We start from the raw sequence: 61,919 nt of genomic DNA on the forward strand, positions 1-61,919 counted from the left end.
CAGTTGAGTTCGTTCGTAGTCAAGCCACGCTATAGATTCAAATGAAAAAGTGCATATATTTCAGCTTTTTCGAACATATTTCGTTCGTCCCCGAGATGAAGCTCAAGCCTTCTTTCTATTAATTCCAGGTAGCGGAGGGATGGGCGATATAACTGTGTTTCGGTTGCACATAACGAGCGCGGGTGAGCAGCTGCACTAGAGAACTGCACTGGCTCGGGCTGGGCCGAGACCCGAGCTGTTTCGCCGCCGGGCCTGAAATGACGAGAGGCAGGGTCAGGCCTGAATAGGGCTCGAGCCCGTGCATAGAGATTTAGTGCCCAGCTTTCGGTTCACTTTTTTTTTTATTAATACTGTAAGCCTTCTTCAGGCTCATACAGGAGTGGGTCAAGTCGATCGTACATAGCAATAGTACAAACAGTGTCATGTGCACTAGGGGCATTGCAGCCACGACGCGGATGAATTGAAGTCATGGTTAGCGTTGAGATTAAAGTTGTTTATTGACTACTTTTACTCCGCAGCGGTGACTCAGTGATAAAGGATCTCGGTTACAGAGGCGGGGTATCCGGGTTTAATCGTGGCCGTGGCGGCCGCCTCTGGAATGAAACGGACACCATGGCAGCAGCCGTGCACTGCGCTCTGCCAGTGCTCGTTAAAGAACTCCAGTTGGTCGAAATGACCTGGAGATCTCCAAATCACAGTCGCACATAGCAAGAACTGCCTTGGGACGAACACAAGCCATTTTTCTTTTCGTTTCTTTTGAAAGGCGACCAGTTCGGCCATGAATTCACGCAGTAAAATCATTATACAGTGCTAGAAACACGGACACGGACTGACAATTCAGGTTTTCTTCATGAAGCATGCCTTCACATACACAGAGAGTGATAGAAAGTGGACAACCAGATCCGTCGCGTTACATGAAATGTAGCCTTCTCCCTTCCAAAAGAGCCCTTTCCTTCGCATAAAGTATTAGGGAAGTGCTGCTTACACATGTTTCTCTACCATCTGCTATGTTTATTGCCTCAATAATTTTTCTTGCTGTTCAGCGCAATGTGTGTTTGTTTTTCTATATGTCCGTGTTTCTAGTGCTGTTTCAACATAATGTTCAACCAACTCGCCCAAAAAGCCACTTTCCGTAAAATTACGTTCATTAAAAAAAGAAAAAAAAAAGTGGCATTCCACTGGCTGCAAGGACTCTTTGGTGTGTAATACGCATCTTGAATACGCATCTTTCATTTGGTCACCTCATCAAGATCTACTTAATCCATTCCCTTGAGCGCGTACAAAATCGTGCTGTTCGCTTTATTGCCCGCAACTACAGTTGACATTCCAGCATAACAACATTAAGGCATCGCCGTATCTCCGTCCTTAGAATCTCGCCGAACGATAGCACTTGTTTGCCTCCATAAAATTGTTTACAATGATCATCATTTCACCCTTCCTTTCACGCAACCGACTCGCACATCTCACCGATTGCATAATCGCCTCAGCTTCAAACACATTTCGGGATGAAAACCATCACTTTTAATTCATCAGCCCTGTCCCGTGCAATCATAATTGCAATAGTCTTCCTGACGACATTGTTCACATCTCTAATCATGTTATTTTCAAAGCAGCGTTTTGTTCCGAAGTGTTTTCTAACTGCATTCAATTTTCTGCTTGACTATTAACTGTATAATGATGTTCAAACAACTCTATTCTATTTTCTGTTCGCACCCCAGTTTTTTATGTAACCCTTCTCACATAATACTCCAGTTGAGCCTGTGAGGTGTGTGAATGAATGAATAAATAAATAAATCGCGGGTCGAGAAATACAACTGAGCGGCCTTGAAGACAGCCTCTTGGTGCGACCTCAGCGACTGCGTCACGGCGTCTGCGAAACGGGCAGGATCGGCTCGAAGTCACCCAGCACCTGCGGGCTGTCCGCCTGAACTCCGGGACTGCGTGAAAGAAAAAAGGTCTGTTCCTTCTCCGCCCACCTCCGTTGTGCCGCATATGCGGCATTACGTGCGTCGCCACACACAACTGCGCCGGTGCAGCGCGGGCGCCCAGTAAAGAGAAGCACACGGGCGTGCGCGAAGAACCCCCGCCCCCATTTTTTCCCCTCGCGTCGCGCTAAATAAGTGCTAGTAATTGACGAATAATTGCAAATATTTCTGAAATGACTCTGACAAAGTTCGGACTGTATACCGACGTTGTTCGAATATTTTCTTTTCTTTGTACAGGCCTTGAAAGATGCAAGCACACGTGAAAAGAAGCCTAGCCGCCGCGTGTCACAACCGACCTCGGTTCGTGATTTTCTTTCACGGTCTGCCTCCAATGTCCCTTCGCCGCTTTCCACAGGCAGCCCATCGATAGCGCGTGCTGCTCGAAAACGGACCAAGTGAAGGCCAACAACAGGCCTACTGCATTTGGTCTCGCAAGTTGCGTCGGATTATCTCAGTAGAACGAGAGCAGGTTGGATGCCTATACAAAGCAAATAACACACTAATGAATAGCAGATTTCTGTTGCATTTTAATTGTAGCAGGGAAACTATTTCTGTGCCAGATATATTCAAAAGGAAGATCATGATTTTCTCCGGAAATTACTTTATCGAAATACCCCTACTGGTTTTCTTCGTGTATGGTATGGTATGGTATGGTATGGTGTGGTATGGTATGGTATGGTATGGTATGGTATGGTATGGTATGGTATGGTATGGTATGGTATGGTATGGTATGGTATGGTATGGTATGGTATGGTATGGTATGGTATGGTACGGTATGGTATGGTATGGTATGGTATGGTATGGTGTATGTGCTTCAAGAATTTATTTTATTTCCATATGCTAGCGGTTCACCTCGAGCCTGTAGCATTCATTCTCTTCAGATCTGCAACAAAACAACAAAGTAATGTCACCTCATACAAAACAGCTACAAAGAATCGCGGTCCTGGATTTTGCTGGCGAACATTTCGATTTTAATGCTTGAAACAATGTCCTCCGCCAAACTATTCCAGTCAGCGGTCACATTTGTTAACCGAGCACATTTATGTGTCGCTAATTGGATGTTGTATTGTTTTGCTATGATTTGTTCGTAATTAGTGTCTCAAGCTTAAGGTTAATCCTTTGGTTTAGCTTAAAATGACCATAGCATGGTGGATGGAACACAGGTTCGCCTTCAGAGCGACATATATTAAACATAGCACAAATTTTGCGTTCGTTCAATTTTATAGATCAGCTTATTTGGTATTATGTCCGCATGTTCTAATTTAGGTCTTATCAGTGTTCGTACGCGCGGAGTTTTACTCCTACATAATTGATTGCGAAGTCTCCAGCACAGTTTTCACTTAGCATTACTACAGAAAGCGTCAACGTAAGGCTTCCAGTTCAAATTACTTGTAACACCGAAATAGTCACATTGATATCAGTCTAAAGTATTGCATTATTGGCTAATATGATAATAAATTCGAGTGGATCTCTCTTATTAGTAAATCTGATGGTGGCAATTTTTGATGCGTTTAATTTAAATCCCCGTTTTGAACACCATGCTTGGATTGCCAACAAAGATTAGTCTAAGTTATTTGTGTCTGAGTAAATAACAGTCATAATAAGCGCGCGGGAATAATAATAATATTAAGCATGCATGCATTCATGCATGCTAGCTGTTATGTACGCCTAGTTAGTCTTTTCGCATAGCGGCAACAGTCTGTATTCCATGCAGAATTTTCTGCGCTTGCTCTCGGCTTAACACCCAGACCTTCGGAGTTTCATCTGCACCCCCACCTGGTTAGAGGATGACCAGGGGGCGCCACCAGCCTGAGCACGTCGTCCACGAGCGCTTGCTTGAGCAGGGCGTCTCCACGTGTGCTGGACGTGAGGGACGGCGAGGCGTTCACTTCCAGTAGCCAGGGTCTCAGGTCTCCGTCCAGCAGCACATCATAGCTGCACGTCATTAACAGTTCGGTATTAACACTTTGGAAGCCCTGCTCACGGGGCAGCATATATAAGAATGAACGCGAGTGCGTGACGCGCCTTATAAGTGAGCGATGTTGTACTTCTCTGCTGTCGCCCATGCAAAATCGCAACTACTGAGTGTGGTCCTTCAGTGTTATTTTAACCTTATTTTATGGTTGTTAAATTGTTACAGTAAGGTTACAGCGTTAGAATAACATTATAATAACTGTGTGTTTAACGTTTCAGCAACGTTAGAAAAAATGTCACTAATAATGACATATCAACTAAAAAGAATAACGTTAATATAAGATTGCGCTGCTACTCGAGGATACAGTAAGGAAGATTACTGAACCACTCGGTTAATAAGGAACACGGGAGGGAGTCTCTGGAGATAATTTCTTGTCCCGTAATTAGCGTCGTTGCCGCTCTGCTGGGCGGGAAGGCAGAAACCTTTTGCTGAATGTACGATATTTCTCATTTTCTTCGCGGTAGCGCCAAAATTGATTCAGCCGGCTAACCAACTCGTTGGATCTAATAACCCTGCAGAGGCAGATGGACTGTCTTTACCGTAATTTCCGAGGTACAGTGCGATGTACAGTAAGCAGAAGCTCAAATTTGGCCGGGAAAAAAAAAAATCTTTACTAGATTTTTCATGTTCGATACATTAATTGCGTAGAGTATTCTTGTTCTATGGGGCGGCGACGAAAAGCAAAATATGGAGTAGTCCGCGCCTGTAAATGGTCTAGCAAAAGCCCACCTGCATAGCGCGCAGTCTGTATACAGAAATATACGGTACAGCAGAACTCTTCTTTCCTACTCCACGCATTAGGCCAGGGCGACAGCCACGAAGCATCTAAGCGTGGCGGCGAGTGAAAGATGGTGCTCTGTGACTCGGCTTGCGGCTAGTGTCTCCGCACAGTGGGCCCACTCACCCGTAGCATTCGAAGCAGTGCCAGTCCGACAGCATGGAAGGCTGCGGAGGAAAGACAAGCGCATTAGTCGCCTCGCACTTGGGCGTGCTCATTGTGCAGGCAGGAGGCTTTCGCGTGCCAGCGAGCGACGTAGAATAAAGAGAACGAAGCGAAACAGAGACCACTCATGCGTGCAAGTTTTGTCGAAATGTTTGCGGAAAAAAATATGTTATTTTTTATTACAATTGTTTGACTGTTTCCTCAGTCACGCAGTGCAGAAAATATGGGTAATATAGCTTCGCTAGTTACTTGTAGACGCTTTCGGTTCAAGCCAATAAAAACCAACAAATGTACGCCGAGCTCATTTCTCCAAATTCTGTTCTAACTGAAAAAAACTTCCGCAATCCGGCTTGCCCCGCATAGCTATAGATGGCTGTTCAGTACAAGTTTTAGTAGGGAAAAGTTGAAATGAACTAATTATGGAAATTGACGGGTAATACGACGCTGGTAATAATGGACTAGCAGCGCAACTGTGTAATTTGAGATACTGCTGCGCTGGCCTGCGTGCCTCTACAGACTTTAATAAGCATCATTGATAAGCATAAGCACTTCGCTTATCTATCAAGCTCTGAGTAGCTCAAAACACTACAGAACAGCAAGCGGCACAATTGTGTTGGACGTCTGTAATGTGCACTGTCAACTACCGGCGTCTCTTGTAGCCTGAGTTAATTCGGGACGTTGAACTCCACAAACCAAATCATCGTAAACTACCGAGACGACGTGTAAGAACTGCGACTGGGGGTACGAAAATGTGGGTATATCGAATAAACCGCAGCAATTGAGTTATTCTATACCGCGACGGCCGCCAGCGAGTGGGCCACCAGTTCTCCGAGGTCCCGACGCAGGCGAGTGGCGGCCGCGGCTCCACGGGTTCCCCGTACGAACATCTCCAGGCTGGACAGGCTCCACTTGCCACCGTGAGACTGGTTGTAGCGACCCTGGGGCCGAAAGAGGGCATCCTTTCAGGGGCTTCTGTCTCCGCGGGGACCCATGACCCCCACAAAATGCTTGCACAAGGAGACGCCCGCCAAATCGATAAGGAATGAAATTTTCTTAAGAATTAATGTTCTCGCATTTACAAGTAAGCACATTGACAATGAAAAAAAAAAGAAGATTTCAACGCTGATGAACCAAATATTGAGCGAAAGCATTAGCTGCGGGTGACCGAGCGTTCTTCTTCTCTTTTTCTTCTTTCTCAGCCCACATATAAAGCCCTGCTTTAACCAAGCCGTATGAACGTGCCTTAGTGGGTTACGTGATAGTCAGGATCCTAGCTGGCTGATTCTGACATAACCGTCCCCTGTGAAACGAGAGACTCAAGTTGGCAGCTCCTGCCAACTGAGCCGCGGCTCCGACCGCGCCACGCCGACCGCTTCAGTTGGGAGCCCATCCAACACCACCTAGAAGACTGAAGGCCCCCGCACGGCGGCGTGACGTCACGCAAGTCAGATCGTCCTGGAAGTGGACTTCACCACACTCGCTCTCTCCCTATAAGCTGCATGTTGGCGTGAAATAAATTAGATTCGCTCGCTCGTGTTACCAGTAGGAACTAATATACTGCGTCTACAGTTATTTACGAAGCTTGGCCGGGAATTCTCACCCCAGTTTGTAGCTTCGTGCCTTAAGGAGTCGGTTTGCATGCTTACACATATAAGAACCGTTTTCTGACTGATTGGAAGCGAATGATGTAAAATTTTGTCATCACTGTGGTGCATAAACTCTATTTGATCTAGTAATAAGCTATTCACGTTGCAAGCTACCGCCATGATTATATTACATATATTTAACACTTCGGGGCTTTTTTTTTACTTTCAAAAGCCCTATCAGGCAAGTTACAAAAATGGCAAGAAATTGGCATTACATGAAAGTAAAATGTCAATAGTTCAAAGTGGAATAAATGAACTCATAAAATGCACAAACTCATTTTTGCTCAGCAGCAATACAGGATCATTTATTATACAATTCGTCGAAAATAAATAAAAATACAATGCTTGACAGTCTCTTCTTTGTACAAGAACACATTCTTCGTAAAAGTGCACATAAATGCGATGCATGTCAGTGTCAGGAAAAAAAGTTGGTAGAGTAAATTTTCTGCGAATACACTTTACTGCTTTGGCACACAGGACTGCTTCAAGTAAAGAAATTCAGGCGTGCACGAGTTTCCGTGACACGGAACAGACAGAGATTACAACATCAGAAGCCTTCTTGAGAATGAAGGTAGGATGAAGGACATTTTATTTGACATTGATGAAAGAAAAAGTTATTTTCTTTTTACAAACAATACTGTGGAAGCAAAACTGCACAAATGACACCTCAACTTTTAACAGTTGCAAGTTTTCGCTTTGCCTTTGTGGCAGACAACTTGTCGCTTGCTAACTTGTTATTTGCTGCTTTGCACAAGTTGTTCAAAAGGGTGTTTGCTGCTGCACTCAAAATGTAATGTATGACTTGTTGAGGAGTATGGCCATTCACACAAACATCCAGGTCATCATTATCATTGATGATGCCATGCACAAGGGCCACTAGCACTTCTTTCTGCTTAGGAAGTGCAAAGAACTGTTTTGCAAAGCGTGGACTCCTAAGCTTGTCCAGCACTATTTCTGTGGTAAGGACAGCATTCACAACAAGTTCGCGTGGGAACTTCAGGCCACCTCTTGTCATGCTGGAAATAAGGACATTTCTAGCAATGTCCATCTCTGTATCATCCATTATCAGATTTTCTTTACATGACTGGCACAACAGTTTCTTTACAGCTGCATGAGCACAGTAACCGGCAACATATGTCACAGCTGGTAGCCTTGCCACTTTCTTCTCAATATCGCTGTCCCAAACTGCGACATCAAACTGGCTCAGCAATGAGTTGGAGCTAATGACAGGAACATCGCACACCACATCAATGTCTGGTAACTCGAGCACTTTCTGTAGCCGCAACTTTGTCTCAGACTCGTAAATCTGCCTAATCGACACATGATAGTTGGCACCAGACAACTGACGGTACCGACCAAAGCGATCCTCAAGGGAATCTGTTTGAAATTTGCCTAGCAAAACATACTGCATACCAAGTTCTTCAAGGCAGTAGATAGCGACCTCATGGAGCGCATGAGTTGTGTGACATAAAGCTGAGTGAGTTTCTTTTGTTAAATGTCCTGCATCGTGCCTCAAACTTTCCCAGTAGTCGAGCCACTGCATCATTTTCCCCAAAAACTCTAACTGGGGACAAGATGTCGAGGTTATGGGTTTTTGCAAGTCATCTAAAAGCCGCTGGCCCTTTCGGGGAGTTTTAACGTTAACAACATTCCACCACGTTAGCACCATGCTGATATACTGAGCAGTACTGTCAGCATGCTGAATGTTGCTATTATGAAGTGCTGCCACAGTTGATAAATTGAATATTCTCAGTGCTAACTTTACATTTTGCCTCTCCATGTTTGAAGGATTCAGTGCCTTCAATGACAATGTCGGAGCAATCTTCAAAAGCTCATTTTGTTCGGATTCATGCAGCTCACATAAAGTGTTAAATGATGCTGCCAAGATTTTGGGTTTGGGGTCTGTACTTTTTGGATCTGGGAAGTACATGCACCTTCCTGCATTGCGTTGATTTAACCAGTTATTTCTGACACATTTCAACACGTGGACAGGGTCTATGACAAAAAACAAAGGTCGTGATTTGTCAGTTGGATGCTGATAAACTATCTTTAGTCTCGGAGGGTCTGAAAACAATGACATTGTCTTTCTGTTGATGGAATTATTGTCAGAGATGATGGCAATTACTTTAAATCCTGTATCTTCAAGCTTCATGACTAGCATTCGCAGAAAATCATGCAAACGTTTTGCATCGATTGTAGCCACTGGCAATATATGCACAACATCTTTGTTATTTGAAAGCAGACTCTGAATCATAAAGACAAACGCTGTTTTTGCCGGGCTTGCAGTGTTGACTGCTGCACCGGCAACTGACCCAGCTTTAAAATCAAAGTATGACTGAATGTGGATTTCATCCATCATTAAAGTTACTGTCTTTTCATGCTCTTTCAATGTGGTAGCAACTTTCTTAGCATATGACAGGAAACAGGAGCCTTGCTGTTCTATGGCCGGGCTTACTTGCTGAGCAGAGCAGAGACGTCTTATTGTCTCTGGATGAGGCAACTTTACCTTCAGTGAACCTCTGAGGAATTTGTATGCATGCGGTGAAATGGTGTAAAGGAGGCTTGCAAATACGAGAAGGTCCGACGAGTAGCGTGCAGCGTTGTTGAGGATTAGGTCTACTTGGGATTTTATAAACTTCACGACTTCGAGGTGCCATTCGTGTAACTGGGGCTGATGATTGCATATTAACTCTTCTAACAGCTCCTCCACAGTTTCAAGCAGATGGCGAGCCCGCAGGTCATTGTAGGGAGGATGAGCACTACGCAGAGACTCAACATGTTGAAGGATGTCACTCAGTTGTCTTAAGTCCTGCAACACTGCAGGCACACTGACACCATGAAGGTCCACGATGCGTGTTTCCCCGTAATACACTTCTACACACATGTTGTCACAAACTACCACTGATGAACGTACAGAGGCGCCCTGATCAACAGTCAAATCAAGGAATAGAACTTTGGACTCCATTGTGATCACAGACCAAAACGGCGAGGTGTTAAAGCTTGGCAGAGCATGAAGAAATTCAGAAAAGCTTGTTACTTCGTTATGCTTGTCTTCTTGATGTTTTTCTTCTAGAGATTTTTCCATGGCAATGCGGAGTGATTCGTCCTCAACACGTTTTCTTTTATCCTCCGGAGCCTCCCGAGTGCACGCATGTTGCCGTGAAAGGTACTGGGGACAATTCGGGAACACACTTGGTACCGCATCCGGCTTCAGCCTGGAGACTTTCAGCGGCACTTCAATAACGTTTCCCGTCTTCACATCTGTGTACTTAGATGTTTTGACGTAATCGCTTGCCACAAAATGTTTCTCGCAAAGCTGAAATGAAAAAAAAAAAAAAAAAGACATTCTGTACAAATATGTTTTATACTACCAGAAAGATAAACGACAAAAAGAATGAGCACGTTTCAGGCTCCGACAACGCAAGCAACCCGATTCGGCTGTTGCTGAATACATTTAGCCGGAAAAACGCACATTGCTTTAATAAAAAAGCCGCGAATCGACTCATAAGCCATAGCTTACCACTGTGTTTTTCGTAGGAGTAAAATCCTTCCGGGGAACCGCTCTTGTCCATGCCGCTCGCCGCACAGGGTCACAAGGAAACACGTGCACGCGCACACGCGACTCTCCAGCATAGTTGGACTTGCAATTGGGAGCGCAACAGCAGCCCGGCATTCTAGCAATTTGTTTACGAGCACAACCACAGCACAAAATCGAAAATATGCAGCTTGCAGACGTAAAAACGACGCACAATCATGCCTGTTGTACGGACAGGCGGCATCCGATACAAACGACTGCAAGCAGCTCCGATCACTGTGGCCAGCACAAGTGAAACAAAATCCGCTAGAGGCGCATGAAAATGTGGCTGCCTAACTATGCCAAACGATGCTGTGTGCCATTCTTTAAGAATATAGCTGTCGAATGAAAACCGAATAGCTCAATACTGCGGCCTTTGGTATTATTTGGGCTCTAATTATACTAAAAACTAAAAAAATGACTTGTTTTGGTTGTAGTAAAAGTCACCGCTGAAGCCATTGCGAGCCATTCATAGCTGTTCTTGTCCGGCTTGTCCATGTTGCCCCCTCACCCCCTACCCTCGCCACGCGGACGTTCGGAGAGGTTGTCGCCGTCCGTCCGAGCGGCGATCTGAGTGTGGTGACGTAGGCGCTTGGGCGAGGAGGCGGCGCGGGGGCCTTAAGTCTTCTAGGTGGTGTTGGCCCATCTCTCGCTTTTGTGTCACGTGGGGTGTGACGTCACAGTGTCACTTGGGTAAAACGTGGCTACCGCCGCGCTACGCCGACCGCTTGAGTTGGTAGCCCAGCTCTCACCCTTGTGTCACGTGGGGTGTGACGTCACAACGTCGTGGCTACCGCCGCGGTATACGTTGAAGGCCCGAAACCTAGAGTGGTATTGTTTTCGCAATAAAAGTCGCAGAACGCTGCCTGTAAGTTCTGTTTTCAAGTTAGTAGAAGCAATTATGTGTGCTATCGGGGAGATTCGCATGCTCTGAAGATGTTGCCGGTATAGTGAAGCCTGCATTCGACCCGAATTGTGAGGTTTCACGAGGCATTTTCGGAACAAAAACGTTTCGTGTGCTGTCAGGTGGCCGAAATAAATAGTAGTAATGCCGTTGAAAATATACATGAACTGGAGGGCTGGTTGGTCTGACATCTTCAAGTGGTGCAGCGCAACAGCACGAATGTTTTTCTGCGGTGCCAAGGTATATATAGCGTTGGCATCCTGAATAAACTTATGTTGTCAGTTCAGCGCTGTGTCTGTCCCATTCTCTTATCTAGGCTTCGTGCCGTTTTGCTTTACCACTTAACGTTGAAAATATATTGCTGGAGGGAGCCTTCCGCTACTGTGCTTCTTGTGCCTCCTTTCACGTCCTCCTCCATCTATTCCCTCATGGCGCGGCCAAGGCGTCCTCCGAGAGTGAGACAGCTACTGCACCTTTACTTTCTTAAAATGTTCATTTTTATTGCGAAAGCAATACTACTCTAGGTTTCGAACCTTCAGCGTAGCGCGGCCGGTAGCCACGTCTTACCCACGTGCCGCTGTGACATCACATTCCACGTGACAAATGGGCTGGCAGGAGCTGCCAGCTTGGGTCTCTCGTTTCACATGGGACGGTTATGTCAGAATCAGCCTGCTAGGACCCTGGCATTCAAGTTACCCCTTTAGGCCACTAAGGCACGTTCATACGGCTTGGTTAAAGCGGGGCTTTATATGTGGGCTGAGAAAGAAAAAAAGAGAAGAAGAACACTAGCTGCGGGTGACCTAGCGTTCTCCTTCGCTCAATATTTGGTTCAGCAACGTTGAACCGTTGTAATATTCTATTTGGCATTTGCACTTCGCAGTGCACGCATGCGCAGATTGATGCTCATAACATAAAGGAAGTCCTCTCTTACGGCAAACGTTTCGCTCATGTTCTAGATTTGTTTCTATCTTTTCTAGTTGATTTCGATAAATGGTCCACTGACGTTCCATGAACTACGTCAACAGTCACAGGCATCGCACTTACGACAGCATAAGAGGAACCGAATTTCAAGGCGGCCGCGCAGTGCGAAGCCACAAGCGTGCGGCGATACGGACGACAAACCACAAGAGCGAGTCCCTTACCCCGTGCCTCTGGACGGAGACGTTAGTTAGGTGCGCGAGCGGGTTGTCCAGACCCTTGGTGCGGTAGTGCAGCTGGCAGAAGCGGCAGAAGCCCCGGCGGTACCTGCGCCGACGTACACATGCAACCGCTGCCGCCCTACCCACTCTCTATCGCCCATCGACAATAACTGAAAACCGACTTGCTAAATTGTTTTTCGTTTTTTTCGCAAAACCAAAGCCGGCTGTTCTGTTTTTGAGGTTTACACAACGCACAAGGTGTTCTTGCCAAGACAGATGTGGACAATTATTTCTTTTGGGGTGTGTAAAAATGGTGTCAGTATATAAAAAAAAAATAAAACATATTGACAGTCTCTATGAATGGCATTGAAATAAACTTAAAATGAGGTAGAATATCGTAAAAAGTCACTGCCTGCCGTAAGCATTTCGTGAAGAGGTCATTCCCAGCACATCTTCCTCAAATATTTACTTTGCTTTATGGCGCATATCTTTTAGTATCGCGTGATAAACGAAGTTTATATAGCGCATTCGCTTAGCTCGTATTGGTGTCCTCACAGGTAGGCGCGCAGCGGCTGGAACGAGGCGACCAGCACGTAGAGGCGCAGGTCGAACTTGCGGCCGCCCACCAGCAACGGAGGGTCCACATAGCGGCACAGCACGTGTGCCTCCCGGTTGCCCTGGCTCTCCCAGCTGCGAGACGCCGAGGAGGTTATCGCTTCTGGGTGAGCACTGAGCAGGGAAGCATGCTCATGTTGTGCGCTTACTTGCTCTATCTTCCGCGTGCGCGCTCATGAGAGACTGTAAGGCACCATGCTGCTCTACAGCCCTGTTACCACCCAAGACTGCATTGCATGTTAATTGCCTCTTTTTTGACGCAGAATGTGCTGATTGCGAGATGGTTAGCCGAGAGCATCAGTACGTCGCGAAAATTTTGCCCGTAGTGCCCTTTTTGCACGGCTTCAGCGGCTCTCAGGCGAAAACAGTGGTTGCGGGAGGGCGTTTAAAAATGGTCACGTTCAATACGCTGTTAGTTGAAGTAGAGGTGTTGGCAATTTGTCCGTGGTTTTAATATCCCATTTTCTTTCCCTTTTGCTTCTTGCGCTAATAACATATCTGCATAAGTACCTACAAAGTAGCCTTGACTAAATCCTCTAGATCATCCAGCATAGGTTGAGTAATTATGAACAATGAGCATTCTCGTAAGAACGCATATGGAAGGCGAATTCTCGGTGGTTGTTCTCACGCCCCTTCGACACGAGATTTGGCACGCGTTGGCAGCTATACTTGGCAATGCTAGAGCGCCACTAAACAACGCCGCGTCTAATCGCGTATGCATGGCTGTGCTGCAGCGGCGACAACACGCACCTATTGATGAGGGACTTGACTTGCGATGGTCTGTCCACCAACTTTATGCCGATACCCTGCGCTGGCAAAAAAAGGTGGTGTTCAGGACAGCACTTTGGTAGGCGGTTTAAGAGGGGCTACTAAAGAATTAATCTACCGTTTAACAATGAAGCTGCACATCGAAGGTCCTTAAGGAAGGTTATCTTCTTCTTTGGATGCTATTCCGTATTATTCCATGCTCACCTGAATAAACCGCCCCCCAAGCGGGGGTGTAAGTTTACGAGGACATATGGGTGCTCTTTATTTGTTGTTTATTACACTAGAAGGCCCCAGGCTAGGCTTCATAGGAACTAGTGGCCTATTTCTTACGCTTCTGTAGTTGAAACGAAACGCAAATTAAGCTAAAAAAACAGCTTTGTGCTGAGATCATGAAGTCAGTTGTATCAGAACTGCGCGACACAGAAGCGTTAACCAGGTGACCTTGGGCTAGGGTTCCGTATAAAGTTGGCGACATTTGCAGCATGCACGCGAAGCTCTGGAGACAGCATTTGCCTGCGCGACATCCTGCTCAGGCGAACCTTTGCCGCAGGGTTTGACAATCCAGAGGCTTGAGGGCCCCGCACGGCGGTACTCGTCGACGAACATGTTGTAGTCACGTGGCAGCACGAAGGTCGAGGGAACCATGGCCAAAGGCGGCGGCTCCTCACGCTGGTCGCCGCGGGCTTTGCAGCGCTGGCGTTGGTAGCGCTGCATGTGTCTGGCCAGCAGGTCCTTGCGCGTCAGCTCGTAGTGCGTCGGGAAGTGGTTCACCCTCCTGGCACGGAATGAGCATTCAAGCGCCGGCTACGTAGGCATTACTGATTACTGTGCATCCACAATATTCTTTAGAGTTTATATCGGCCTTTTTTATCACGACAATGGTCAATTTTCCGAAAGTTAGCGGCCCATTAACGAAACAAACGCGATATGAGGTTCGATTATCATGTCATGGTTGAATTTCGTGCTACGTTAATTCAAGCAATGACAAGGCATGACACGGTGTTCGCGCTGACGGCTACGATGGAGCTTCCTGTAAACTGTCGTGGCTTCTATATTATGACAAAGTATCGTTGCACTTTTGCATGTCGTCGCGTCAATTCTTTCACATCTAGTACAAACCTTTGTGTTTGTATATTTGACCAATTAACTGTCCTAAGCGCTTGATGACAGCGAACAAGCAGCGCTTAACAGTAAACAGCAATGATGTGGAGCATCCTTGTCTGCGGCATGATGTGCATGCAGGTGAGATGCCGGAGCAAAGCATAACATGTACTACTGCGCTATCCAATGGTGTCAATGGTGCCAATATCTCACCATGCCTTTATTTCGGGTATTTTGTGAATTTTCTGCTTTGAGGATGATCACTACTCAGTAGCCAGTGAGCAGTGCTGCGCATAAAAACTTGCCCTTTCTCGCCTAAAAGAGGATCTTGAAAACTTGATCCGACGTACTTGTCGCTGCCTTCCAGCATTGTGAAAACTGTTGGCACTAGGAACGATAAAAAGCATGAGCTTGCATTCCTTATTTTGTCTCGATTATTTATGAACGACCCCGCATTGCATGTGACTTCTAAAATCAGCGGGCGTAAATACAGGGCACATTGAAGGCGCCCATGAACTGAGGCCATAGGCTTGTTTGCCTTTCGGTCCGAATATTCGAGTTGTTACTAATACAGTACAAAGTTGGAATTTTTTTCACCGTTCGGTGAAGATGCATGACGATATGTCTCAACAATGACCAAAGCTCTTCGTAGTCTCCAAAATAACGTTTCTGCAAGACTCGAAAGGGCAGAATGGGTCACCGACTGGTCCTCCGAAAGCCTCATGTTGGAGTCGGGTGCCAAGAGACTTCGGACGTTGGCGACGGACGTCCTGCGTGAAGGAAAGAAAGTGACTAATTAAAGAAAACATATCCGTGTTGTTATTCTTTAGGTTCTCATGATGGTTCTATATTTCGGTAAGAACAAGCGATTCGTTCAAAACTGCGAGTGAAGAAGGCTTATAGCCTGCCCTTAAATATATTTCTTTTTGTTGATTTTTTTACGTCGTTTCAAAAGTGAGCCCTGAAATGTGCTGTTGCGGCCTGACTTCTCGGTACAGACTATCGGCGAAAACAAAGTAGCCGACCGCAACCGCCTGTGCGCAGCAATAATGCCACTAAACCTGTTGTTAGACATTTATTTAAGAATTCTTAGTTCAGTGCCTTTAATTCAGTTGCAAGGAATAGGAACGCTATATATGAAAGCTGCTTAAGGATATGAACGAACGAGGTCATCAGACATCTGAGCGAGGTAAATAGGCCTGACAGATACCTGCAATAAATTGGATACAATGTTGCGAACGCCTACGAAGGTAGGAAAAATAGAGGGAAAACAGGCGCAGTCTTCAAGCTTTAATTTCGAAAAACCAGTCTTTGTATATAAATCTATATCAAGAAATAGCTACGAGCTGTTTCACGGCAAGAATATTAAATTATTAAGGTGAAAGTCTACTTGGCTCATGTGTGACGTGGACAGGAAGTTTCCGCAGCCATAAGTGACAAAATGTTTACGGAGGTTTAACTCTTCTAAACCTAGACACAGAGTGAAAGCTCTGTTTGGCTTGGTTACGCTTGATGTTAAGCTTCTTTGTCGAAGTAGAGGTCGCAGGGGTAATTTGTCACCGAAGTGTTAAGTGGCCTACTTAACTTCAAACCAAACTGTTGTCTCCAGAGTCTAATTGTCCCACCCGAGGACCTTGGCGATGCCTGGCTTAATGGGGATCTCGCTCTGCCTCGATCACTTCTCGTTCCATATCCATCGCGTCTCGCTCGCGTCCAAATGTGACATCAGTCGCTGTCAAGCCACCGAAGCGGCGAATGGGACCACGGCAAGCACAACAGAGTCATATCCAGGGCCCTTCCTCCCCCACTCCTTTTGTCGACTCTGGCAGTCACCACCGAGAATCTATCAAGATCTCGGTGGTGACGCTTTGGTGCACCGTTTGATGGTGATGCTTCACTATAACGGACCACCATGTGGCGCCAAATTTACCGTCTTTCTCATTAAAATTGTGATTCTCCGTGCAGTGTTTCGGGCGGTGTCATGCCATTTCGCTGCCTAATTGGCATACATCTGCTTGTCTAGCTTGCGATAGGGATTCGCACCGACACGTGCACCTCCAGTTATGCTCTCTAAGCACCTCACTATACACCGAGTCACCTAGAGCAGCGGGCTTTATCAGATGAAGTGGTGTGGAGGTTGTCATGAGGTAAGTCAGATAAGCAGAAAGAGTGTATATAGAGAGCACCGCGCTACCGGTCGCCTGGTGGCACGCGCCACGGGCGGAAGTTAAGGAATCGGCCATTGCTGCGCGAGCGAGCTTTCGCAGTCATACACGTCGGCGGTCCTGAGTTTCTCTTCTGAATCTTTTCGGAGCCAAGAAGTTGTCAATCGAACGAAGCTTAAGAAATTCGAACTTGCAATCGCCTCTCCAAGCAAGAAAAGAGAGCTAGCGTTAAATCCGACAGCGTTTACATTGTGAGAGGCTTTATGGGCCATGCTGGACTTATGCAATAAATTGTTGGACTGTGGCAGTGGTAGTAAACTCAGCCACCGACATCCAAACGTGAAGAAAGTCTTTCATTACTCGATTATGGCATTACCTTTTTGAGAGTTTGTCCAGAGCCGTTAAGTTAAGAAAATTCACATGGTTAGGGTTGGCTGTGTGGGCACTCATACAAGGTTTGCTGTGCTAGTGCAGTCCGTAAATTTCTTGTTTAAGCTTTTCGGTGCAGTGAACATAGAGCGATATTCGGGGAAGGCGAATATGCATCCTGGCAGCACATGTCGTCAGTCCTGTATTAAACACGAGTTGACAATCCCTGGTCTCAGCGCGATCCTTTGTTACTAGTGTGCTATCCATAACCGCAGGGCCGATTGACAATGCATCAAGCAATGACCCGCTCCTACCTCGCGTTTCACTATTGACAATATATTGTGAAATAGAGGCCAATAGTGCCAAGCGCACAGAATGGCTCGCCAACATTGTATACATATACGCATTTCTTCTCAATTTCGATTATACTAGTAACTCGCTTTTATTCCCGGACCCACTTTGCACCCTTCCTTTCTTTTGACATTACACCTAACATTTTCCCAACAACACTACATAAAGTTGCAAACATTTGTCAAAAGGTTCCCATCAGTATTGACGACTTATCTTCATTTAATCCACCCCGCCGTGGTGGCGCAGTGGTTACAGCACTCGACTACTGTTCCCAAGGATGCGGGATCGAATCCCGGCCTCGGCGGCCGCTTTTCGATGGAGGCGAAAAGCAAGGCACCCGTGTGCTGTGCGATGTCAGTGCACGTTAAGAACCCCAGTTGGTCGAAACCTCCGGAGCCCTCCACTACGGCGTCTCTCATATATACATTGGCATACGTTGGTGAATTTTCTACCACCAGTTGCATCACTGCCCAGCACTGTACGCATCAGGGTGGTGTACATCACGACTTTCACTGGTAGATATTGTCCCGTAGATTAAGATGGATAGCCAAAGCAGCATACATCATGGCTCAAACGGTGTTCAATGTTGTTCATTTGGTTACCACGGGTAGCCGATATTCGATGTATCCAGGCATGCTGTAGTCAAAGCAGCCTGCCTGCCTATTGAGCATACTTGGTAAACCCTAGTCATACGACCATTTGTAAATTCCGCACGGAAGTGCGTGTGAAAGAAAGGAAAGAAGGCTGAGATGGAACATTCAATTCCCACAATTGCTTCCTAATTGTTTTGCTGTTGCACTGCTTTTTGCCTTCAACGTGAACCAACGCAGCGCTTTTTGGTGTTTACAGGTGTGGAATGCTTAGTCGCAAGTGCAAATGTAGGCGTCGTTACCTGGTTAACCGCTTCTTATATGCCAGACATTACGCAAAAGAACTGTGCGCAGCAATAATTACGTCCGCTAAGAGCAGTATATACTGCTCTTAGATATAGTATTTTAGGGCTTGATTGAGCTGCGTTCCTTCCTATATAGTAGAACGTAACGTAATAGAGGCGGCCTAGACAGAAACACGAATAAAGAGAAAACCGCTCTGTTCGTTTTTGTTCCAGCCCTTATCCTCTGCGATACGTATTGGCGACTTCCGTAGGATTTCATTCACTAAAGATGCTTAGTTTCCGGTCGGCGCTATCGCAGGCCTGATTGAGAAAAGGAATATGCAAGGAAACGGGAAATCTGGTGAGTTGAATGAATTTTAACAGCCATCTCGCCAACGAGAGTGTACTGCATGCATACTGCGTTTAGCGCTGCCTGAGAAATGTCGCGTAGGTCATCGCCCCTCCACAAAAGGGGCGTCTAGAACTTGGACATCTTAATGGTGTTACATGAGTAATATTAAATGCATTTAGCGCTAATAAAAAATACACTGAGGTGTCCAAAACGAATGTTAACAAGAAAACAAGACAAAATGCACACGTACACAAATAACGACACCATACACAGACGTCACATAATTTTAACTACATCTGGTGCTGCATAAAAACATTTACTTCGTAAGCAGCGCCACTTGGCGTCGGTGGGCAGCTGCGTTTGGTTCTGTGCCGACGTGTCTGACAGCTCCGCGCACTAGGTTGGACTGGAGCTAGAACGAAGGGCGGGTTTCCACAGTACCGAAGTGGAAAATCCCCGCAAACGGATATAACGGCGACACACGGGTGCATGTATAGTTGAGCATGAAGTATCAGCGGCAGCAGAGGGCTCAGAATATGCGGCAAGCAACAGTGAGGGATGAGGAAGAGGAGCAGGCCGATAGCATATCAGACCTTAATTCCATCTTATTCTCAGTGAGCCTCATTAAGTGACCCTTAATGTTTGTGTGTGTGTGTGTGTGTGTGTGTGTGTGTGTGTGTGTGTGTGTGTGTGTGTGTGTGTGTGTGTGTGTGTGTGTGTGTGTGTGTGTGTGTGTGTGTGTGTGTGTGTGTGTGTGTGTGTGTGTGTGTGTGTGTGTGTGTGTGTGTGTGTGTGTGTGTGTGTGTGTGTGTGTGTGTGTGTGTGTGTGTGTGTGTGTGTGTGTGTGTGTGTGTGTGTGTGTGTGTGTGTGTGTGTGTGTGTGTGTGTGTGTGTGTGTGTGTGATAGATAGAGAGAGAGAGAGAGAGAGAGAGAGAGAGAGACGGTGGGGCGACACCCGCCACTGGTTCACTGCTGTTTCTTCGCAGCTGAGGTTTAACCGGGTGTAAGAATATATTCAGCATCATCACTCCCAATGTTGGTAATGTGTCAGTGCTTGATTATTCCTTCTGTATAAGTTATAGTATAGTCCGAAGACTAATTCTTAACCGCTAAAACTCGCTCTTCGCAGAACGCGCTTCCTATCACGCAGTTGAAATACAGAGGGCATCTAAATTCGTCATGTGCTTACTATCATTCTTTACCTCCTCACACCGCAATAATTTGCTAATTTCTAACTTCTTAATCACAGCGAAACGTATACGCGTATGCTTCCCCTTTCAAATGAGACACATCTTGGCTTCTAAAAAGCAACCCGTAGATGTTTCTCTAGTCGCCCTGACACTGTCCAGAGCCCTCGGTCTACGCATTATGTCAGAGTACTGACCAGTAGATATTCCAGTCCTGGTGTGGCTCGACCCTTGTCCAGTTCCGTTTGGTGAATGCCTTCCGCACGATAGGTAGGTCGACATCGCAGCAATATTTCATGGTGGACGCTTCGATGCTTCCACCGCCACCTCTGCTCGCCGCTGCCATCTCACGGCGTAGAATAAATGCGATCCGCGCGTGTCCTGCTGCTGATCCCCTTATTTTTCGACCACTGTAACGCTGCTGTTTCGATGGACGCCCGTTCCGCCAGGCACAGTCCCCGTCCTGCTGAGGCACGTTGACCGCCCTCGACCGCTGGCCTAAGTAGAGGACGACAGCGGAAACAAAAAGAGAAATAGTAAATAATGCGGAGTGAAAGAGAAGAAGTGGTTGCTAGGGCAGGTCCACTTTTTCAATGAACGGATCGATACGCACTCTCGTTTCGCCTGCTGCCATCACCGCAGTAGCTTCGAATGGAACTATTAGAGCTTTTTTTCTTCCCCGATTTATTTTCTAATCTGTCACCTCTTACACGGTGAAAACTTTGTAACGGAACGAACGAGCCCATTTGTATATTTCGCTCGGTATTTAAGTCTGCACCCCTCCCGTGTTCGTGTACTGTAACGGTCAGCCAAGTCATCAATAATATACTTGGGAACTTGATATACGACCGTAATAAAATGTTTTCTCTCCATTTCTCTTCATTACAACGATAGTGCATCGTGCATCCTTTACAACATTAAGTCTCTTAGGTATGCAATACAATGAAGCCCTGTTCCTAGAGTGCAATGGACGGAACTGAGGGCCTCACTTCACTGAAGCACGCTGCCTGAGGCAGCATTCATACCAAAATATTTAAAACTAGTACACATCTGGGTTTTACTGCTTTGTACCGTTGTATAGGTTGGTTCCCATGCAGCATTCTCAACAATCACTTGTGTTCGTGGAATCAATTTGGTTATATAGAAAAATTATCTAATTATAAAATAACAGCCCCGTTATGGAGTCAATACCGATTGCGAAAAACGCACGTACCTTAACAAAGTAAACAGAAAACAACTATTGGTTAAGCATGCACTGCCTAACGAAGGTGTGGAAGAAGCAGACGTAAAAATGTTGAAATATTTTTGTGAGCACCGCACAGGGACCTTGGTAATTTTTTTTTTTTATCTGTAAATACAAATCCCAGTGTTCTCCTCCTGTACTTGTTATGAATTCTCCTTTATATTTCGTTTTTTTTTTACACATTTTGCTTTCCTTCTTTCTTCCTTAGCAATCATTCCATTTTTTTTTCTTAAACGATGTAATTATACATCTAAAAAACAAATATCTCTGTACCCCAATTCTTGGCCGATCCCCCTGTGTGGGTGTGTGCCATCAGTTCAGAGGAGAACTACAACGACCTCGATCTACTACAGAAAAGATGGTGAGGCACCAAGGTGACAGTGCCTTTTTGCTATTATTGACCACGTGTTTACTAAAGTGTTCGCAGTGTTTTGTCGGCTAGAGATGAGATTAAATGCAAATAGCAAACACCGCGATAGCTTACGATTTGCTTATAGCATTTCACTGATTACGTGCCCAGGCCAGAAGAAAAGCTGAAGAGCGTTTAACAGCCTGCTATGTAGGGCAGCAGATTAGGATTAGAGTATAGAAGGAGAATACATCTATGCATGACAAGTGGCGAGCGCAGATCATGACCTCGTGAGTGAAATAGTCGTGAGAATAAGATGAAGCTAGTGTACCTGTAATCCCTCAAGAGGCAAGTATTTATAGTAGTCGCTTCTTTTGCGAGCTCACTTCGAAGGTGAAAGCCCAGGAGCTAACGAAAAGACGTCATTAAATTATTCTATTGCGAACAGCGCCGCGTGGTATAGAAAGCAAAATTGTAGGTGAAAGGTTATGAGAAATAAAGAGCGGAGGGGGAGGGGGCTCTGATAACTTTAAGACAAAAGCTTTCCCATATCTCTCAGTGTTAGAGCAGGTCTGAGAGATACGGAAGCGTCTGAGCGGCGGTGCTGACAGGAATGAAGTGGCTTACTTGTTTAGCATGCTTATAAGGCTGTTGTTTTGTTCGCCTCGACCTTCGAAGACTGCTTTAAAAAGATTCGAACAGTATCACGAGACATTCAAGTCGACTGGGTTGACCTGACCAGAGAAGTGACACTTCACTTGCGATGAACTGCTGTTTCTCATTCATATAGTAAGCAAAGATAGAGAGCTGCTTTTCCGCCGCCATGCCGACAAAAAAGCTTTGCACGGCTTCCTCGCGCAGTGCGCGTATTACAGACGATCTGTCAAAAACTGTTCGCGCATCACCGACACCTTGACCCTGCTGCCAAAATCGGATGTGCCGTTTGAATTAGAAGCGCCGCGAGTGGAAACCTTCAACAAAATTCAAGGTCCTTTGTAGTCCTCTCCGTGAACCCCAGACAATTTTATGAACACGCCGAGGCTGAAGTTCATAGCAACCTAAGCAGCGTGGGCTTATGAGTAGTTCCCGTTCCGAAAGGAAATGGACTAGAGAAACTAATCGCTTACCATGTAAGGTCGAGGCTAATTATTCGACGACCGAGAAGGATCGTCTCGTTATCATCTGTGCTACATCGAAATTCCTTTACCACCTATACGAACGACCAATTCAAGTTTGTCAGCGATCATGACGAACCACGCTGCCGTGCAAGTTCTAAGGACCCTTATGGCTATAACCATCGTTGTAGCACGACGTTGTAGGTTATCGTAAAAGCAATCATAAGTTTCTACATGACTGCCCTCAGGCCTCTTCGCACATTGTACTTTGCGCCTCCAGGAGTTCGAAATCATCGTCCTGGGCGCAAGCTCATCAAAGCAGACTGCCTGTCGACAAGCCACTGGAAGAGGCCGATGAGATCGCCTTTTGTTCGCACAACACTAACGCCCAGAGCCTGAGCTCAGACGCTGCTTCAATACAGTTCGAAGTTGTCGCGTTTGATTTTTGACACTTTGGCTCGAAGATTTCTTGACAGATTTAAGGTCAGCTGAGCTGAGACGGCGGGGATTTTGTTTGTCGATGAGAGCCGACTACGTTTGTCGCTCGCTGCTGCCTTGTTGCAGTTTGTGTGAGCTCGAGGTGGCTGATAAACTGTTTAGAAGCATTTCGCTTGACTGCCGTGCTGCCGCTACCACATCACGCACGTGTTCAGAGACATTCATCTCCTGATTTTCCATTCACTAACTCATGTACGCAAGGTTGTGACGATTGGCGCGAAATTTCATGGTTTGGTGAAGCTGTTCCGCATGACGTTTGCTAGTCGAAAGGGAAAAAGGAAAGCTTAGCTCTAGTGGCAGCCGGAAAGTTTCCCGAAACAGCTAAATCACACCGTGTGAAGTTTTGTTCCAATCTTCACAGTCCTTGATTACGTAATTACGCGAATTCAGCTTGTAAGTTTGAACGTCAATGTATCTGAACACAGGCGAGGTACGAAAATTGTTTTCAAAGGGGGTAGTGAACCAGCGCTACAGCCTGTATAGATTATAAACATATAAGTTACATTCACTAACATTTTGCGTAATGATCCTAAGTGGTCAACAGATCTATGACCACGATTATTATTTAGTCTCGCGCCCGCATTTTAGTATAACCTAAGTGTAAAAATGATTTTGTGTAATGCTCACCGATATGAACAAAAAAAAAAGATTGAAGGTCTGACATGGTACATAATACCGTGGAGCATCACGTCCACCTATTCTGCAGCATCAGCCGCAGAAAATTCGGCCTGTATTGCACTTCTGTTTAGGAGTGGACTTATGGATTGCTCTAGCACAGGGCGAGACTTATGGTACATTTCTCGTCGAAGACTTGGGTTCAGTATGGTTTTCACATGTAAACGTTTTCTTGGGTGCAGGATGAAACGGGGAAGGGGGGGGGGGCCTTCCCCGTTTACACACACACACACACACACACACACACACACACACACACACACACACACACACACACACACACACACACACACACACACACACACACACACACACACACACACACACACACACACACACACACACACACACACACACACACACACACACACACACACACACACACACACACACGCACGCACGCACGCACGCACGCACGCACGCACACTTAACCACATACCCTTCCCCGGTTTTTCCGTTGCACTTATTTTCCGTTCCTCCCACTTATTGTGAATAAAGTTTTATCAGCCGTTGCACTGGAACTGCTGCCGCGTGGAGAACGCCCATTCTATGCAATATACTAACTACGTCATTGCTGTTAAACAGTAGGTTCCCTTCTTATTTGTTGTAGACACTCTGAGCTGTGCTTCTCAACTGTGACCCATATCTTTTGGTTTCATATTTTGCGTCAGATGCTGTCTGCACTGCAGAGCTGGTTTACTGTGCCACATAAGTAATAGAAAGAAAGTAAGCCGTGTTTAAAAAACACAGATCACCTTTTGGCCGCTTCTTGCTTCTAATGTGTATCGCTAGGCACAACACTCGCTACAATCTTTGTTATTCGAGCGCTGCGTTCGCGCTTTTCAAAAGGCATGCCAAAATAGACCGTCGGGAAGATGAAACCACGGCCACGTGATGCAACGTCTGAGTGACGTTCAGATAGCGCGGCCGCGCCTTGGGTGATATATAGACCTCCGTTTTATCAGCTCCGTATGCTTTGCGAGTCGCTAGTCAACAGTGCGCCTGCGTGATTTGAGCAGGCGCCTGCGATCCTCTCTTAATATTTTCTTCTGTCTCCTCTTCCGGGGACTCCTTGAGACGTCGAGACGTGGTGTCCCGTTTCCGCAACAGCAGCGGCGGATTCAAAGCGCCAAGCTCTGGTCAGTTTCGCATCAGACGGATTGGCTTTCGCTCTCCACGCGTTACATTCAAGCTGGTGTGCTTGTCTTCGCAGACCGCTGAGTGAGTGCGCGTCAGCGAAAAAATGTCCCCTTGAGGGCGCAATAGGAGTTGCAACTTGCGAACCGACGCCAGAATTAGTAGGTACTGCCTGCTTCTTCAAAACAGCGGAAAGCCTCAAAGGACAAGAACTTTTTGACAACGTCGCCAAAGATACCGAGCGGAGTTCCTCGTCTGTTGGCCGAGCACAGGGACTCTGCGCGGGTGCGACTGGCTTCGTGACAAACGGTCGAGCAGCGAGGAGCGTCGTCAGGTGGCATGAGAACGGCGATCCTCGAACTTGTCCGCGGCGTTTTGTTCGTCATCGCCGCTGCCTCGTCGCTTAGGGGCGTCGGGTCGGCGTCGATTGACCCGCGCTGCCAGAACACTAGCCGTCCTATGCAGGCTATCTACACGTGCGTCGGCTTCACCTCACCGCAGCACTTTGACGACTACGTGGAGCGGTCTCTACTGGAAGAACACCCGCTTACCTTCGTTCTTGCCGACAGCGTTCTTCCACAGTTTCCAGCCAGTGCATTTGCCGGTGTCCCAGTCCACGTTCTGGAACTGAGCAACGTATCAGTGACATCATTCGGCTCCCCTGGTGGTGGTATTGCCGACAACGGCAAGGGCCTTCTCGCCGGAGACGTCGAGGAGACACTCGAGAAGATAGTCTTCCGTGACCGCAGTAGTCTGCCAGCGTCATGGACTTCGCTGCAAAACTTGAAAAAGCTGAAGGTTCTCAGGCTGTTCAACATGGCCGCGCTGCAGTTGACGACGGACTACAATGCACTTTCTGGCAGCCTCAAAGTCGTGGAGGTCGTTCAGTCCAGCATAGCACGCATCGACGACGACTGGCTAGCGCAGCTCAGCAATCTGGAGTCGCTCGTCATTCGCGACTGTAGTCTCAAACTGTTCCAGAGGTCCATGCTGCCCAGGCCGGCGCCGAGCCTCTGGAATCTGGACCTGGTGTAAGTTCGCTTTGTCCGTAAGTCCCTGCAATCTATATCCATGTGTCGCGAAATCGTAATGAGTGTTCACGAGCCAGAGTAACAGTACGGACAACAAAGCATGCCATCATAGGCGTTTTGTGATCAGTTTCTACCGCTGGTAGATATTAATTCTAGCCCAAATACTGTTGCATGGGAGTGCTGGCATTTCGCTTCATAAGGCGCATCAGCGGTATGGTCAGTCTGGCAAAGTGTTGTTCAACAGAATAATGTTGCACTTGCTTGTCGAAGTAGCGGCTTTCAAAAAAATATTGATGCCGCTTACGATATGACACAAAAAAAAATCTTACGGCTTCCAGGTCCTATAGGAAGAACAAGTGGATATTGCAAGCATACTAAAAATGAGAAAGATTGAAAGTATGCAAAAAAAAATAATACTGCGTTAGCTCCAACGCAGAATCTGTGAAGGTAATCTTCAGGACAGTCACATACAGTTACGGCTATATATATATATATATATATATATATATATATATATATATATATATATATATATATATATATATATATATATATATATATATATATATATATATATATATATATATGCGCTCTGTCAGCACGTTCTTCAAAGATGAAACCGAGGTTCACAGTGTGCGTCGTCGTTTGTGGCGACCTCTATTGCGAGAAGGCAGCTCAGTATAGTCAACACTGTTGTTTAAGTTATTTATGGAGAACAGTTATAGAAGTATTAGCTATTTGATGGTATAGTATAGCCAGCGACTCTTCTTTTTTTTTTTTTTTTATTGCAGCTATCGTGCTATGGTGTTGGCTGATTTTTCTGCAAAGAATTTAATGCTGGGAAGCTATTACTTATCAGGTCGAGACGAAAGGAAGCAAACTGCACACGTTTTCTCGGCTACGAGATGAAAGTGACACCGAAAACAACGCAGTTTAATTCAGTCCCCTTCCTGTTACTGCTAAGGAGCAAAGGAGGCATGAATTGCTGAAAAATTTGGAGCCGTGGATTCCCGCTGGAGCTCCAGTTCAGTCTTGCAGTGTTGCTGATGGCATCAGCATCGCGTATCTACTCTTTGATCATTGACGCAAATAATCATGAAGTGTCTCGGCTAACCTCAAAGATCCATCACTAAATCCTCTTTTTTTTTTGACAACCAGCGTGTTTTTTTTTTTTTTGTTGTTGTTTACGCTGTAAATCTGGTATAATCTAGTTTTTTCAGTTAATTATCGAACTTAAGCACTCCCTATCGAAATAGACGCGATGTTTATAAACTTCGCAAAATGCCTTTGGCTGGTTACTCGTCAGCTCGTCATTAACAAATTTCAGCTGAAGTACAAATGATATTACACGGAAGGGTAATTTCTAAAATCCGGCACTCAGTAATTGTTTGTTAATGAAGATTAATCTCCACTTTCCCGCGTGGAACCTGGACTACAACAAGGCTTCGTACCCGGGAATATGTCTATTTTTTATCAGTGATACAAGATCCGACCTACACTCTACAGCCAGACTATATGCAGATGATCGCTTATACTTGTTACATGCTACTAACTCTGGAGGCTCCTATCTTATCTGATCAAGGTTAATAATTAGTTGAGAGAGTGATAAATGAAGAAACATATATGTGTTTAAATGTAATTATAATAGATTAAATAATGTCCAACTTAAACGTAGTCTGAGTGATTTTATAGGACGCTAGACACAACGCGCAAGTGTATTTACTATCTTACAAAACGTACTTAAACGTTCTTTTGTTACCTGAACTGTCACGGAACATACGCGATCTTGAGCACAGCATCTAAAGCTCTTAGCTTCATGAGACGTAACTTCCACGAACTTGCGGCTCACATGGCATTAGGTCGCTCAAACGTTAAGTACGCTCCTTTTGTATGGACTCCACGTCAATAGATATAACGAATAAATTTGGACACTTTCAAAACAATGCTGCTCGGTTAATCTCTAAGAACTCGTCACAGAAATATGGCGTAACAGAAATAAGAGGGTCTGTAACTTACCGCGCCTCGTTAAAAGCAGGTTTCTTTAACTCTTGTGCTTCTTTCACAAGCTTCAACATGGCAGTTCACCATTTCTGCGCTACGCATTGCACCAGCCATCCATGTATTTCTGCGAATAGATTACGAGCCCAAAGTACAGCAAATTTTTGCTCGTAGAAATATTTTCTTTTGTTCACTGCTTCTAGTCGCTATCGGTGACCTTAATCAGCTCCCTAAAAACGTGGCACCCATCACACTGACCACGTCAAATTTGTTGAAAGCCTTAGGTGCTTGTCGGTTGGATACGGATGTACACTGCGATCCTCAATACACGGTATTGGTGTACCAGATGTAAATACCAAGGTTTCAAAAGTGAGTTATAAGTACACCAAGCCTTTAATAATGCGTGGCATATATTTTTACAGAACGTGCCCAATGAGCGCTGTGTACAGTCGCGGGACCTAGTCAGTGCTATTTTCACATTCTGTAAGGGCCATTAATTAGTGCATACCAAGTAGCTCAGGTTGCATATGTTGGCTCCAGGAAGGAAGTGTCAATTCATAAGCCACACGCCATCTTGAAAGCTGATTGAATTTTTGTACCAATGCACTATTGCTCAGATTTATTTGCTGCCCTTAAAAGAAGGCCCTCGAAACAGAACATCCACCAAGTGACCACTGCTGGCTCACATATCCTGCTCGGACCACGCACGTAGCCCATCAGGAACAGCACTCGGGAGAAAAGGCGATTATACTGTCTGAGAAGAGCTTTATTTGAGACATCAAAGTAGCACCACTATCGATTGGATGTTTTTAGATTGTAAGGACACACATTTAAAGCAGGAAAAAGCTGTGAAAATGCTTAATTGGTTAAATATTTCGGTTGGTTGTTTTTTAAAGATATCCGAAACTACCGTATTGACACTTTATTACTGATAACTTAAAAACTCTCAATTCGCCAATTCGCCGTTGTTAATTATTCAGGCAAGAAAAATGCTAATTATTTCATGCAACCGTTCGACAACACTCAATTGTGTCACTCTCGTGGGACACTATGAAGTCTATTAAATCTTGGTTAGCTTTATATGGGCCACCTGTATTATATTGCCGCGAAACCTCTACAGCTACTAGCTAAGTTCTGCTCTGAAGCCGCATGCTGAGGCAAAAGTTTTCATTAACTGCACTCCTTTCTTTTTTATTGTTATTGTGGACTCAAAGTTGTCAATCGAATCAGCTGAAAGTCCCACCCATGAGCCAGCGGAATTAATGTTGTGTTGAATAATGATATTGCTGTCTTGGCACTCTTGTGTAGGACTGCCGCAAAACTTCATGCAGAGGCCTTCGTTTTCAAGTTAAATTCTATTTAGCCTCATTCGTGCATCCCAAACAGGCTTCTTAAATGTCAAGTCCTTATTCTGCTTCAACGGGATGCATGTTTTCTATATCTGATGACATCACAGTAAAAATAAGCGCATATAATGTGCTTATTCCAGGTGGGAGCATAACCATATACTAATGATCTTAACTCATGTTCAGCGCCTTTTGTTGCTGATGCGGTCTAATTTAGGAATAAATTCGAAAAGTACGCTTAAGGAGAGAGTACACATAATATAGGCATAGTTATGTACAAACAGCGAAGAGTCGCAAAGCATATAGTGCTTTTATGTGCACTAATGATGTTTGTCACAAGATGATGATGATGATGGTCATGGTTATGAGTGAGGAGGAAAATTTAAGGAAGAAAAAGAACGTACCGATACCATTTAACGGCGTTCAGCCAAGGGGAAAGTAGAACGTCGAGGGAACGCGCAGAAGAGGCTGGCGGCATTCTTCAAAGAGTGAAATCACGTTTATTTCACTCACGGGCTTCAAGTAACAATGCGGTTCACGATGTCAAGCTATCTCAGCAACTTTGTGGCCAATAGCAGAGTAGGAGTAGCAGCGCTGCAGTATATTAGCAGAGCACATGTCTGATTGAACTGAGCATGCAAGCATGGGAAGCCCATCCACGACCTCAGACGAGAATGAATGGCATCGTTCTGAACCCTGTGCCCGACGCACAGAAGACGAAGGCCGCGAGTTCAGAAACGCGCAGCCAGCCAAGCAGAAAATTCGGCGCAGCATAGAACTACCACAAAACGAAGTCGTAGCTGCGACGCCTCATGCGAACGTTCAGCACTGCAAGAAACAACATACAACCCGCCTTCGCCAGTAGTAACCAGGCTGTATTGTGTGCCTCTTTGTCAGTCGTAGAGAGCAGCATTTAAGCGACGCTCTTATCGTCACCCTTTAAATCGTAAGGGTTCCATATAGACGAGCGAGAAAAAGAAAAAAAAAACATACAGCGTGCACGTTTCTTTTAGTACAGACCGTAAGTATCGGTACATGCTCTTCAAACACAGAGCATACCGTTATTCAGAGAATAAAACAAACGACTTAAAATAATAGAGTGACCGCATAAGTGACGATTTTAATAGCAACAACGTGCATCACCCAGTCGCTCATGTTTTTCCACAACACACCTGCAAGCTGGCAACATTTCAGGTGCTCCTCACTCTTGCATACATTGAAAAGCAGCCGTGTCAGTAGCGAAGGCAAGCTAAGAAAACAGAGAACCGGCTGGCGAGGAGAGAGAAAGAAGCATTCTTTAATAACAACAGGTGGAGAAAGTTGGTTATGGCGACTCCGAACAAGTGGTGCAGGATGACCGGCTGGGTAAAGTACCGGCTTACGACGTGTATCAAAGTAATAATTTGCTAACGCACTGATTATGACTGGTCGGAAACTGTATGAATGGCACTATACATGCAGTCTGCAGCAGCATAGCACTGCGTTGGAATCCATGCACTGCTTGACATCTCCTTTTGGGTGTTTCCGTCTGGGACAATAGGCAATAATTTACGCTAAAAGTTACAATTAAGTATTCACTCGAGAGACATATATATATATATAGCTGTCCACTGCTGGGAATAAGGGCAAGACGCCGGGGCTGGGCAGTGAAGATTGAGTTTCTCAGTTGGACAAAAAAATCTTCGCAATACAGTCATGGTGAAGTTTTTGCAATGAGTGATAATTCAAACGAAGACGCGCTTTCTAACTCGAATACTTTCGGCGCAGGGGGAACAACTTGACGTCAGTCCCTGACGACTTTGGCGAAGACTTCCCGGCTCTGAGGTTCCTGGACCTGGGCGGCAATTTTCTGATGACTGTGACCAAAGCCAGTCTGGCGCCCCTTCTGGACGCGCCCATCGAAGCCATCGAGCTCGGCGGTGGGTGCTTTTAAATGCTCAATGGGAAAATGCGGTCAGAGTGGTGCATTTTTTTTCCAAGGGCCACCTTGCAGCCAGAGAAGGAGAAGGGTGGGTGCCTCCTCACCACAGCAAGCAGTAAATTTTCGGATGAACTTTGCTGCAACAATGGCTGTCCAATGGCTGAATAGTGAAAGGATCAAGCGCTAATAGGGTTTACAGGGTTTCATTATGGCTGTTCTGCCACTGACGTGCTGCTCACTCAAGCAATACAAGCCTTGGGGCAGTGACTGTAACCTCCATATAATCGTCGCTTTTTGTTAATATCTGTAATGCTCACCATCCCACCTGTGAAGTAAATCCACGCGAAAGAGCAAGCCGCGTCAAAATTCACTTCTTCTGGGTCTCGTTGCACAAACAGGCTCAAGATGACATTCGTGACTTGACGTTCACTCGGCTCAGATGTAGAGCCAAGTTTGTACCGTAGGCTATTCTATGAAATGTGCAAGAGAACCAACCGACAAAAAGGGGGTAGCCTGGCATGCGTAACAAGTGATATTCAAGACGCTCCCTTTCTCTCTCTGCTGGTACGTGGTTTGTTGTTCATGACACTTGGTTATTCCGGATATGGATGTGACTCTAATGAGAACAAATGTACTGTAGAGTATGAACAAACAAACCGCGCCATTGCAGCATGCGTTGGCATGGTAAAAACACACATAAAGCTGTTCGATAATGATCTATCATCCAATGGATTCTCTTGAAGCAATTAGTTTAGCTGGTAGCCAAGTTCTAGGCTGCATAATTATCTGTTTCAAATTTGCTGCTTTTGGCAGGCAAGCCATGTCCGTACATGGAGCACAGCTGCTCTAAAATACCGATATGGCTCTTTGAGCTCCAAAGCGAGTTTTGGGGTGCTCCGAAAAATTGCTCTGAATCACAGTTTGGTGATAACGCCACTGCTCTAAGCATTCTTCTACGATGTGGTACAGCCCCGCATGCTTGCACAGCCAGCAGTGAAAATCTCACGCGCCAGAGAATCTCGATGCACTCGAATGATCCTCCTTGTCTGCACCGGTAGCTGAATTGCAAGCAGGATCCTTCCAGAGAACTAATGAACGAGCATGCAAAGGCAACCTTGTTGAGCATGTGTTCTGCGGTGGACGCAGGTAACCCCCTGGTGTGCGACTGTTCCGTGGCGCACCTGCGTGCCTTTCCAGCAGAGCTGCTGAGCGCGGACTGCCATGCCCCGGAAATTCTGCGACGGCGGAATGTGCACACGCTCACCGAAGAGGAGCTGCAGTGCGGCACCACCTGAGCCATGTGCCGCGCGGAATGGTGCAGCCCGATGCTGAACCAGTTGGCACGGGACAGTTTACCATCACTGCGTGCGCTCAACGGCACAGTTCCACGAGATGTGTGCGATAGATGGATGTTATGAGAATCGTCTTTGAAAGGGGGTGGTAGCAGGAGCCACCGTGCTCGCTCCTTTATTTTCCTTTAAATTTCCGTAACCAATTTCTCAAACTTAAATGTGCTACTGAGAAATACTGAGACACTAGTTTTAGTTGCGCGTTTTATTATTTGTAGCGATGCGTAAGATACTACTGTGCACGAATAACCACGAGATATTTCCCTGCACCGCTAAATAATTTTTTTTTTGCGATGTCCACTGCCTCGCGACATAAAAGGATATGATACGAAGGACGAAGAGTATGGTCAAATGAATGAAGAAAGGTTGACTGAAGTCCAGGAGTAAACGATGGTGCGGTCCTACTCCGTCTCTTTCTTGGTTTCAACAGCCTATCAAAGTTCACTATGGGTTACGTGAGGGGTGAAAAAAACTACGACATAATCGCTCCTTCACCGTTTAATTCTACTGCAAATCTCAGTAAGCCTGCCCGAAGAACAGAAAATCACAATCAGGGAAGAAATAATTATATGGCGGCTTCTCATGCGATCATATGAGCTAGACTTAACTTTGACGTCAGGGTAACTAGTCTGCTGTTGAAGCCGAGACAGGTGAGAAAAAAAATTGATAAATTATTTGGTAGTTGTAGACGAAAAACGCGTGCTTATCTATGTACAGCAGTCATATCTGTCATTTACAAAGAGAATGCCACCAAAATATATCTACACTCCTCTAATACACAAATTGTGTTACTTCTACGCTATTCCAATTTTGAATCCTAACTCATATATTTGTCACTGTCCTGGCTTCAGGCTACCAGTCGTTCAGCCGTCTTTTGCTGACATCTACCTCAAGTTTCTGGTTAGGTAGGTAAAAAAACAACAATTTTATGACAACTGATCAAAGCACAATTAAAAAGCGATTCAATGGTGTGATACACTAGAGCTGCGTTTTTGGACGTGGGCCTTAACCATTCGATTCCCCTTGATAAAACATTTTGCTAGAACATTATAAAATATATATATATATATATATATATATATATATATTGTCTCGAAGAAGCTAGAACATAATGCACCTCGTCCACGTGCGACAGTTGCAGAAGACGACTTGTGCCTCCGGATACCTTGAGCATGAAATGGCTTAAGTCTATGACGCTTCGCTATTAAAGTTCCTTAACGCCAGCGGCAGCTGCTCCTGCGCAATGCTATATACCTAGGTTCTTGGAAACAGGAGGACGCAAAATGTGGAGGTGTACTACGTCGAGTATGTAGTCAAATAAGTGGTCCCTTGTAACTTCGTGGAATATTGCTTGCACGAAGTGTTGAATAAAATAAATCAATGCAAGTCACGTTGCCATACGGAAAACAATGTCGTACGGGCGCGAAAATATCAAATAAGAACGTTTTCAAGGCGCCTAAACGATGTTTATGGGGGTACATAAGTAGGCCAGTTGGTGAGACATTGAGAAATCAAAACCCGCAGTAGACACAGGACAGAGGGAGGCGACTGCACACGGTAGTACTTGCAACTGATGTCTGTCCAAACTGGCGTTCGTGTGATGTCAGTGCTCTGTGATGTCTGTGCAAATGATGTCTGTCCGAAGCTTGACAAGCGCCATACATGCAGCTCGGCCATGCTCTGTCACATGAAATGCTGCGGTTTGCCGTTGTTTTTTTTTTTTTTCTGTCAGTATATATCACCACAGGAGAGAGAGAGAGTACAATAAAAGCAAGCTTGCGCTGCATAGTTCCTTATTTAATCCATCGCAAGTCATACTCCAAACCCCTGTGGAATCGCGCAGGCTTTAGTACGCTTAAATAAGACTATGCGACGTGAATGATCCAGTTTCAATTAGGCGCATGCCATATAGGGGCTCCCTCCTGCAGCCACTGAAGCGACAACACACGTGCGGATGAGCCCAAAAATAAAATCGAACAGCGCATACCACGAAGAGCGCTTCAACGTCTCTGTTGGAAGGAGCAAGGTTCGAGTTCGTGCTTAAGAAAAAGAAAGTTTGTGCAGCTTATTTCACTCGGAGGAATGAATGCGCGAGAATTATACGCGCACTCGATTTCGCTTCGGTCAGATCACGTGATGTCTACAGAAAGGCCCAGTGTTTCGGCTGGCGTCCGAGGGCGCGAAATCAAGGTAGGACGGTGCACTTGTGCTCCGAGTACAGGGGGCTGCCCGGCCCGCACGAGAATGCTCGCCCGAAGGCGGGAAGCACAGCAAGCGGCTTGTTGCACAGATTGTGGGCGTCGGATCGGCCGCACTGAGTGTAGCACCAGGCGATGAACAGCAGTTGCTCGTCGTCCACCCGATCCAGGTCTTTCAGTCGCAGCTGCTTCGCAAGGCCGACGGCCCCCGTGAACGCCCGGTGCAGCACATTCACCGACGCGGCCCTTTGTATCACCTGCGCAAGGGCCAGAAGGGGGTCGCCTCCGCTGGCTATACATATTGCCGCTGTGCCTTACGCATTAAAAATAGTATAGAGCACCGGCCTTATCCAGGAGCCCTCAAGTACCCCATGATGCCACCGCAAAGATCAGATTCTTTGAGACTCAACACAAGATTCGGATGTGGTCGTCTTTCAGAACAAAGAAATGAACCCGAGAAACGAGAAAGAAGCAATTTACTTCAAGATATTTAGTCCACAGCTCTCTTGAGGGAATAACGTAAGTGTAGGCGTGCAGATGAATCTTGTAGTAGCGTCTTCTGCGCTGGTTTACCTTTCTTTGACATGTGCCAATTTTCCCGAGCTCACGTCTTGACTCAGCTTACAGCAGGGCGATCTAAAGTATTCGAGCCGAGGACGTGGCAGGTGAAAGTATAAAAGGATTACTTACACAGGCCTTGTTTAGAGGATGCAATATACCTTAGACCGATGGCGAACGAAACTGGCACAGTTATTTCGAAAGCAGCTTAATACTTTCGGAACGGATAGTTGTCTGCCAATTATCACCGTTGAGATTCAAGATATGCTGCATCTAGGGAACCAAAATCGAAAGCATTTTGAGAATGCGGTTGGCAGACAGACCCATGATTAAATGCACACCAGAGCGTCCGCGGTAATCATGCAACATCGGCGACATAAACGGCGAAAACCTTTTCCCATTTTCGGCCTCATAGTTCGGACATGACAGTCTTCATCAAAAATATACCGCCCAGAGGGCTTTCCTCTAAGCCTAGCTGTAACGGATGTCGTCGCTCTTCTCCAGCATTCATAATCTCGCTGGTAATCCTTGTCGTCACTTTCCTCGAACTTGTGTATTCCAGGGGTGCTTCCAAAAACGCCGTTGCGATGCTTAGAAGCAAACCTCCTTGGACTATACAATTTTATAAAGACTGCGTGCATAAGAGTCCCTTTAGCAAGCCAAACTCCACTACGAATGAGGTACAGTGGGCAGGACCTTTATGCACTACAAGTATCGTGTTCTCTCTATCTTTACCAGGCATGCTATATATACATTGGAGTTCTGGCTGCAATATTAATACATGCACGGGACTGCTTGGTCAGGATTCTGGGACCATTGTTTCAAATTATGATGCAATGCGGACTGTGATGATGCTACATTCGCGGTAAGCAGCCAAGACATCCGTGTTAATTAAAATTGGTTATTTCCCTATTTTATTGCATGATTAAGGAAAATGTTGCAAACTTAGCATGGGTACATATGAGGGGGTGAGAGGCAGGCAACGCCCTTCAAGTGAAATTTTGAGTGGGAAACCTGTACTGAGAATGTTTCTTTTTTCTCCGGAGATTTCGACCACCTGGGGTTCTTTAACGTGCACTGACATCGCACAGCACACAGACGCCGCTCCGTTTCGCCTCCATCGAAACACAGCCGCCGATTCGATCGGCGGCTGTGTTTCGATGGAGGCGAAACGGAGCGGCGTCCGTGTGCTGTGCGATGTCAGTGCACGTTAAAGAACGGCGGCTGTGTTTCGATGGAGGCGAAACGGAGCGGCGTCCGTGTGCTGTGCGATGTCAGTGCACGTTAAAGAACCCCAGTCGAATCGGCGGCTGTGTTTCGATGGAGGCGAAACGGAGCGGCGTCCGTGTGCTGTGCGATGTCAGTGCACGTTAAAGAACCCCAGGTGGTCGAAATCTCCGGAGTCCTCCACTACGGTGTCTCTCATAGCCTGAGTCTTTTTCTTTCTATAGTCTTTCTCTATAGTCTTTTTCGTGCGTGCTTTTTTATATATATATATATATTGTGTGTGTGTGTGTGTGTGTGTGTGTGTGTGTGTGTGTGTGTGTGTGTGTGTGTGTGTGTGTGTGTGTGTGTGTGTGTGTGTGTGTGTGTGTGTGTGTGTGTGTGTGTGTGTGTGTGTGTGTGTGTGTGTGTGTGTGTGTGTGTGTGTGTGTGTGTGTGTGTGTGTGTGTGTGTGTGTGTGTGCGTGCGTGCGTGCGTGCGTGCGTGCGTGCGTGCGTGCGTGCGTGCGTGCGTGCGTGCGAGTGTTTTCAAAGCTAGCTCGAGACATGCATATCGCAAAAATTTCTCCTCCCTTCTCCCTTCGCCCCCTCCTGAACCATCCCACACAAAATCAACTTTGGTGTGGCGTCGTATGATCCACCAACAAGCGGTGAAAATAAATGAAATTATAGAGTAATTAAAAAAAGAATGGTCATATTATTCCAGGTTTACTTCCACTTTCCACGCTACAAAATCAGCGAGCATACGAGCACGCACCTGGCTCATTTTGTGCTTCCCTTTTCAAGTGCGAATAGAAAAAGGCCGGAGACTCGACACACATATGAGCAGCTGGTTAGGTGGGTGAAGTGCGATTGCGCGCAAGTAACAAAATTTCTCTTACGGCTTTTTAAAAATTCGCGCCACAGAAACAGTGTGTATCAGAGATTAAAAAAGCACTAAAGTTAGTTTACAAACGAACAAACTCTAATGGATGCTCGCTTCGTTATTTTGTCCCGAGCAGAAAGAAATAAAAATTAGAAAGACGGAATTCTCGTGTAGTGCGCCCATCGCTTTCTGTGCCTGTTATCACTAAAGTCACCTTCAAAAAAAAGAAAAAAAACAAGACCTGCAAAAGCCGAAATTGATCAAATGCAGTGCAGGTAATGCGTTCAGCTGGGTGAAAACTACTAGACGCATCATGCAGTCGGACTAGACCGTGGTACTGAAGTTGCATGTCTAGCTGCCACCCAAAATTGCGGGACTCTGTTGTTATAGAACGCGTTGTGGACTACATTGCACGCCACTTTCCCTCCTGCCACTCGCTTCCACAACTTAATTAGGCCATCGAAGCCGAAGCAAGCCTCTGTGGGCTGAAAGTGCATCTATGGTATACTATATAGAAAAAGATAAAACCTGGAGGTTGAATCCTTCGGACCGTCCGGCACCGGGTGGCAAACGCACATCCAGCACGCAAGAGGCGTTGTCTATGAAAGCCCGCAGTGTGGCATTGTCCGACTGCAGAAGTGTATGGTAGAACAGCTCCGTGAATGCGTTCGCAATCTCGCTGCCCAGTGCACCGTAGTTCAGCGCGGGTGGAGCTCCCATGTGGTACAGAGGCACCTCAAACGCCGTGGGCAGGAACTCGAAGTGGCCGTCGCTGCGCAAGTAGTAGACGCGGAGGCTCTGGTTGGCCGTGAACCGCTCCATCGTGGTGTCGGCCGGTGTGCGGCGTCGCGCCTGGGTGGCGACAGCGATGTTGTCGAGCACGTCATTGGTCATGTTGGGGAACTCCTGGAATAACGCGTCCAAGGTCTCCGCGCTCTGGGCGTTCTTCACGAGGTTCATGGTGGACCCATCTGTGGCGTCCGCGAGCCACGTCACACCGGAGGCCAGCTTCCCGAATGGCGAGGATCGCAATCTTTTGCCGAACGACTGCCGGATGGTGCGCACGATGGCTGTCACGCCCCGAGTCTCGTGCTCTTTGATCTCGAGTCGAATGTATTCGGCGTAGAAGCTCAAGCCCATGTATATGTGCGCCAGACCAGCACAGAACTGCACGTGCCCTTTATAAGCCTCTGCGTCGCTCAGGTAATAATACCTGGTGGCAATGCAGAAAGAGAAAGTGCAATGTTTTCGGTATGTAACAGGACCAGGACGATTATAGCGAGAAACATTAGCCGAAACTGCACCCAGAGCATGTAAAATTCAACCGAGATTAGTTTTCTCCATCAGGCAGCTTGACGTCTAGGCATAACGGAAAGAGCCCTCTGACCAAAAACTGAGAGCAGACGTCGACAGTATAGCGAACGGCGTCGGCCAGTATGTACACGTATCAAGCAGTGGCACTTTTGGCCTGTCAGTTCTAGCAGCTATCACCTGCAGCGGAAAACATAGAGCAGAGGAAAATCGCAAGTGTTTTACAATGGCAATTAACTGTTGGGGCACGCTTTCTTGTTTTGCGCCATTAGGGCAACACGAAGGACAAACAAGCAGCGGAGGGAGCACTGCGCTTGCCTCTACTAGACGCACTGCCGCATTTTTAGTATAGTAACAGAATTTAGGGGTCTTGCGCGCCACGGACTTCTCATATCCTCTGTGCGCAGCAACCTGAACTTGTGGGCCAACGGCGAAACTACAGTCGCGACCAGAATGAAGCATCGGCAGCGCGCGACTGCCATCTCAATGCGGCCGTGACATATCGTGCTACGCCATTCGTGCCTCTTCGCCAAGAGGGCACCACAGAATGTCGCATAGTCAGATACAGCATAACGGCGAATCCCAGACGGCGATTGAGAGTAGCTCTGCGAAGCCGATAAGGAGCAAGATGTCTAGGGACACTATACAGGTCCATACCGTCGTGCTCAATCAAAATTCGGGATCAGTCAGGACAACTTTCAGAGTAAAGGATGGCTATCTCATACCACCCAAACCATCAAAATAACGGCGAATCATATCAACCGCGTGATCAGGCGCATCACTAAACACCGCTATGGTATAAGAGAAGAGGACTCACTTCAGCTTGTGCATGATGCCCTGTAATCAGCCGGATTGCATACCCATTCCGCTTTATTTTGTCAATTGGGTGCCGGACGACATAAGGTCTCCCCATCATACTTCTAACGAAAGGCTGAGTTGCCAGTTCTGAGTTGGCTGTTTTCTGCCGACCGAAGCGAGAACCTTGGGCATGAAGCACCGGGAACAAGCTCAGCTGCGGATTTTTACATGAAGGTCCCAATGCCGGTCCGGTCTCGGCCGCATTACTTTTGACGGTGGCAAGCCTCTATTGTATAGTGAATTTCCTACTGCTGGATATATATATTTTCTTGTCAGCGTCTCGTGTGTGTGTGTGTGTGTGTGTGTGTGTGTGTGTGTGTGTGTGTGTGTGTGTGTGTGTGTGTGTGTGTGTGTGTGTGTGTGTGTGTGTGTGTGTGTGTGTGTGTGTGTGTGTGTGTGTGTGTGTGTGTGTGTGTGTGTGTGTGTGTGTGTGTGTGTGTGTGTGTGTGTGTGTGTGTGTGTGTGTGTGTGTGTGTGTGTGTGTGTGTGTGTGTGTGTGTGTGTGTGTGTGTGTGTGTGTGTGTGTGTGTGTGTGTGTGTGTGTGTGTGTGTGTGTGTGTGTGTGTGTGTGTGTGTGTGTGTGTGTGTGTGTGTGTGTGTGTGTGTGTGTGTGTGTGTGTGTGTGTGTGTGTGTGTGTGTGTGTGTGTGTGTGTGTGTGTGTGTGTGTGTGTGTGTGTGTGTGTGTGTGTGTGTGTGTGTGTGTGTGTGTGTGTGTGTGTGTGTGTGTGTGTGTGTGTGTGTGTGTGTGTGTGTGTGTGTGTGTGTGTGTGTGTGTGTGTGTGTGTGTGTGTGTGTGTGTGTGTGTGTGTGTGTGTGTGTGTGTGTGTGTGTGTGTGTGTGTGTGTGTGTGTGTGTGTGTGTGTGTGTGTGTGTGTGTGTGTGTGTGTGTGTGTGTGTGTGTGTGTGTGTGTGTGTGTGTGTGTGTGTGTGTGTGTGTGTGTGTGTGTGTGTGTGTGTGTGTGTGTGTGTGTGTGTGTGTAACTATAAACGAGGTTACGTGAGGCCTTAACTTCGTTTTCGCGTACATAGATGATCTCGTCCCAAGCTCCTCCGAGGATGATCACGCAGCTCACCTGCGCGCCCTTCTCCGACGCCTTGACGAACACGGCCTCGTTATCAATACGGGCAAGTGCTTTTTCGGCGTCGCTACAATCGTTTCTAGGTGATCTTGTCACTCCACAAGGTATCCGGCCTCTCGACAGCAAAGTAAAGGCCGTTCAAGATTTTTCACCCCTATATCACTTAAGAAGCTCAGGGAATTATTGGGCCTTCTGAACTTTCATTGTCGCTTTCTCCCCAAGTGTGCAATTTCCTGAAGCCTCTAACTGACCTTTTGGCTACCAAAAAGATCCAGGTGCGCCACTTGAGTGGACTGCATGTTGACACTGCAGCTGCATTCGCTGCTGCGAAGAACGCGCTCGCAGACGCCACTTTTCTAATACATCCCGTTCCTGACGCTCCCCTTCGTCTTGTCACTGATGCATATAGCATTGTAGTCGGCGCACTACTTGAGCAGCACGTTTCTAGCTAGCAGCCTCTCGAGTTTTTCTCACAAAAGCTAAAGTCACCAGAGGCTAAATACAGCACCTTCGGTCGAGAACTCCTCGCTGTGTACCTTGCCATCAATCATTTCCGCCACTTCTTGGAAGGTCAGGACTTTCACGTCGTCACAGACCATAAGCCCTTGACGTTTGCCTTCCAATGGAATCACAGCACCTACATTGAAAGCGAGATTCGGCAACTGTCCTTTATCTCCGAGTTTAGAGTGGATCTTCATCACGTCCATGGGCCGGAAAATGCTTATGATGATGCGCTTTCCAATGTACGTGCCATGACGTTCGACTCACAAGTGGATGGAGGAGTTAGCAGCCACACAACGCTACGACCCACAGCTACATCACCTTCGTTCCTCGTCCACACCCCTGTCCTTCGCTGAATGTCCGCTGGTTTTCCTCCACGTTGATTATGTGCGAAACATCCACCCTGGTATTCGTGCCACACAGAAGCTGGTTACATCGCGCTTTCTTTGACCGAGCATGAATGCCGATGTCCGTCGCTGGTTACGAACCTGCCTTCAATGTCAGCGCGTGAAAGTTCAACGGCATAATGTCACGCCTGTTTCTCCTTTTTGGCCTCCCGATGTGAGGTTATCCCACGTCCACGTAGACACTGTTGGACTTCTTCCGTCATCACGTGGGGCCTCATAACTGGTCGCATGTGCGGATCGTTTCACCCGCTGGCGTGAGGTTATGCCCATTTCTGACGCTAGGCAGAGACAATTGCTCCGGCCTTCATGGCCGGCTTGGCGTCTCGTTTCGGCTGTCCGTCTGCAGTCGCCACCGACGGCGGTCGCCAGTTTAGTCGGCCCACCACATCCTGGGCGTCCGCCACATTCATACGACCGCCTACAATCCTTCGGTAAATGGCATAGTAGAACGTCTTCATCGCCAACTCAAGGCTGCCCTTACCACTTATCAACCGAGGGAAAGCTGGTCCGACAATCTTCCCCTCGTTCCTCTGGGCATCCGCTCAGCAATAAAGGCTGACTTGGGCTACTCTTCTGCTGAGCTGGTCTATGGCTTTCCCCTGCGACTTCCTGGGGAATTCTCTCCTTCGTCCCATTCTCTCATCTATGATGCTTTACCCTACCTCCGGAACACATTTCGACACATCGCTCCGGTCATCCCTGCTAATCGCCACCCTCAATCTGTGTTTGTGAGCCAGGATCTGAACTTCTGCAGCCAGGTTTTCGTTCGCTGTGACCATGTCCGTAATTATAATTGTAAAACAGCGCGAACAATGGTGGATAAGAAGGAGAAAGACACGGAACGAGCGCTGACTCTCAACCAAGTTTTTAATGCCATCACTTAGCGCTTATAAAGGAAAGACACAATGTACATTCTACCATGTCCGTCCTCCCATAAGACCGGCCTACAACGGACCGTTCCGTGTGCTCTAGCGGGCGACGAAGACATTCACCCTAGGCTGAAACTTGCCTATATTGCCACTCCTCCAACCTTGACCCCTCCACTCACTCTCGCTTCGACTCTGCCGAATCTGCCACCAAACTCGTCCACTGCATGTTCAGTTAGGATCTTGGTCTGCGCTAGTTGCTTCATAACTATCACTAAATAAACACAACGCGAAGAAACAGGACACAGGAAGAAGACACAAGACGGGACTGGCGCTGACTACCAACTGTGTCCTGTTTCTTCGCCATGTGTTTATCTACGGAAGAGGGGGGGGGGGGGGAGCTCTGTAGCGCCTTTCGTGCCGCTTATCGCAAGCCACGGGCAAAGAAGATGTTGGCGCTAAGTGCCTCAGAGTGAGTAGTGCAATAAAAAAACAGTTCGAACCCGAATGCTGTCGGAGCTGGTTGTTCCTAGTCTTAGCTCCGACACCCTCACAGTCCTCGGATTGCACGCACAATACTTTCGACAAATTAGCAGTTTCTCATCACAGAAGATGACGCAGATTTCCAACCATCGTGGTTGGCAGGAAGATCCTCAAAAAGTGTATGCGCCCAGCACTAATCAGACAACTAGGTGTCACCAATGTCAAAGCATATGCACCATGAACTGCACGTAGGTTTCGGCACTACTATGTTTCAGCAACTGCTGTTCACGCGCGACACAGGGAAATCTGGCCTCCACAGATCTGGGTGCCTTACTTCCAAAGTTGACCCGCATTTTACGTGTTCAGCGTAAAAAACTCACTAAAGAGATAATGCTGAGAACATCGAATGCACATTTAGCAAAATTGCTACCAAAAGTACAGTCATGACTAACGCGCTTCCTGTCTGCTTTTCTTTCAATAACTGCTCACGATGATTATTACCATCGCGTAATGCAAGATTCATCTATCAGCTGTTTGCAGGAGTGCTTATTAATTACTAATGCAGCGAAGCCGGTTAGAAAAATCATACAGGATTGGCGTCCCCGCATATGAAGAAGAATAAAAAGGTAACAGCAAAATCCAAACATTAGGCTTCGCGATCAAGCCAAGCATCGGCATTGCTGTACAACTGCAAGTTCACCTGCAGACACACTGGTCACCTGACGGAAAGACCGCAAAATGCCAAGAAGTCATTGATCCCCATGACAGCTTCCCATCTCCCATTCCGATCGATGAGCACGTACACTCTCGGTCACGATTCTTTTCTTCTCGTTGAACATGGCGCCTCAAGCCGCATCTTACACTGCTAAAACTTTTCTCCTTCTCGGATGGAGTGCGGTAACGTCACTACGTTCAGACCACTCAACGTGGCAACTTGCAGTGACTTCATGTTTTATGTATTTGTGTTCTGACCAATCACCGTATGACTCCTGTTTCCTTCCCTTGGCCCTCCGTTTTACGATGACGCCACAGAACTGAGGAACATGTCATTAACCGCTATCGACGCAAAATGAAAAGCGCGTCCTCTTGCAGCACCTATACAAACCTGATGAGCTCCGCGTTGGAAAGCAGCGCCATGACCTGTACAGTAGCCCAGCCAACGTAGTAGGTCATCTGCGGCTCGCCCACATCGGCCACCAGCCCGAAAAATGCCGAGAAGAACTCGCGATTCTCCACGGTGAACAAGTAGCGGCCGCCGGCCGGCAAAGTATCGTTAAAGTGGGACGCCAGCTGCTCCCGCCACACGGAGAGGTTCGTCAAGCCCTCGGTCATGAGCACCACCTGATCCAGGCTGGCGTTGGGCAGCGAGTTAAAGTAGTGAGCCTCGTAGCTTTTCTGAAGGCGAGGCACCACCCATCGTTCCAGCTTCATCAGCTCTTCGAAAGGCAGAACGCTCGTGTTTGGCCTCCTGAAAGCATTCGACATCTTGTCGAAGTACTGGCGGTACTTGTCTTGGCCAGAACTTCCAAGCATCGACCGCCTCCGCTGCACGCAAGGTAAAGGCAGCAGATGTGTTAGTACTCATCATTCGCAAGGGTTTGTGACAAGCCACTATTGTAAGATACTTTTGTGAAAATATTGATGAGAATGGTCTTATCTTCAGATGAGTAGCAAAATCTCGTTTTTGATGTCTCTCCTGCGCTCGCAAAGTTAACACTGCCGCAGGAAAAAAAAACAATTGCGTGAGCGGTGTCATTGTGCAATCTTACACAATACGAAAAAATTGCGTTCGTAAGCAATTTCCCGTTGAGAACATGCGCTTGCACAAAATATTTTGGTGTGACCAATTTTTCGGAGGTTCCTGGCAGATATGCGGAAACTAATTCCGAATGTCGCCCATCTAGCACGTTCCGATGGATAGAGGCTGTCCTACGCCGAGCTCAGATTGCCGGCTTATGTCACCAGCGAGAATATGCCTCCTGGTAAACCCGCGCTCATACCCGAGGTCTAAGTGCCCAGTATGCCCAGCTAGAGGCATGAAAGAACACGGACACACTGCGACATTGGATTTGAAGTGCTTTTCTAGAATATCTCAGGAAAAATTAAGGTTCTGGCTGTTTCTTTGCAGACTAAACCTCGCGACCACTCCTCCTAGCAGAAGAAGAGGACACTAGTCTCCTTCCCTTACCTACATAGGGTGCATCATATCTGCCGCAAGAAATAGGGGACACAAACTCCGCCTTACGGGGATTACGCGATAGCGTCCTTTTCATTTTGCTCATAATATAATTCAGCGAAACTAATTATCAAGGTGCTTTTAATTTTAACACGAGCCATTTTAACCTATCCAGTGAATAGATGTTACTGCTCGCGCGCTCAATTGGGTGACGTGAGGAGTTGTTGAGTCAGTTCGTATCGCCGAAATTTTCAAATGAATATATGGCCGCGTTACGTGGAAAAGGCTATGGAAAGGTCTGCTTCAAGTATCTCTGCCAACGCCAGTTTATCATTATGTTTATATTTTTGGGGCCAGAAAGCGACGTGCTCAGAAGAGGCAAAAGAATGCCTGTGAGGTCTTCAGTGAATTCTCCTTTTTTCACACGTGCTCTTCCGATGAACCCGCAGTTACAAAGCAAAGGTCGTTTTGTACCTTGGTCGGTTGACTGTATAATATGTTTAAAAAAGTAGAGTCAACAGAGCATATCGCTCTTGACTCCCGCGATGCAGTTTTTCTTTAAAACGTCCTGAAGATTTGCCCCTAAGACTGTTCTGAATCCGCTTGCTGTCAAGACGATCCAAGTGGAGTGCCTTGGGATCTTTTAATGTTTCTATGCATGCAGAGTGTACGGTGTACTCAAATGAATGTCAGACATGCGCATTGCTGTTCGTCCTGCTCATCCCTGTTTCATTACCAGTGTGATCTAAACAAGTTAATTTTTCGGAAAGCAAACTGCTCAACCTGGGTGGCTACTTGTCTTAGACAAATTGAAATCATTTAATCCATTTTTCCACCTACACTGGCCAAAAAATGATTAGAGTTTTTAGTGTCATGTCAATTAAAAATCTTTTTCTTGCTTGTGTTCCTGCTGCCAAGTGTGTAATAAAGTAAAAAGTACCTTTCGTGTACGTCAGCAGCGTGCCTGGCTCGCAGCAGGGTGACTGGGGCTTCGAAACCAGCCCTGATGTTTTTAAGTTTTGCTTTAATTTCTTAATACAGTTAAATCGTTCGAGAATTCGACGAAAGTTTATTCACATTTACATGCTATATCTTAATCACTTTTATTTCATGAGTGATGTCACATTTAACTCGAGCGCTGCGAGAACTCCCACGCAAGGTCATGTGGCCGTGACGTCTGTTCCTGTCGACCAATCAGGATTATTCGGTAACGGCCAACGACGACGTGAATGCCGCCATTTATGCGACAAGGGGCCCTTGTGCTTTCGCATGAAAAATGCCGGACGCTAGTTCTGGTCATTTGCTTACTAGTTTTACAGTGGATTACACGGTAGGAGCCCTATACATCTCGGTGAATGTCTTATTTCCCACGCAACAGGTGCCTAATCTTTCAGGACTGCGATGACGCCTTTCTCACGGACCAATATTACATGATCGTTCTTACGTGTGTCTGGCACCATGAAGGCCATATACAAAGAAAAATGTGACTCTGAGTTTTCCAAGCACTGTTTCTCCTCTGCGAGTGATTTTCTGTTCTCAAAACAACCAAATCGAGGCTTCCGGCAGCAGCGCTATCTGAAAACACAAAGGAGCCATTTTCCGACAGCTGATGGAGCGCAATTAGCCCCCCGTTTTGCACCTTTTATACAAGACAGCGTAAAACTGAACTTAGTGATCTTGGCTTTCCTAAATTTGTTCGCTGTTTTCAGGTAAAACTAAGCAGCGCGATATTACGATCTCCCCTGTTACGCGACGCCTCTGCTCCGAGTTAATCTAGATCAGTGCGAGTCTTTACCGTGCACTGAAGTCGCAAATCACACAGGGCGCCTTTCGCTATTCCTCAGCATTCGCTGGAGCGAACTGGCCGCACTGCTGTGTACGAAGAATTCCAAAGTTCCAGCCTTTCCTTTAAGAAGGCGGAATCACATGTCCCCCCCCCCCCCCCCCATTTTTTTTTTTAGGGTTTTCCAGTGTTCTTTAAATATCTAACAACCTATTTGCAATGGGAATCGGGAGGCAAACGTCACTATACAAGCACTGAATTTTTTTTTTCCCCCAAATTGACTGGGCCGGACTGACGAGTGCACTGAAGTCGGCTGAACAGAGTAATCGAGCAAGACCTGCAGAGTGAGGAAGTAGAGTAAAGACGGCCGCACTGTGAACAGGCCAGGTTTGTCCGTGAGGAACTCGATGACCGCTCCCCAATTCCAGGCCGCTGCCATCCAGAAGAGTGTGGGCAGGAGCCGCGCCGAGGTGCTCATCTCGGGCCACAGCACACCGGCACGAGCTAGTAGAGCCCGAACAGCCCCAAGGTCGCTGCTGCGTTCCCTGTAGATCTTACGGCAGGACTGGAAGAATTTGGCAGCCTTCTGTATTGCTGTCTGGTGCTCCGGTGGCACATGCATCCTTCCTATCTTCTCGGCAACCTTCTTGATGAATCTGAGTAGGAGAGACGCAGCAAGCGATGGGCTGTTACCTTGAGCCTTCCAGCGCTCCATGTAAGGTGCCGGAGATGAATGTTTCTCGGCATATCTTCTATGTGCTATTGCGCCTCATGTGGGACTCTGTTCCTCGAAGCGAGAAGAGAGGGCGACTGCCAAGGACCACAATTCAGGTGCGTACATTCGGAGAAGACGTTTCGATTCCTACTCCAGGGCAATAGACACGCCATGCAAAACTTAAATATAGAGGAAAACCCCTAGGCAACGTTTAATTATTTGTCATTTTCATAGTGCTCGTGCATTCTTTTCGTTCTTATATTGTGCTTGTAATGAAAAATCGCATGTATTCACTTCGTTGCATTTATTGACCCCTGAGCTGACATTCTGGATCTCTCCTATATGGAACATATAAAGCAAAACCACCCAACGAACAATGAAACGTTTCTAGTTTCAATTCTGCGATTTACGATGATATTTCGGGCGCACGTCATTGACACTCAGAACCATAAGCATATCAATTCCGGAGGCCGTGGGCATGCAGAACTAGAACATTACAAACTCGCACTTGCATCTGCATTTCTTTTCAGTGAGAAGTGCTTTCAATGAACGTTGCCGGCTCCCCGCTGTGAAATACAGCGTCAAAACTGACAGACTGGCTTCGAGAAAGGTCACGAGGTACTGTGACAGCACTTTCACTGGGGGAAGAACTGTTGACCACCGCAGTTTGCCACAAGGTGAGTAGAACAGCAGTATAGTACTGATAGCGACGTAGAGATTTATGTCACCTCCCCATGACTGGAAGTCTGGGGCCGATTACCCTTGCGGCAAGTGTCTGAAGGGATAAAGACTGCTTACTGAGGAAATAATGGCCATTCCGGCGCAGTTACACCTTGAGGGATTAACCACCGGCGGTAGCTTTAACAGGTTCCGGATAATAACAAGCGGCGCTCACTCTTCGTACATAGTGTCCATCACGGAGCGGTAGCGCCTGGACTCCCAGCCGGAGCAGACGAAGCGATGGAAGTCGTTGCACGGGTCCACGCTGGTGTTAAGGCTTGCCGCGAGCAGCTTGCCGTAGTGGCGGCACGCCTCGGTGTCGCACACTGTGGAGCCCCGGCGACTGAGCAGCACTAGCAGCGCGACGACCAGCACCTCCGTAGCCAGCGCACCCCAAAGCAAGCACTGGCTCGTCATCCTGTCTCCCGGTAAAGGAACTGTGAGCGCTGTAGTCGCATGCGTCTCGGGCGTCAGCACAGACCTGTCCAGCAGTTCCCGGAGACGCGAGGCATCGATGTGCTTTTGATGCCGGCGGGAAAATGCAGCGCAGACGATTAGTGCTCACAGCCAAGAGGGACCGCACATACCAACATATTTCAGAGCAGCGTTTGCACATTGGACGAAATTATAGTTGACGTCTCTATACAGCTCTTCAGCACTGCATGGTATACACAGCGGTATCGACTCAGACTCGAGACATCACTGGGCCTTTCAATTTCGTTTTCTCGGCTTCTTTGATGTGCCCACGGAAGCAGACATATACTGCATACTACACCTGTCCTTTCCTGTGAACCAATTTATTATTATTATTATTATTATTATTATTATTATTATTATTATTATTATTATTATTATTATTATTATTATTATTATTCACTGTGTTTCCTGTCATTTCACTGTTCTGTTACTCGTGAGGCTTCCTTCGGACTTGCACGCAGTGCCTATATGATCTCGCGTTCAGAGACCGCTGTGCTAGAGCCTAACTCTTCACCTTCGGATCGGCCAAAGTTTCAGGCAGGGCACGTGTACGACTTAAATTTTTCAGTAATGGTTTTGGTTTGCTATGAGAGACGCCATAATGGAGGACGCCGTAGTGGAGTACTCCGGAAATTTCGGCCATCTGGGGTTCTTTAACATGCACTGACATCGCACAGCACACGGGCGCCTTGCTTTTCGGCTCCATCGAAAAGCGGCCTCCGAGGCCGGGATTCGATCCCGCACCCTTGAGAACAGCAGTCGAGCACCGTAACCACTGCGCCACCCCGAATGCTAGTGAACAAGGAAGGTTACGCGGCAGAAATACATAATAACAATTAAAACACTAAACCAGTAAAATCGATTTAGTAATGTGTACTCTTCTTCAGCATGTAACCAACTCCGAAGCTATTGGCTGTCCTGAAACTTCATGTTCTATATCGATACTTTAGGCCACAAGCCGACAACTCGCTATCCGGGGAACTGCATTTCCGAGGCATTTTAAGACACTCTTCCCGTAACGCTTCTGGCATACAAATCACTAGTTAGAGCCAAATTAGAATGCACATCTCCCATCTGGTCTACGAAAAAAGGATACATATCTAAGTCACTTGAATCACTTCAGAACAGGGCAACTAGATTCATTCATTCGTCCTACTCTTTTGACATAGTATATGATCTTTAAAATCGTGCAATCCAATCTCCAGTTCCTTGCTCATCGTCGCCGCATTACTAGTTTGTTCACCAAACTGTTTTATCCTGAGGTAAGGCAGGAACCTTAAATTTGCGAGCACCCACCACGCATCTATCTTCGAATCGGCCATCAGCAGCATCTCGCGTCCACACCGCTACATTCGCTTCGTCATTCTTCCCCCGGGCAGCCAGCCTTCCACGAGATCTTGCAGCCATCGCCTTCGCATCGACGTCTCTTAACTGCACTACACGTGAGCTTGATGACAAATTTTTGTATAACTTTTTCTTGCCATATTATTATGCACTTCCTGTGTTATTAATTCCTGTGTGTCCCACCCTTTATGTAATACCGTCTGATAATGGTCTTTAAGGTATAACAAAGCGAAGCGAAGCAGCTCTTCCGGAAGCTATTCCTGCGCAGTGAAAAGAGTCTATTGCTCGCATGAAAAATAATGTAAAGTTCCGCAGATTGCGAAAAAAAGATTATTGAATGAACTCCCGCCGAAATAAGTAGTGCGCCATGAATTTTGTACGTTTGCGTTTCCAGCACACCCTGGTAGGCACAAAAAAGATATTTTCCCACCTTGGCTCTCGGCGACTTAATTCCTCGGCTGGCCTCTCTCGATGGTGACACGACTTTCTCCTTGGAGGTCCTTTTCGATTCCGTGATCTTGAGTAAAAAATTCGATAAGGCCTGGGTGGAAATGCAGTCAAGCGGCGCAGGTTTCCTCAGGCAAGTTGGTTTAGGCTTTACTCTGGCAGGTGAAGCATGCGAAGTCTCTTTGGGATTTGAAATGACGTAATCAGCGATTAGAACCTCGACTGGTTCCAGGCTTCTCAGTAAGGCACTGTTCCAGGTGCGGGCCCACAAAGGCGTCGTACATGATAGCAGTACATTTGCAGCATAGAAGCGCTTGCTTAAAAAAAAAAAAAAAAATCGCCGTGGTAAACTCTATTCGTTTAAACCATTTAAGACGCGCGAACGCAGGTGGCTCAGGCTATGAGCGATGCCGTTGTGGGGGGCTCCGGAAATTTCAATCCCCTGGGGTTCGATATCGCATAGCACATGCGCGCCTTGCTTTGCGACTCCACCTAAAAGCGACCGCCGCGGCCGGGATTTCATCCCGCATCATTGGGCACAGTTTTCGAACGCCCTAACCACTGCCCCACCGCGGCAGGTGATTAAAGTGGAAGTCAGAAAAATAATCCTTGGGTTCAGCAGTAGGTACTGATGAATACTAGTACTTAAAAACCCCTAAATCTCTGGTTAAAATTTTCTGATAATCAAGCGAAAAATTTACTGCAATATCATTCAGAATTTTTGTTTTCCTTCAAAATTGGCCAGAGGTGATGCGTATCAGGAAACTGTCACTAAAAGAATGTGTGTTTGGCCTTGGGGTTTTTCTTTTTTGATATTACGGTATTTTTCACAGGCGAATGTGATGTTCGTGCATTCAGGAGATTGTAGAGTCTCCTATTTTTCTTTTTTTTTTTTAACGGATACAAAATGCGCCAAGCAAATGAACGAATACATTGCGACAAGGCTCCTTCGGTCCGTAGTAGAACGTTGTTGCGGGCTGGTTGGTTCATCGTAGATCGGGGTAGAGCTGCGCGAAAAGAGACAGGATAAAATACACAGGTAGTGTAGTTTTCGTCCCTGTGTCTTGTGCTGTCTCTTTTCGCGCCGTTTTACCTAAATAATTTTTAATCCGTCCACCGCCTATATATATATACGTGACACCGAAAGGCATAGGCTTTAACACGTACAGCTAAAAAAACAGCTCACACTTTTCTCCATTGCTTGTTATATGCCCTAAAACAATTGCCTCCGTGTCGCGCATCAGCCAAGTTGGAACTGAGAATATGCACCAAAAATTTCGAACCAATTCTGAGAAAGAGACATTGCACGTAACTTCGTATATATTATATAAAAGGAGCATTAAAAATCAATATATCCGAAGATGTAGCCTTGTCAGGCTTGCCGTTTCTGCGATTTGTTAGCACGCACCCAGCTGGTTTTTTATGAAAGTCTTAATTACTAGTTGTAAGCGAGTGATAAATTTCAGGGTCAAATTTTGCTAAGGCTTGGAAGCTTAGAGCATTTCTTTCAACGTGTTCATAAAAGCAGCTTACGATATTCGGCAGGTCTCATTATTATTTTCAATAACACAGCCAATTTGATATTCTGCGGCAGTTTTAAGGTGCGAGCGTGGGAAAAAGAAATCAAGACTCTTTTTCCTACGCATCTTAAGGCACTTTTTTCTACGCATCTGGAGCTTAAACCATTCTCACGAAAGTTTGCATACAATATCTCACAGCAATTGCCTCGCAGTTAAAAACTACCCAGAAAGCTGAGCTTGAGTCGGTTTAAGACCATAACCAGTATTTAACCTGCTCGGCGCCGCAGGCTCTGGCGTGCCAGCCTCAACTGATGCTTACCGATTTGCGTGACTTCTTCAGCGAAGGGTTGTCACAACCGGATGAGACGAAAGGATGATATTCAGGGGACCTTGCTCCCTACAGGGTACAGAGAAAATAAGAACCGAAGAATTATTGCAAGGATGAATTGTCACGTAACTCACACAAAACGGACTGGACAGCGGGGCAATAAGGATTGACCTCGAATAAAAATGAAAAATGAATAGCAGCGGTGGCGTAGCGGTAGAACATCCGCCTCGCATGCAAGAGGACCGCGGAGCTCAAATCTCGGTGCCGCGCAATTCTCCACCGGATTAAAAAAAAAAAAAAATAAAATAAAAAAGATAGTCCGCGTGTCGATGAAATTGCATAAACAGGTTTGGGGTGCGACCTGATGCCGGTGACACCTCCGGCAACGCACTCCCTCACCAGAACAGAAGTTGGCCACCCTGGTGCAGTAATTGGCCACAACCTCCTATGATAAGCTCCATAAAACCCCGGCCCTCAGTCACCAGCGGCTGCGGATCAACTGGCCACGGCGGCGGTCAGACCTGTGACGCAGCAAGGGGTGCTAAGAATTCCTGGCTTCGCTTGACAGGCCGCCATTGGAAACTGACCCTGGCAACGTTTAACGTTAAAACCCTAACTAGTGAAGCTAGTTTAGCAGTGCTGTTAGAGGAACTAGAGGGCATGAAAGGGGATGTCATAGGGCTTAGTGAGGTTAGGAGGCCGAATGATGCATATACTGTACTGAAGGTGGGCATGTACTGTGTTATCGAGGCTTACCAGAGAGGCAACAACTAGGAGTCGGTTTTCTTGTCAATAAGTATATAGCGGGTAATATAGATGAATTCTATACTATTATTGAGAGGGTGGCAGTCATCGTAATTAGGCTTAATGAGCGGTATAAACTGAAGATTGTACAGGCCTATGCACCTACATGTATAGTTATGATGACCATGCATTTGAAAGCCTCTACGAAGATGTAGAATCGGCAATGCGAAAAGTAAAGACGCAGTATACAATGGGCGACTTCAATGCCAAGGTAGGGAAAAAGCAGGCAGGAGACCAGGCTGTAGGTGACTATGGCATTGGTTCTAGGAATAGCAGGGGGGAGTTGCTAGTTGAGATTGCAGAGCGCAATAACTTAAGAATCATGAATACCTTCTTCAGCAAACGGAAGAACCGGAAATGGACATGGAAAAGTCCTAACGGGGAGACTAAAAATGAAATTGACTTAACAATGTGTTCAACCCCGCCATTGTGCAAGATGTAGAGGTAATCGGGAATGTGCGATGCAGTGACCACAGGATGGTGAGGTCCCGAATTAGCCTAAATCTGAAAAAGGAACGCAACAGATTAGTAAGAAAGAAACCCATCAACGAATTAGCGGTGAGGGGGATCGAGGGCAGAAGAATTCACGATCTCGCTACAGAATAAATATTCAGCTCTAACCGAGGATAGCGACATTACCCTAGAAGCAATGAGCAATAATTTCAGAGATATCATTACTGAGTGTGCGGTAGAAGTAGGCGGTAGGATAGTTAGAGAGGGTACCGGTAAGCTGTCTAAGGAGACGAAAGATTTGATTAAGAAACGCCAGAGTATGAAAGCTTCCAATCCAACAGACCAGATCGAATTGGCCGAGATATCAAAGCTAATCAATAAGCGCCAGGTGGTCGATATAAGAAAGTATAACATGGAGAAAATTGAGCATGCTGTAAAGAACGGGGGAAGCCTTAAAGAGGTAAAGAAGAAATTGGGCATAGGCAAAAACCAGATGTATGCGATAAGGAACAAGGCGGGCAACGTCATCACGAATATGAAAAAGATAGTCAAAGTAGCCGAGGAGTTCTATACGGATCTCTACAGTAGCCAAAGTAGTCGATTAGTACCGTAACGAGATTAGCGGCAGGGAAAAACAGTCAGACGTTCCACCAGTGACGAAGGACGAGGTCAAGAAAGCATTAGAAACTATGAAAAGGGGGAAATCGGCTGGAGAGGATCAGATAACTACAGATTTGCTAAAGGACGGGGGGGGGGGGGGGGGGGATATCGTGCTAGAAAAACTGGCCAGCCTGTATACGCAGTGCCTGGTGTCATCGACGATACCGGAACCATGGAAGAATGCAAACATTATCCTCATTCATAAGAAAGAGGACTCTAAGGACCTTAAAAATTGTAGAGCAATCAGCCTACTGTCTGTTACGTATAAGGTATTTACTAAGGTAATCGCTAATAGAATCAGGACAACCTTAGACTGCAATCAAGCAAAGGATCAAGCAGGTTTTCGGAAACGGTACTCTACTATCGATCATATCCATACCATCAATCAGGTGATAGAAAAATGCTCGGAATATAACCAGCCCTTATACATAGCATTCATTGATTACGAAAAAGCATTTGACTCAGTTGAAACATCGGCGGTGATGCAGGCATTGCGAAATCCGGTGGTAGACGAGCCGTACGTGAAAGTGCTGGAAGATATATATAATGGCTGCACAGCAACCATAGTTCTGCATAAAGAAAGCAACAAAATTTCCATAAAGAAAGGTGTTAGGCAAGGAGACAATCTCCCCAGTAATATATTCACAGCTTGCTTAGAGGAATTATTCAGAGACTTGGAATGGGAGCAGTTAAGGATGAGGGTAGATGGAGAATACCTCAGTAATCTGCGATTTAATCAGTAATCAGTAATCCCACTCCGTCGTTACCATCACCTGTCCATCATCCTTCAGTGCCAACATTGAAATGTGTTTATCACGTGAAAATCTGTAAAAAAAAAAAAAAAGTGCAATATTTTATGATTGTCTACCCCACCCCTTATGTAATACCCCGAAAGGGGCCTTTAAGGTTAATAAATGAAATGAAATGAAATGAAATTTGCTGATGACATTGCCTTGCTAAGCAACTCGGGGGATGAACTGCAAATAATGATTGATGACCTAGACAGGAAAAGTAGAAAGGTAGGCTTGAAAATCAATATGCAGAAGACTACGGTAATGTTCAAATCGCTCAAGAGGAAAATATACAACAGTTGCATCTTGCCTGTACTCACGTATGGGGCTGAAACGTGGAGGCTAACCAAGAGAGTTCACCTTAAGTTGAGGACAACCCAGAGGACTATGGAACGAAAAATGGTAGGGGTAACATTAAGAGATAGAAAGCGTGCTGAGTGGGTCAGAGCAATAACTCAAGTTACCGACAATCTAGTAGAAATTAAGAAGAAATGGGCATGGGCAGGACATGTAGGGCGAAGAGAGGATAACCGATGGTCGCTTAGGGTAACAAACTGGATTCCAAGGGAAGGAAAGCGTAGCAGGGGGCGGCAGAAAGTTAGGTGGGCGGATGAGGTTAAGAAGTTCGCAGGGGTCAAGTGGATGCAGCTAGCACAGAACCGGGTTAAGTGGAGAAATATGGGAGAGGCATTCGCCCTGCAGTGGGTATAATCAGGCTGATGATGATGATGATGAAAAATGAAATGTAAATTGGTTTACAGGAAGTGAGAAGAGAGAGGAGAGAATTCATCGAAAAGCGCAGATTAAGGGGTAAATAGAGCCTGCACCCGGCTGGGCAAGTCAAGCCTTTCTTATATCGAGTTAATCTGGGTACCTGCATGCGCACTCGGCCCATCCGGGAAACTAGGCATCTCGCAACTATGCCCGGGGATCAGTCAAACAGGCAGTAGGTAACACCAACCCAGGATCAACCCGAGAGAGCATGACCACTTACCACGATCTCACCCTCCGCTTCAGGAAGGTATACCCTCCGTGTGCCCACCCCCGCAAAATATCTCTATAGAGCACCAAAGCACTAGGCGGCGCCAACTCCAGTTCGAAACCAAATAATGTTCCTCCTCCTCCAGATCTGCCGATGAGAGCCAGGCACTCGAGACGCGGTAACTCTCACATTTCGGTGTACACCTCAATTGCGCCGTGTGGGAAGGATGGAAATGACAGTGAGAGAGAAAGAGCTGTAGAAAATATTTAGAACAGTGGTGACCGCGCAGATGTGTGACTGCCATATAATTGTATTGCTTTCCTCGTTATACTGGTCCCCTCTGCTGGTGCCTGTGCAGTGGATCGACTACCAGCACTGGCGCCATCCACCGCACGTCATTCGTTACTGGCTAAGCATAAACGATCAGTGCGCTGCAGTATAAAACTCCACAAAAGAGAACGTTGAAAATGGCCTACGCTACATTTATATTCCACGGCCGATTTATCTTCGCCATGCCTTGAAAAACAATTATAAGTATCACCTTTTTCGAGGATGGTCAGGAAAATGCGCCAGATTAGCGTTTAATGCACATCCGCACTGAGAGAGTGACGCTGTACGTAAGCATTACGCGAGAGTATTTCTGCATCAGGCAGCCACGCTCACCCTGGACGGTCCGGGATTGACGTCAGCTTGGGACAGAGCAGGCGACGCCGAGACCGGACTGAATCCGCGACTGGTGGTGGGAGGTGCCTGGCGAAAGCAATGGACAGAGTGCGTCCACGTTCAACTGTACTGCGTATTCTTTTTCAGGGCCTCGATTTCGCAGAAACGCAATATTATTCCGAAAGGCCCCAATTTAGCATGCATGGATCACGTCAATTAAACATTTACGAGCGTCGTGTTCACGTCGGATGTCCGCGCAATCCTTGCGGAACTAAAGGGCTCAGTGACCAACAACATTAAGCACTCACGCAATCGCCACCGACATAATATATGACTAGACCGCGTCAGTTTATAATACGAGTACCATGATGCTAGATATGTTCATCAAATGCTACAACCAGCTACTTCCGTCGGTGTAAAATGCACTCCACTGTATGAAGCGTATGTATGTAGGGTCGTAAGCAAAAGTGGTATACAACACACAGCCGGAGACAGAGTTGAGGAAAACTGCATCAAAAAGCCACCTATAGCAACAGCTGTCTGAGATTAAGACAATCGCGACGGTGTTCTATTTTATCGGCATGCAGCGTCTCTTTCGCTGTCCCTGTCGTTGTAGCTAAGTGGCGTTTAATAAGATGTAGTTTTCTGAGCTCCGCCACCAATTGCGCGTTAAATACCACTTTTACTGACGGTATACATACATCACGGGCAAGTCAAAAGTCGCTCGAACCAACAGAAGCGTCAGCCGCAGAATTTAAAAAGCCATTCCGGCTCACACTTCGATTTGTACTGTTTACAGAGAAACAAGTTCTTAACAACATAATGTGCAGCCTGAACGACATCACGCATATGATCATCAAGGATCTGTGTGCACTCCACAAGCTTCGCAAAGGCATTTTATTTCTATACTGAAATTATAGAAGCGGCACAACAGCGCTTCTTACCCGTTTTTTGTTTGTCGCATTATCATCGTGACCCTGACACAAGAGCGAGGTAGCCGGTGAATGTGCAGCCGACCTGCCGTGACCGTTGCTGCCGGGAGGCTGAAAGAAAAGACAGGATGAACAGAAGGCGCGTTCAAGCTAACAGTGGAAACACGGCCACTATATTTAGCTCATTATGTTATGTTAGCTATGTTATCCTTTAGCGCGCTACACTTATATGTGCGTCCCTAAAGCGAAGAAGCCGTTATGTGTCGTGGCGAAGTCTCGGAAGTCGGAGCGTGACAGCTCGCGCGGCATGCTCATGTCTCTCTTGATGCAGCAGAAAGGGCGGAACTGCGTACTTCTTCAACACGAGTGTGACGCATGCCAGGGTGGTGGCTGGCAGATGACATGGCTTGGCCCTGTGTGATAGCTGAGCTGTGTGACGTCCCCAGCCCACATGACATGTCCAAGTCGACAGGAGTACCTTATTTGTCCTTTGGTACCGGAGAGGGATACTGTATTCGAGCCCGTGGGAGACGTACATCTCGAGCCAGACACGATTTCCTATAGGCCACGCCGGTACTTTCGTACGGTTTAATTTGTAGGGCTCGTGGCGCGCCGCGCTCTCGAAGGCCGCGCCACTTCCCAATGCTCCCTGCGCGGTGCCCGTTTCCCTCTCCCCGCTCGCTCGGGGATAACCGGTCCCGCGCGAGGGGGCTATAAAAGAAGGCACGCGCCACCGTCTGTCTCTCTTGGTCTCTGGCTTCTTGGTCCCTGGCTCGTCGCTCCTGCTTTGCTCCCGGAACGACCCGCAGCCACCCGGACGACGACCCCGGAGAGCCTCGACGACGCCCGCGCTTAACGTGAGATTAAAGATGTTTATCATACGGCCCACTGTGTGTTTGTCGTGCGCATCCCTCGGGCAGAGGAATCGCCCACAACTGGCGCCCAACGTGGGGCCAGTTGTGGGCGATTCCTCTGCCCGAGGGATGCGCACGACAAACACACAGTGGGCCGTATGATAAACATCTTTAATCTCACGTTAAGCGCGGGCGTCGTCGAGGCTCTCCGGGGTCGTCGTCCGGGTGGCTGCGGGTCGTTCCGGGAGCAAAGCAGGAGCGACGAGCCAGGGACCAAGAAGCCAGAGACCAAGAGAGACAGACGGTGGCGCGTGCCTTCTTTTATAGCCCCCTCGCGCGGGACCGGTTATCCCCGAGCGAGCGGGGAGAGGGAAACGGGCACCGCGCAGGGAGCATTGGGAAGTGGCGCGGCCTTCGAAAGCGCGGCGCGCCACGAGCCCTACAAATTAAAGCAGACATTTGTATCTACGTCAAGTGGCTGTAACTGGCGGCGATAGAGAATGTGTCGCAGAAGTTGCGGCAAGCATTCATATTAAAGACCTCTAAACGTTTCGGCTGGTCCATACAAAAGTTTTATTTTGGCGGTCGCAGAAAATTCTTTGCCGCTTTGTAAGGGGTCGGTGATATGCGCGGCGCCATTAGGACCGTCCGCTCTATTTGGGTCACTTGTTCAATGCCCAGCTGCGGCCGTCTCCCACTTACCCTCGAGCAGGAGTCGGGAAGGAGCGCACGATGGAAACGGGGGCAGAGAGGAAAAGCGGTCCCTTTTTCCGAGGACTTCGCGGTCGCGCTCGAAGATGCGGTGACAGGCAGTTTGTTCTCGCCGCCGAAAGTGTTTATGAACCAATCATGTGCGAGATCGTTGTGATCGGATGATGAAAAATGTGGGCCGGGCTCCGAAGGTGGCAAAACCGGGCCCGTGGCCTGCAGAATTGTTCTGAGCTAGATTTTGATCCCTCGCCTCTTCGGCCATGCCGGAGAGTGTAGCCAGTTCCATGTTATCGTGCTTGTTGTTTCCCCTGTTGTAAATAGTGTGAGCACTGTGTGGCGCTTCATCTTCCACACTGCTGAACGTGCTGCTTCATCTTCATCCTGCTCCCTCTTGTAGATACCCATCGTCATCGCGGAGTGTGTTTGGCTGCAGTGTGCGACCAAGGCTTCAGGTCTGTAATAAAGCCTGATTCCCCAAGTCCGACCTTCGCGTTGCCTTACACGTGGTGGAGGTGCGCCTTGATTTCCCCGCTGCTTCGTCACCTGCATCCACCTGGAGCTTCGTTCTGGCCGCCGTTTGATCCCGACCACCATCGTCATGACACAAGAGGGCCACTCCGCTATTCCGGCTGCTACCAACTCGACTCCAGCTCCCCTTGCCACTTGGACTGTCAGTAGCCGTCAGCGCGACCCTCAGATGTTCGCCGGTCTCCGCGGCGACGACGCTGATGACTGGCTCGACAGCTACGACCGGGTCAGTGCTTTCAACCGATGGGACGATTCTCTTAAATTAATTAATGTGTCCTTTTATTTGACGGATGTGGCCAAAACGTGGTTTCTAAATCATGAGTCGACGATTCCGGATTGGGCTACCTTTAAACAAAAGTTACGCCAGATTTTCTGCGCTCCTACTGTTCGCACGGAGTCCGCCAAGAAGAAGCTAGAAGCCCGACTTCAGCGGTCCAATGAGACCTATACCTCTTATATCGAAGACGTTCTCGCACTTTGTCGGCGCATAAATGCCACCATGCCAGAGGCCGAGCGGGTTCGGCACGTCCTTAAAGGTATTGGTCCACTCGCCTATAACGCCCTGGCCGTGCAGAACCCAACCACAATTGACGCCATCATATCGACTTGTCAACGCCTTGACGAACTACAGTCAATACGCCTGCAGCCTGATCCCACTTCATTTGGTTTCACTGCCGAAGCTGACCTCCGTGTGCTTATTCGCGAATTAATTCGTGAAGAGCTCTCGGCTCAAGGTAATTTGTGCCGCCCTGCATCTGAGCCACATAATTCAAGTGCCGGCCTGCGTAGCATTGTTAAAGAAGAGCTGGCCTCAATGACCCATTCCCCGCCAACATCGGTCGCTCCTACCATCTGTCAGGTGCCAACGTACGCCCAGATCACGTCCTTGCCGCCCGCAGTTGGAGCACGTACGCCACCGGCGCCTACCACTGCTCATGTCGCTGCATTGGCACCACCTGCCGCCGCGCCGACATACTACCCCAACTGGCGCCCAGCCCGCCCTGTGTGTTATTACTGCGGGTACCGAGGCCATATTTCCCGCTTCTGTCGTCGCAGGCTCCAGAATGAACGCCGCGGCTACGAATCATTTGAAGCAGACTACCCTCCTCGCTTTTCCGGCTCTAACCACCGTTCATTCCCTGATTATCCCCGACGTTCATCACCCCCGCCAGAAAGCCCCGCTCCGCCTGCTGGTTACAGGCCTTCAAGACGCCGTTCTCTTTCGCCTTTTCGCCGCTCCACCTCGCCTCTCCGTCAAGCTTCTCTGACGACTCCCCGCCTGTCGGAAAACTGACCACTGCAGTTTTAGGAGGGAAAACTGCACTCTTCGGCCATCCCAAAAATCCTCCGGAACGTCCCTGGAATATTATTTTAGTGCGGGTTGAAGGATTATCTGTTGAGGCTTTGGTTGACACGGGCGCCGCTGTTTCTGTGATACACACTGACTTGTGCTCCCGCTTGCGAAAAGTGAAAACGCCTTATGATGGACCTGAACTCCGCGGAGCTAATGGTGCAATAATTCGGCCTTCTGCAAAGTGTACTGTGCGAGTTTTTGTTGATGGTGTCCGCCACCATGTACAATTTGCCGTGATGTCACCGTGCGCTCACCCAATTATTTTAGGCTGGGATTTTCTGTCTGCCGCATCAGCCAGCATTTCGTGTCGCGACAGGGTCATTTACATGAACGAGAGCGATCCGTCTTCTGAACCTCCCGAGCCCCGTTATCGCCTGCTTGCCGCTACTAACTCAGTGTTGCCCCCTGGATGCGAACAACTTGTCGCGCTTACTTCTACTGACATTGATAACGGAGATGTGCTAATCGTGCCTTCTGATCGCCATCTGACCCGCGGAATCGCGCTACCACCAAGTCTTGTTCGGTTTGAGCATGGCACAGCGCTTGTCGCTGCTTCGAACACTTCCCCAGAGCCCATTGTGCTGACTAAAGGGACATGTTTTCCTTGTGTCCTGGACATTCACCCGGTGTCCCTCACCACCCTTACCGCCCCCTCTTCCTCACCAGCAGCTTCTTCCGATGCTTCTCTCTGTGTTCTCTTTGCCACCATCAATCCT

General features: G+C 47.1%; 3 protein-coding genes across 3 annotated transcripts; 1 reads left to right on the forward strand and 2 right to left on the reverse strand.

The window, feature by feature from the left end:
- Nucleotides 1-2,825: 2,825 nt before the first annotated feature.
- On the reverse strand, nucleotides 2,826-20,256 carry TTLL1B (Tubulin tyrosine ligase-like 1B). Its single transcript, XM_084605872.1, has 10 exons — nucleotides 20,147-20,256; nucleotides 15,355-15,420; nucleotides 14,089-14,324; nucleotides 13,532-13,592; nucleotides 12,722-12,856; nucleotides 12,170-12,272; nucleotides 5,698-5,841; nucleotides 4,865-4,905; nucleotides 3,762-3,920; nucleotides 2,826-2,868 (listed from the first exon to the last, which is right to left on the reverse strand). The coding sequence occupies exons 1-10, from the start codon at nucleotides 20,245-20,247 to the stop codon at nucleotides 2,826-2,828; spliced, it is 1,089 nt and encodes a 362-aa protein (XP_084461998.1). The 5' UTR covers nucleotides 20,248-20,256.
- Nucleotides 20,257-24,994: 4,738 nt separating this feature from the next.
- On the forward strand, nucleotides 24,995-34,399 carry LOC146185081 (trophoblast glycoprotein-like). The gene is made up of 3 exons (XM_084606069.1): nucleotides 24,995-25,997; nucleotides 31,109-31,260; nucleotides 32,409-34,399. The coding sequence occupies exons 1-3, from the start codon at nucleotides 25,306-25,308 to the stop codon at nucleotides 32,555-32,557; spliced, it is 993 nt and encodes a 330-aa protein (XP_084462195.1). The 5' UTR covers nucleotides 24,995-25,305; the 3' UTR covers nucleotides 32,558-34,399.
- A 397-nt stretch (nucleotides 34,400-34,796) lies between these two features.
- LOC146185082 (neprilysin-1-like) lies at nucleotides 34,797-48,772 on the reverse strand. The gene is made up of 5 exons (XM_084605873.1): nucleotides 48,531-48,772; nucleotides 47,258-47,576; nucleotides 44,067-44,506; nucleotides 38,032-38,668; nucleotides 34,797-35,066 (listed from the first exon to the last, which is right to left on the reverse strand). The coding sequence occupies exons 1-5, from the start codon at nucleotides 48,770-48,772 to the stop codon at nucleotides 34,797-34,799; spliced, it is 1,908 nt and encodes a 635-aa protein (XP_084461999.1).
- Between the last annotated feature and the right edge of the window lie 13,147 nt (nucleotides 48,773-61,919).

This window comes from Amblyomma maculatum, chromosome 6, assembly GCF_055883805.1.
Source record: "Amblyomma maculatum isolate TAMU_Amacu chromosome 6, ASM5588380v1, whole genome shotgun sequence".
Taxonomy (NCBI): Eukaryota; Metazoa; Arthropoda; class Arachnida; order Ixodida; family Ixodidae; genus Amblyomma; species Amblyomma maculatum.

What these genes read in the sequence shown, in the direction of transcription:
- TTLL1B (XM_084605872.1), bottom strand. Translation starts at nt 20,247, where the DNA reads ATGAAATATTGCTGCGATGTCGACCTACCTATCGTGCGGAAGGCATTC. An exon ending in CAGGACTGGAATATCTACTG is followed by an intron (nt 15,421 to 20,146) that starts GTCAGTACTCTG and finishes TCCTTCACGCAG; the next exon opens with GACGTCCGTCGCCAACGTCC. An exon ending in TGTCAAACCCTGCGGCAAAG is followed by an intron (nt 13,593 to 14,088) that starts GTTCGCCTGAGC and finishes TTTTTTTGCCAG; the next exon opens with CGCAGGGTATCGGCATAAAG.
- LOC146185081 (XM_084606069.1), top strand. Translation starts at nt 25,306, where the DNA reads ATGAGAACGGCGATCCTCGAACTTGTCCGCGGCGTTTTGTTCGTCATC. An exon ending in CTCTGGAATCTGGACCTGGT is followed by an intron (nt 25,998 to 31,108) that starts GTAAGTTCGCTT and finishes CTTTCGGCGCAG; the next exon opens with GGGGAACAACTTGACGTCAG. An exon ending in CGAAGCCATCGAGCTCGGCG is followed by an intron (nt 31,261 to 32,408) that starts GTGGGTGCTTTT and finishes CGGTGGACGCAG; the next exon opens with GTAACCCCCTGGTGTGCGAC.
- LOC146185082 (XM_084605873.1), bottom strand. Translation starts at nt 48,772, where the DNA reads ATGACGAGCCAGTGCTTGCTTTGGGGTGCGCTGGCTACGGAGGTGCTG. An exon ending in ATGGACACTATGTACGAAGA is followed by an intron (nt 47,577 to 48,530) that starts GTGAGCGCCGCT and finishes TCTCCTACTCAG; the next exon opens with ATTCATCAAGAAGGTTGCCG. An exon ending in TCCAACGCGGAGCTCATCAG is followed by an intron (nt 38,669 to 44,066) that starts GTTTGTATAGGT and finishes CATTGCCACCAG; the next exon opens with GTATTATTACCTGAGCGACG.